This window comes from Ornithodoros turicata, chromosome 1 (genome assembly GCF_037126465.1).
Source record: "Ornithodoros turicata isolate Travis chromosome 1, ASM3712646v1, whole genome shotgun sequence".
NCBI lineage: Eukaryota > Metazoa > Arthropoda > Arachnida > Ixodida > Argasidae > Ornithodoros > Ornithodoros turicata.
This window is the reverse complement of record NC_088201.1, coordinates 83,814,602-83,886,690: the sequence shown is the minus strand read 5'-3', so window position 1 is coordinate 83,886,690 and position 72,089 is coordinate 83,814,602. Positions and strand designations below refer to the sequence as shown.

General features: G+C 46.7%; 1 protein-coding gene across 1 annotated transcript; it reads left to right on the top strand.

Annotated features, from left to right (window-relative positions):
• The first annotated feature begins 13,101 nt into the window (after nt 1-13,101).
• Nucleotides 13,102-65,750, top strand: LOC135401688 (venom metalloproteinase antarease TserMP_A-like). Its single transcript, XM_064634211.1, has 15 exons — nt 13,102-13,226; nt 13,359-13,531; nt 25,505-25,594; nt 25,685-25,814; nt 25,871-25,927; nt 31,819-31,908; nt 34,879-35,000; nt 35,094-35,168; nt 37,660-37,796; nt 40,362-40,414; nt 55,327-55,435; nt 55,488-55,649; nt 55,785-55,929; nt 56,405-56,551; nt 65,408-65,750. Exons 1-15 carry the CDS (start codon nt 13,163-13,165, stop codon nt 65,582-65,584), a joined length of 1,731 nt encoding a protein of 576 aa, XP_064490281.1. The 5' UTR covers nt 13,102-13,162; the 3' UTR covers nt 65,585-65,750.
• The last annotated feature ends 6,339 nt before the right edge of the window (nt 65,751-72,089 follow it).

The following is a 72,089-nucleotide window of genomic DNA, read 5'->3' as shown; positions in this document are numbered from 1 at the left end:
CTAGTAAATGCCAAAATTAACAAACTTCCAGAAAATAACATTGGCTGCCACCGTTGTAATGCAAGTAGATGCCAAATTTGTAAATCAATGCAAGCCGCTAACTCTGCAGGAAGTACCAATTCTAATTATCGGGTCAACATTAATGGCGACTTTAACTGTAATTCTTCTAATGTTGTCTATCTTCTTCAATGCAATGAATGCAACGCCCAATATATCGGACAGACAGCGACGTCATTTAGAACGCGATTCAATAACCACAAATCTGACGTCGCGAAGAAACCTAATCTGCCAGTGTCGCGCCATTTCAGTAAACCAGAATACTCAATCACCAATATATCTATTTTCATCCTGCAGTCAGGCTTTCCTTCCCAACGGCTCAGGGAACAGCGCGAATCTTATCTCATTCATAAATTCCAGTGTCAGATAAACGAAGATCCAGGAATCCTTTCTACTATTCGCAACCTGCATTCCTAATCCAGCACAATACATACGCTCTTTTGTCTCTTTTTCAGGCTCACTGGTATTTCCTCAAGGTCCTGCTGCACAGACCCGGCCATTCCCCTTTCACTTAGTCACCAACCTGTGTTAGTCATGACAAAAGCGCATGCGCTGCTCTCTTTCCCTTGTACATAACCCTCTCCCATATATAAAGCTTGTTCTTGTCACCAAACCCCAGTCCCGTCGAAGGCAGCGCTGACTGCCGAAACGTCGTCCCCTATCCCCATATGTGTTAATAAACTCCCCTTTGTGTTTTCCTGTAAGCTCTTTGTCGTCTTCTGATTTTTCCTGCTTATATATATATATATATATATATTATTTATATTTATATACATACACTGCATATATATATATATGCAGTGTGTTTCCGTTTATTTGCAACAAATTTTCATAAAAGGGGGTTACCATAGAGCGGTCTTCCTTGTGGCATTGGATTACTCGACGGGGCTGCTCCTAGAAAACCAATTTTGTGCTCAATTAGGGGACTAATTAACAGGGGTATTTTAATGAACTTTTTAATTATTGACTTGAGGGAGCACATTGCAATTACAATATTAAGCATGACCACATGATCCGCTCGAACCACTGATGAGGCACTAAAGTAATATGAGCGCGTGCGAGACCTGAGCATTTCAACTCGGCCGTCAGCTGGAAACAGAAAGCCAAAAGAGCGACGGTGACGTCATATCTCCGCCCTCACTTACCGTCACAGAAAAACGTAATCCTTCACGACCTTTGTTTTGTTTTGTTTTCCTTTATTGATTGCAAATAACTTTCGGCATCACCACTACGTATCAGCACCTTCCCAATCCCACCGTGACAATCCCAAAATATTATTGCGATGATCTTCTTTGTGGATTTTGTGACCTTCGCTTTTCTTGGGGGTGCTTCTCCTGGTTTGCGCCATTCCATCGACTCCTTTTTCGAAAAGGGATCACAGTAGAGCACCATAGTCTCATCCTCTGTGAGAATTGACTTCAATATTTCATATTTCTTCGTTCTCTTGACAGAGCTCTGAAAACTATTTGGTACAGACGACACGCTGTTGCTTTTGAACTGACGAAAGAAGTCGTGGCACCCATCTCGCACTGACCTTTTTCATGTGAAGGCCCTCGCCGATGATGCGAAAAATGGTTGTTTTGGAAAGCCCCAGCCTTTCTGAGACTTCCTCCTCGAATAGGGACAAATTTTCTTGTGTCACCCCTTCCATTGGACGATCATCGCGTGGATCATCTTCAATGGACTCTCGCCCCAGTCGAAACTGCTTAGCCCAGTCTTTTGCCGTTGTGTACGACGGAGAGGCTTCCCTGTACACGTTGTCCAGTCGCGCTTTAATTTCTTTAGGCGAAAGTCCCTCTTTGTAAAGAATTTTATCACAGCGCGGTACTCGATTTTTTCCATTTTAACTGAAGAGTGCACCCTGGCTGTTTGAAATGCCGCTCTCCAACCGACAAAAGCATGGAGAGGGTTTAGGGTGGTACTCCAGCCCTCCAACAGATGGCGCCACGCGTCCTTAATCGCATTTTCAAATTCGCGGCGCGTTTTCTACCTCGGGCCGGAAACTTATGGAACCACCTATAGGTTGAGGTAAAAAGATTATCAAACGGCCACGAAGTTTTACAGAAGTTGAAGACAAAGACGCGGAAACAGATCTTACGGAAGTTACAAACACTAGTTTATTATGTAGGGGGACGTTAAAAAGTAAAATGACACTGTCTTCGTCAGGATAAAAGGACAAAAATTATTTTCTCATGACGAAGACAGTGCCTTTTACTTTTTAACGTCTCCCTACATAATAAACTAGTTTGTAACTTCCGTAAAATCTGTTTCAGCGTCTTTTCCTATATATATATATATATATATATATATATATTTATAAGTCCCAAACGTCGCCACACCAGCATTGGACAGCTGTTTCGGCCTTATTGGGCCTTCATCAGCAGTGCGTAGGTGGGCGACGTTTGAGCGAGTGGCGTCGGAAGGTCACGTGGAACGTGATGTCCTCCAGTCAGGGTGAGTGACTCACCTCTGAAAGCCCAGTGCGAAGCCAGTAAAGTATTAAATGAAGAAAAATAGCATAAGCTCTTTGGCTGCACGTTGAACATATGTTTATAAGTCCCAAACGTCGCCACACCAGCATTGGACAGCTGTTTCGGCCTTATTGGGCCTTCATCAGCAGTGCGTAGGTGGGCGACGTTTGAGCGAGTGGCGTCGGAAGGTCACGTGGAACGTGATGTCCTCCAGTCAGGGTGAGTGACTCACCTCTGAAAGCCCAGTGCGAAGCCAGTAAAGTATTAAATGAAGAAAAATAGCATAAGCTCTTTGGCTGCACGTTGAACATATGTTTATAAGTCCCAAACGTCGCCACACCAGCATTGGACAGCTGTTTCGGCCTTATTGGGCCTTCATCAGCAGTGCGTAGGTGGGCGACGTTTGAGCGAGTGGCGTCGGAAGGTCACGTGGAACGTGATGTCCTCCAGTCAGGGTGAGTGACTCACCTCTGAAAGCCCAGTGCGAAGCCAGTAAAGTATTAAATGAAGAAAAATAGCATAAGCTCTTTGGCTGCACGTTGAACATATGTTTATAAGTCCCAAACGTCGCCACACCAGCATTGGACAGCTGTTTCGGCCTTATTGGGCCTTCATCAGCAGTGCGTAGGTGGGCGACGTTTGAGCGAGTGGCGTCGGAAGGTCACGTGGAACGTGATGTCCTCCAGTCAGGGTGAGTGACTCACCTCTGAAAGCCCAGTGCGAAGCCAGTAAAGTATTAAATGAAGAAAAATAGCATAAGCTCTTTGGCTGCACGTTGAACATATGTTTATAAGTCCCAAACGTCGCCACACCAGCATTGGACAGCTGTTTCGGCCTTATTGGGCCTTCATCAGCAGTGCGTAGGTGGGCGACGTTTGAGCGAGTGGCGTCGGAAGGTCACGTGGAACGTGATGTCCTCCAGTCAGGGTGAGTGACTCACCTCTGAAAGCCCAGTGCGAAGCCAGTAAAGTATTAAATGAAGAAAAATAGCATAAGCTCTTTGGCTGCACATTGAACATATGTTTATAAGTCCCAAACGTCGCCACACCAGCATTGGACAGCTGTTTCGGCCTTATTGGGCCTTCATCAGCAGTGCGTAGGTGGGCGACGTTTGAGCGAGTGGCGTCGGAAGGTCACGTGGAACGTGATGTCCTCCAGTCAGGGTGAGTGACTCACCTCTGAAAGCCCAGTGCGAAGCCAGTAAAGTATTAAATGAAGAAAAATAGCATAAGCTCTTTGGCTGCACGTTGAACATATGTTTATAAGTCCCAAACGTCGCCACACCAGCATTGGACAGCTGTTTCGGCCTTATTGGGCCTTCATCAGCAGTGCGTAGGTGGGCGACGTTTGAGCGAGTGGCGTCGGAAGGTCACGTGGAACGTGATGTCCTCCAGTCAGGGTGAGTGACTCACCTCTGAAAGCCCAGTGCGAAGCCAGTAAAGTATTAAATGAAGAAAAATAGCATAAGCTCTTTGGCTGCACGTTGAACATATGTTTATAAGTCCCAAACGTCGCCACACCAGCATTGGACAGCTGTTTCGGCCTTATTGGGCCTTCATCAGCAGTGCGTAGGTGGGCGACGTTTGAGCGAGTGGCGTCGGAAGGTCACGTGGAACGTGATGTCCTCCAGTCAGGGTGAGTGACTCACCTCTGAAAGCCCAGTGCGAAGCCAGTAAAGTATTAAATGAAGAAAAATAGCATAAGCTCTTTGGCTGCACGTTGAACATATGTTTATAAGTCCCAAACGTCGCCACACCAGCATTGGACAGCTGTTTCGGCCTTATTAGGCCTTCATCAGCAGTGCGTAGGTGGGCGACGTTTGAGCGAGTGGCGTCGGAAGGTCACGTGGAACGTGATGTCCTCCAGTCAGGGTGAGTGACTCACCTCTGAAAGCCCAGTGCGAAGCCAGTAAAGTATTAAATGAAGAAAAATAGCATAAGCTCTTTGGCTGCACGTTGAACATATGTTTATAAGTCCCAAACGTCGCCACACAGAGCAGCCCTTTTTCTTCATTTAATACTTTACTGGCTTCGCACTGGGCTTTCAGAGGTGAGTCACTCACCCTGACTGGAGGACATCACGTTCCACGTGACCTTCCGACGCCACTCGCTCAAACGTCGCCCACCTACGCACTGCTGATGAAGGCCCAATAAGGCCGAAACAGCTGTCCAATGCTGGTGTGGCGACGTTTGGGACTTATAAACATATGTTCAACGTGCAGCCAAAGAGCTTATGCTATTTTTCTTCATTTAATACTTTACTGGCTTCGCACTGGGCTTTCAGAGGTGAGTCACTCACCCTGACTGGAGGACATCACGTTCCACGTGACCTTCCGACGCCACTCGCTCAAACGTCGCCCACCTACGCACTGCTGATGAAGGCCCAATAAGGCCGAAACAGCTGTCCAATGCTGGTGTGGCGACGTTTGGGACTTATAAACATATGTTCAACGTGCAGCCAAAGAGCTTATGCTATTTTTCTTCATTTAATACTTTACTGGCTTCGCACTGGGCTTTCAGAGGTGAGTCACTCACCCTGACTGGAGGACATCACGTTCCACGTGACCTTCCGACGCCACTCGCTCAAACGTCGCCCACCTACGCACTGCTGATGAAGGCCCAATAAGGCCGAAACAGCTGTCCAATGCTGGTGTGGCGACGTTTGGGACTTATAAACATATGTTCAACGTGCAGCCAAAGAGCTTATGCTATTTTTCTTCATTTAATACTTTACTGGCTTCGCACTGGGCTTTCAGAGGTGAGTCACTCACCCTGACTGGAGGACATCACGTTCCACGTGACCTTCCGACGCCACTCGCTCAAACGTCGCCCACCTACGCACTGCTGATGAAGGCCCAATAAGGCCGAAACAGCTGTCCAATGCTGGTGTGGCGACGTTTGGGACTTATAAACATATGTTCAACGTGCAGCCAAAGAGCTTATGCTATTTTTCTTCATTTAATACTTTACTGGCTTCGCACTGGGCTTTCAGAGGTGAGTCACTCACCCTGACTGGAGGACATCACGTTCCACGTGACCTTCCGACGCCACTCGCTCAAACGTCGCCCACCTACGCACTGCTGATGAAGGCCCAATAAGGCCGAAACAGCTGTCCAATGCTGGTGTGGCGACGTTTGGGACTTATAAACATATGTTCAACGTGCAGCCAAAGAGCTTATGCTATTTTTCTTCATTTAATACTTTACTGGCTTCGCACTGGGCTTTCAGAGGTGAGTCACTCACCCTGACTGGAGGACATCACGTTCCACGTGACCTTCCGACGCCACTCGCTCAAACGTCGCCCACCTACGCACTGCTGATGAAGGCCCAATAAGGCCGAAACAGCTGTCCAATGCTGGTGTGGCGACGTTTGGGACTTATAAACATATGTTCAACGTGCAGCCAAAGAGCTTATGCTATTTTTCTTCATTTAATACTTTACTGGCTTCGCACTGGGCTTTCAGAGGTGAGTCACTCACCCTGACTGGAGGACATCACGTTCCACGTGACCTTCCGACGCCACTCGCTCAAACGTCGCCCACCTACGCACTGCTGATGAAGGCCCAATAAGGCCGAAACAGCTGTCCAATGCTGGTGTGGCGACGTTTGGGACTTATAAACATATGTTCAACGTGCAGCCAAAGAGCTTATGCTATTTTTCTTCATTTAATACTTTACTGGCTTCGCACTGGGCTTTCAGAGGTAAGTCACTCACCCTGACTGGAGGACATCACGTTCCACGTGACCTTCCGACGCCACTCGCTCAAACGTCGCCCACCTACGCACTGCTGATGAAGGCCCAATAAGGCCGAAACAGCTGTCCAATGCTGGTGTGGCGACGTTTGGGACTTATAAACATATGTTCAACGTGCAGCCAAAGAGCTTATGCTATTTTTCTTCATTTAATACTTTACTGGCTTCGCACTGGGCTTTCAGAGGTGAGTCACTCACCCTGACTGGAGGACATCACGTTCCACGTGACCTTCCGACGCCACTCGCTCAAACGTCGCCCACCTACGCACTGCTGATGAAGGCCCAATAAGGCCGAAACAGCTGTCCAATGCTGGTGTGGCGACGTTTGGGACTTATAAACATATGTTCAACGTGCAGCCAAAGAGCTTATGCTATTTTTCTTCATTTAATACTTTACTGGCTTCGCACTGGGCTTTCAGAGGTGAGTCACTCACCCTGACTGGAGGACATCACGTTCCACGTGACCTTCCGACGCCACTCGCTCAAACGTCGCCCACCTACGCACTGCTGATGAAGGCCCAATAAGGCCGAAACAGCTGTCCAATGCTGGTGTGGCGACGTTTGGGACTTATAAACATATGTTCAACGTGCAGCCAAAGAGCTTATGCTATTTTTCTTCATTTAATACTTTACTGGCTTCGCACTGGGCTTTCAGAGGTGAGTCACTCACCCTGACTGGAGGACATCACGTTCCACGTGACCTTCCGACGCCACTCGCTCAAACGTCGCCCACCTACGCACTGCTGATGAAGGCCCAATAAGGCCGAAACAGCTGTCCAATGCTGGTGTGGCGACGTTTGGGACTTATAAACATATGTTCAACGTGCAGCCAAAGAGCTTATGCTATTTTTCTTCATTTAATACTTTACTGGCTTCGCACTGGGCTTTCAGAGGTGAGTCACTCACCCTGACTGGAGGACATCACGTTCCACGTGACCTTCCGACGCCACTCGCTCAAACGTCGCCCACCTACGCACTGCTGATGAAGGCCCAATAAGGCCGAAACAGCTGTCCAATGCTGGTGTGGCGACGTTTGGGACTTATAAACATATGTTCAACGTGCAGCCAAAGAGCTTATGCTATTTTTCTTCATTTAATACTTTACTGGCTTCGCACTGGGCTTTCAGAGGTGAGTCACTCACCCTGACTGGAGGACATCACGTTCCACGTGACCTTCCGACGCCACTCGCTCAAACGTCGCCCACCTGCGCACTGCTGATGAAGGCCCAATAAGGCCGAAACAGCTGTCCAATGCTGGTGTGGCGACGTTTGGGACTTATAAACATATGTTCAACGTGCAGCCAAAGAGCTTATGCTATTTTTCTTTATTTATATATATATATATATATGGGTAGTTTCATTTTAAATCGAACAACGTATGAAAGTCGTATTTTTTAATTCGCCCAGGAAAAATATATGGTAGAGGACAGTTCAAACGACGCAAATCGCGCCACGTGCGATGCTCGTGCGTGTAGTAGTTTCCGCGTAGCAGAGGGGGAAAGCCGGAGGCTGCTTGGGCGCGCTTTCTTCTGGACCGACTTTGACGGGATCTAGCACCGCTGACTTTATGCCTAGGAACTGGAGAATTTTTGTGATTATAGGCTGCACCATAGACACTGTCGACAGCCACCCACAGAACTCTGAGAGCCACATATTTTCTGTTAAAAAATGCCAAACTTGGCGTAAACGTTCAAAAAGGCCAAACTTTGTTACCAATTTTCTCCATGATGGAACGTCTGAGAACATCGAGCTTAGTGCCATTCGATAGGACATTGAAAGAACTTTCGTGCTGTATAGAGCTCATTTTTCTCAGCCCAGTTGTTTCTGGGTTATTAGCTTGAGAATCAGATATGGTAGGCGAAAATTGCCAATGTTGCATCTCAGTTCTCTCAAAAATGCCATCTTCGATTTCCTTGATTATTTTTCAAAAGGTGGCGTCATGTCTCTACTTTAGACGCCAAGTGAGATAATCTTTTATTTTTGCCTGAGAGACGCGCAGCGATTTTTTTTGTCAGGCAAGGTGCACGAGGCTGCGGCCTTGCGCGCCCCACCCACGAGCACGAGACCTTCAACCTCTTCTTTGCTACAAGTGTCCCGCTGACGGAGAAATCAATGACCACACTGCGTGAGCTTGTTGTAGTGTCACCAGAGCATCACTTTACGTTTACCCAATGGTCTCTCAGTTCCGTCAGGCTCATTCAAACCGTGGGAGAGTACATGAGTTGCCTGTGCGCCCTTGACGAGAAGCCCCAGTTCGACGAACATACCGACAAAGCAGTGAGAAGAAACGAAGCGGCTCTTAGACGTCTTTATCCACTGGTAACATCTTAGCTTTTGTTTCAGGTTGCCACCAGTCCCCCAGGCAGGTGAAAGGCACATCCTTTTCATTGGTAAAAGAACGAAAACCGAAAGTTTCGAAAAACGTAAAATGTGCCCATTGCGAGACACCTGCAGGTGGTGGCTGCCACCATTGGATTAGCATCATCCGATGGCTTTAGACATGACCTTTCACATGATATAAAGTGACTGGGTTCAAGCGCATTCTTTGTCCGCCTAGTATCGCAAAACCACGAGTGGTACGCGAAAATTTTTTCATGTTCGATCTTAATTATTTCTAAAAAGCCGGAATATTTTTCACGATTTATTCCACAGGGGCAGAATTATGCCGGTACTTTGCGCTGCTGGTAAAGTACCTTTTCTCTTTTTGATTGAGACGTAGGTCTACCTTTCCGCGGAGCGATTTTTCCGCACAAAGGCGCTCTTCGTATGTTTACGAGCGCGTTTTGCTTCGTAGTCTTTGCTTTGTAATTTAATGCCCAGATGTTGCATTATGTACTTATTTTGCACTTATGGTACGTAAGTATATTTTTTCCTTTGGAGACGCAGGCCAATACTTTCGTGGGCGACTTGAACTTGCTATTACGCAATTTCATGGGAGCCGCACGCACGACGTGTGCGTATGCGCACGTGCGCATATTCACTATTCTCCCGCACATGTGCTTGAGGCAATACACATACGCACGCTATGAGGCTGTCGTGCGAGTTAATATTAAGAAGGCAGAACTACGGCCACAGGGGACAGAAAGTTACAACATCTGAGAATACAAACTTGTGGTCGCGTGGTTGCAGTCGCCTCTTAGCTTGGGCGCAATAAGTGATAGTTCCGAAGGTGTGCATGCTCTCTTCAATTAGTTTTATGCTCCGTAGCGTTATTTCGGAACCACGACGACTGGTACAAAACCCGTAAGACCGCTGTGATGACAGTTGCTGCTCTCAAGTATAACACGTTCGCCGTCACCGAGATGTGTCAGTGTCACCGTGGGAATCAAAATTTCCGACAGAAAACGCACAACTAAAATCCCTCGTTTCCGGTAGCCGTAGGTACCTTAAACCCTCGGTGTGGTCTTCAGTAGTCCTTCTGGCATCCATGCGCTTGAACCCATTCACTTTATGTCATGTGAAAGGACATGTGTAAAGCTATCGGATGATGCTAATCCAATGGTGGCAGCCACCACCTGCAGGAGTCTCGCAATGGGCACATTTTACGTTTTTCGAAACTTCCGTTTTTCGTTCTTTTACCAATGAAAAGGATGTGACTTTCACACTTCCTGGGGGACTGGCGGCAACCTGAAACAAAAGCTAAGATGTTACCAGTGGATAAAGACCTCTACGAAGCGCTTCGTTTCTTCTCACTGCTTTGTCGGCATGTTCGTCGAACTGGGGCTTCTCGTCAAGGGCGCACAGGCAACCCATGTACTCTCCCACGGCTTGAATGAGCCTGACGGAACTGGGAGGCCATTGGGTAAACGTAAAGTGATGCTCTGGGGACATACAACAAGCTCACGCAGTGTGGTCATTGATTTCTCCGTCAGCGGGACACTTGTAGCAAAGAAGAGGTTGAAGGTCTCGTGCTCGTGGGTGGGGCGCGCAAGGCCGCAGCCTCGTGCACCTTGCCTGACAAAAAAAATCGCTGCGCGTCTCTCAGGCAAAAATAAAAGATTGTCTCACTTGGCGTCCAAAGTAGAGACATGACGACACCTTTTGAAAAATAATCAAGGAAATCGAAGATGGCATTTTTGAGAAAACTGAGATGCAACATTGGCAATTTTCGCCTACCATGTGTGATTCTCAAGCTAATAACACAGAAACAACTGGGCTGAGAAAAATTAGCTCTATACAGCACGAAAGCTCTTTCAATGCCCTATCGAATGGCACTAAGCTCGATGTTCTCAGAGGTACCGTCATGAAGCAAATTGGTAACAAAGTTTGGCCTTTTTGAACGTTTACGCTAAGTTTGGCAATTTTTAACAGAAAATCTGTGGCTCTCAGAGTTCTGTGGGTGACTGTCGACAGTATCTATGGTGCAGCCTATAATCACAAAAAACCTCCAGTTCGTAGACATAAAATTAGCGGTGCTAGATCCCGTCAAAATCGGTCCAGAAGAAAGCGTGCTCAAACAGCATCAGACTTTCCCCCTCTCCTACGCGAATACTACTACACGCACGAGCGTCGCACGTGGCGCAATTTGCGTCGTTTGAGCTGTCCTCTAACGTATAATTTTTCTGGGCAAATAAAAAAATACGACTTTCACACGTTGTTCGATTTAAAATGAAACTACCCATATATAAGTTGAAATACACGAATGCGGTTGACCACGAAAAATAAAGGTATTCAATAAAGATCAGAAGTGGAGACGGTGCTTCTACAGGACAAGGAATAAAAGGGGAACTTTATTAAAAACTAAGAGGGAGTATTCGACGTTTCGACAGCAGCGCTGTCTTCAACAGGAACAATCCTGTTGAAGACAGCGCTGCTGTCGAAACGTCGAATACTCCCTCTTAGTTTTTAATAAAGTTCCCCTTTTATTCCTTGTCCTGTAGAAGCACCGTCTCCACTTCTGATCTTTATTGAATACATATATATATATATATATATATATATATATATATATATATATATATATAATGAGGAAAAAAAGCCATGCAAGAGACAAGTAAATGACACTAGACGTGTTTGAAATTCAAAATTACAGATTAAGATGGCTTCTATGGCTGCACGCAGAGAAACAGAATATATATATATATATATATATATATATATATATATATATGCAGTCATGTCTCGATTATCCGGACACCTCGGGAGTCGTCTCTTTTCGTCCGGATAAACAATTTCCGGATAACCGAACCAAGCAAGCTTCCAGGGAAGCTTCCGCTGTGTCACCCTGCTGTTCAGAGAAGGGTAATGTCTCAGAAAGGTTTTCTCGCGCACATGTTTTTGTCTTTTTGAAAATGCCTTTGGCATAGGCCAAAAGACAGTCGATGCTTTCGGACAGCCCAGACATTAACGTTCATATGCACCCGGTGGATACAGGGCACCTCTTCCGCTTATCCTCTACCATTTCTACTGTGTGCGTTCATGCACCAAAAGGGAGTGACCTTCGAAGAAAGGAGAGTCAAACAGAGAGCACAGAATGCCTCGGTGAGGTGTGACCCTTTTCCGGAATAATACGAATACAGCAAATGCCAGGGACAAAGGACTTTTCCGGATAAGCGAACCAGAATGACCTATGTTCTGGAAGATTGTTCCCTGTACTTGCTGTCCGAATACGGATAACGAATTCCGGATAACCGGGACAAAATCCAATGGTAGCAGGTTCGTTCCCGGTAATGTACTCCGGATAACGAGTTTTCCGGTTACCTGAACTTCAGATAAGCGAGACATGACTGTATACATATAGTGAACGTTGAGATAAATGGGAGACAGACGATGAAAGTAGGGGAAGTAACAAAAAAGGTTTATGAAAACTTAAAAGTTATAAAAGTTAGGGTCGATGTCTACGTTACGGCGGAGGCTCCGCCTTCTTCCGCCTTTAGCTATTTCGTCCCGAAGAAGGCGGAGCTTCCGCCGTAACGTAGACATCGCACCTAACTTTTATAACTTTTAAGTTTTAATAACCCCTTTTTTGTTACTTCCCCTACTTCCATCTTCTATCTCCCATTTATCTCAACGTTCACTATAATTACGTAGCCGTCCGACCCAACTCCAACCTTTCAAGATATATATATATATATATATATATAATAACGAATAAGTCAGCTGGAGACGGAAGTTACATGAAAGGACGTAAAACAGTTAGTAGTTTAATGCATTAGTTGACAGAAAAAAATTAACTCTTAGATCTAAAATGTTACAAAAATACAGATGATCGACATTTTGGAGGAAGCTCCTCCTCCTTCAGGGTAAAGGTAAATGACTTTGTGCTATGGCTTATGTAGGTTTCTTGAATGACGTCACAGTTGAGTATGAGTATCTACAGGGTGTTTGCTCTAACGTGTCCATAAATTATATTTAAAGCCAGCGATAAAAGAAAAGCAAGTGGTACTTTTCTGCTACTTGAGTAAAAAACAGATACTGCTTCTTCATGAGTAGCACCTGTTTTTTAGTCAAGCATCTGAAAAGTAGCGCTTGTTTCTCTTTTATCGCTCCCTTTCAATAAAATTTCTGGACATGTTAGAGCAAAAACCCTGCATATATTTCGTTCGAATTCAAATGTACGACTTCTGCACCTTGTTCGTCACCGTACCCCACAACGTCTACTGTCCTAGCTTACTCTGGAAATGTCAGAATACAGTCGACACTCAGCAAAAGTTAAAGTGCAACGAGGCATAATACGCACGTCGATGAGGTAATCAATCACGCGCATAATAGTTGCCATGTCTCCCGCCTTTTCACACTCCCCAGCATGGAGCCTGTGTATTTATTTATTTATTTATCTTTTTTTTTCGTTATCACGCGTACTTCCGTATCTGACAGCAGCATTCTGACTGAAAGCCACAGCTGAGAAACTACAGTGAGGAACATTGGCTTCCAAGTGTTGCCATGAGTAAGGACCTCGCATGCTTGGTGTTGGTGATTTCACTGACATCATGTGAAGCCTTGACATGTAAGTGCCGTCCTTTTGCTATTGTAGAACGCACATGGTCAAGACACACGGGGTAGACGCATTCTGCTAGGGCTACATGCTGATACAGCGGGTTAGATATATTTTTCTAGTCCTTTCAATAATGTTTTCCAGTGACTTCAAAACAAGTGGTGTATCCTCATCTAGTAGAAGGTCGAACGAATGACGGCCCAAAAGTGTTGATGATTAAAGATGATTTGACGCTAAACCTACTGCCGAGCAAAGTGTTCTCGGATGTAGTCACTGTGTCCTCGTTCAGAAAAGACGGCACGCCGCTGCGTTACCAGGTACGTTCTCTATGATATACACGGTTCGCCAAGATAAACTTCGGGGTTTGTAACGAAGATAAAACCAATAAGAACAGTGTCGGAAAGCTAAAGTAGATGTTAGAGGACGTATTACGCCCCAAAATGTTTTGTCGATAATGCCGCTTGGTCTGTTTCTCTGCGGATAAATCGTGAAAATTAAAAAACAGCCGCTGCCTCATCGGCTATACCTGTGTTTCAGCTCCTTTCCGTCAGATGGCGAAACGGTCGAGCGCGGCGCTGCAGAGGACATCGAAACCAAGTGAACATGTGGAACTGAACGCAGACTCGTACTCTGCAACGCCGCATTCGACCGTGTCGCTATCTGACCGAAAGAAGCTGAAACACAGGTATAGCCGATTAGGCAGCGGCGTTTTTTTAATTTTCACGATTTATCCGCTCGAGAAACAGACCAAGCGGCATTATCGACATAAAGTTTGGGGGCCTAGTACGTTCTCTAACATCTACTTTAGTTTTCCGACACTGTTCATATTTGTCTTATCTTCGATACAAACCCCGAAGTTTATCTTGGCGAACCCTGTACTTCAAAAATACTATAGAACCTATTCAGTCGGATAGACCCTCACCCTCATGGCGGCATCAGGTTCCGCATGATGCCTACCTACCTACTCCTGGTGCGGTGGCTGCTATCAGACCGAAAAAGCTGTCTAGTGCAGATGATGTGGCAGTATTTGACACGTACGGATATATATATATATATATACTCATTGAACGATGCGACAGCACCAGAGGACACGTGTTTCGCCGTGTTTGCGGCTCGTCGGCCCTGGGTAGCTGCGCATCGTTCCGAATTGGCAAACCAGGGGTCACTCAGCGAGCGATATACGCCAATTCGGAACGATGCGCAGCTACCCAGGGCCGACGAGCCGCAAACACGGCGAAACACGTGTCCTCTGGTGCTGTCGCATCGTTCAATGAGTATCTGTTTCTCTACGTGCAGCCATAGAAGCCATCTTAACTGTAAGTTTGAATTTCAAACACGTCTAGCATCATTTACATATTTTTTTAATGGCTTTTCCCCCTCTTTATAATTCACTGGCTTGCACTGTGGCATTGAGGAGTGCTCGGTCACCCTCCCAGGTGTATATCGCTCGCTGAGTGACCCCTGGTTTGCCAATTCGGAACGATGCGCAGCTACCCAGGGCCGACGAGCCGCAAACACGGCGAAACACGTGTCCTCTGGTGCTGTCGCATCGTTCAATGAGTATCTGTTTCTCTACGTGCAGCCATAGGAGCCACCTTAACTGTAAGTTTGAATTTCAAACACGTCTAGCATCATTTACATATTTTTTTAATGGCTTTTCCCCCTTCTTTATATATATATATATATATATATATACACATACTTAATAAATAACTTCCCCCTACTCCCTACTTCAGTCTCTGGTGTCTTTTCTCCCCTATCATATATACACATATATATATATATATATGTCCGTACGTGTCCGTACGTGGCAACGTGTCATTGAATTATAATAAAGGAAACTACGTAACCTAGAATCATGCGGTCAACGCCATTTGTGCTTACTGTGTTTTTGCCACCTTTGCCACCTCAAGATGTGAATATGATGTAACGTAAGTTTTATTATGTAATATTTTACGAACTGAACTCGGAAAACTGCCAAGTATAGGTCACGTTTTTACCCCACCAGTGCCGGAGCGTGCCGAATTTACTTAAATTCATGACACTTTACAGGGATATTGAGGAACTATCCCATCGGGGAATAATTGCAGGCCATCACGGAAGGTGTTGCGATTTTCAGCGGCAGCTGTTAGTGACTTTTGCTGACGCTGCCGTAGCGTTTGACATTGGCGTCGCAACACTTTCGGTGACGGTCTGCAAATTTGTTTGCAAAATGTTTGTGATACGTTTGCGGAAAGGTTATTAAAGGGACGATGAAAGGATATTTGACAAGCCTACTATCATTTGCAATTTGTTCTTCTGTACTAAAGCATTCACCCTGTGAAATGCGAACTTGAAAATCGTCCAAACAGCGAAAATACTCGATATTAATCTCTGCCGTGAACGGCGGCTGCTACGACCCGCCTGCGATGGGAACTGGCCGTGACATCATACACAGGGGATGTTGCCGATTCGCGGACGGCCCTTTGCGTCAAATTGCAAAATTTGCAAGCAAGCCTACAAACTGCGCCATGAAATATGTTTTAATTTGAACTCGAGCTAAGATCTTATATAATCGTTGACCCACAATCCTACCAGAAGTGTAATGTGTACAGTGATTTATCCAGACCCCGTACACCCCCTAACATCTCCCCCAAAATCTGGAGGAAACCCCCTAAACTTTGTGAGATTGCGCAATATTTCGTCAAAAGCCTGTAAATACACCCCCTTGCTGACCCCCACCCCCCACCCCAACAACGAAATTCTGGATAAACCACTGGATGTGTAGCCAGTGATTGTGTCAGTATGGTCACCGGAGCACCTTTTCCTGTCTGAGCTTCATCGTCAGAAAATGTCTTTTGGGAGCTGCTGCGTACGGAACGATTCCTAGACACCTGTGTGCGTCGCATAATCTCTTCCTCTATCGCTGACAATTCGCGTTTCGCCATATTTTTGCTGATTTCGACGGCAGATGTACGACGTCGTTGTTGTCCAAACCGAAACCATGCACCCACTTGGTCCCGCGTGGTGTGTGCTCCCGGTCGTCCATAATTGGTTGAGAGGACTGGACGTTGATGACGTAGGCTCGCTCGGAACGGATGTATCCGGCGGTCACGCCCCGCTATTCTCGCGTGGTAACTGCGCCCCAAGCGCACTGAATACGGTTAAAAGTCGATGTGAATAGTAGGGCGGGAAAGATCGGCAGAACCAGAGATACTGGTGACCATCGGTATCCCCCTCCGCTCCAGATAGAGAGATATTTGGAGCAAGATACTCAGCGCCAAGGAGGAGCGCGCGCTAAGACCGCCCACGCGTTTCGCGGCCGCGCGTCGCGTACAGAGCGCTTTCCTTCTCGCGTTTGAACATGCATCAACACGCAAAGTACATAACCACCAACCAAAATGCATATTATTCCCTTTCCACATCATTTATTACATCCCCGAACGAGGAGTGTTTTCCTACCCCACTTAACATAGCATACTTTCCTCCTTACGACTGCAATCAACAGACATACACATTTGTACAGGTGAAAAATATTTTATTATTGCCAATTAAAGCCAATGGTACTGGGGATTCCCAATTACGTTGCCAATTGTGTTGCCAATCTGCGTCAAGGAGAAAACCCCAGCGGAAAAACCTTCACACCTGAAACAGAATAAACATACAGGACAACAAAGATGCTACAGGATGGCAATTAAATCATGAGAACAGAACATACTCACACATTTTCTTCGTTGATTTGGCAGCTTCCATAACGGTATGAATCGATGGCACTGAGTTGATAACGTTTATCATCATAGGGCATGAGAGCAAGCTTCGTATTCACCAAGGTATACATGCACTGACGTTTGCTACATATTGATCTTTGCATATGAGATACCTTTTCACTATTGAACAACACATTTTTATACACATCATGAAGCAAATGCTTACGGAGTGTATCCTTCTTCACTCCTTTTGCTCTAGCTATTTGATCATCACCAACCAACTTTATCGAATACATTTTAGCCTTTAGAGCAACCACCTCCTCAATTATACGACCGCCAGTCTCACACTTGAATCTAAACAACTTACCCTTATTTTTGTCACTGTACAATGTATGATTTCCAGGATATGATGACAGGTCCAGATGTTCATCTACAATTTTCTTCAGTTCACCTTTATAATCGTCAGTCATCAACTCTAGAACAAAACTATCAGTGTACATGGGAATGACTGTACGGGAGAGCTTGCTCTGTGGAGTATACAATACAGGAACTCATACATGACATACTTTTAGTGCTCGACCACGCAGAATCCAATCTGCAATGGAAAGTTACATTTGATTGTTCTCTTTCTCATCTCATACAGCACACAATTCTGAGAGAGAATTTCGAAATGAATACAGTCATTCGAATCGCTATACCGCTCAGCCTCCTCTAGACTAAAGGCTACATTAATGTTCCTGAAACGAGAAGGATTAAGATGATTTCTTCCAGAATACTATTTACAGAGAGCTTCATCAAGGTCTTCTCAAACTCTGTTTGTGCTGCTCTACGACACTCGATGTTGATCATGATATATGGTTCAAATATCTTACTCTGCTTGAATTGTAGTATTTTATGAATCTTGCTCACTTTCATATCCAATCTATAGTACAACCCTAGCAAGCGATAGTGCACAACATACCCGGCTTTGTCCATACATCTGAGAAGCAACTTCTCTTGAGTGGATGTCCTGTAATTAAATTGCTCAGTTAGTTGATGTTGGTACGTCGACAGCCAACTTGAGTCCACCTTTTGCCAGTGGGAAATACCGTGTCTTCCCATGCAACTCTGGATGGTACACTAGATCACATACATATATATAACCGATGGCTGCATCCTCTGGATGATTAACAAAATCGATACTTGAGAACTTTTCTTCAGGCACCCATTCGACCCCTCCAACCGGAAGGCACTTTGCGAGACAACCACCATACAAAGAATTGGAGTCATAGTAGGCCAAATAGCTCGATGGTGTTTCTTCATCGTAGCCAGGGCAATGCTTATTGTTAGCTCCAGCGTAGCGTTTTGATTGCTGGCAAATACCTCCACGAATGGAGTCCTCAATTGTACGGTACATTTCTTCATCAGTGAAGAGCTCTATTTCCGTTGAATTGTGCTTCAGAGAAGCCTGCCAGCTGAAACCTAGAAAACTCACAGAGCAAAGCACTTTCAACCGATATGTCTTCAAGGATAGAAACCCAAAATGCTGCATTACATCAATCAACAACAATGTGTCACATAACAAATAAAGGTTGTTGTAATCGGCGAGACTCCTGCAAGAAAAGTGATTAAATATATCCTGTGCATATAAGGCATAGTCGTCGTCGCTCACAGGTGTCCTAGTTAGATCATTAAAAAAAAGCTTCCTTGGGTGGAGGACTTTCCTCCTTGTACACATCAAAGCTCTTACTGAAAGAATACAAAGAGACACCTTTCCGAGTGAGTCGGAGAAAATATTCGCCATATACCTGCTTCAGACACTTGAATGCCTGAACACCCTCAGAAACCATTAAACTGTCAACAAGACAGGACAGTGATTGATTCAAATACTGAGCAGTGTCACGGAAAATGAGATTACGATACTCAAAGTTCCGTATTTTCTCACTGCTTGTTGCAATAAGTTTGGGTGTTCGTTTCCATTTCATGGCATGGAAGCCACAAAGCAGAGAAGAAATGTCGTAGGCCAAATTGTGAACCAACACGGGTATCTTGCTCTTATTTGCACAACCGACATTGCATTCATTGCACAAAGAGGCTAAAAAGTTTGCGCCATCATACCTGTTTGTTTGCGCTTAGAGGGAGTCCCATGAAACGTGTAACTGAATTATAATAAAAGACTACGCCACCTCCAATCATGTGGTCAACGCAATTTGTTCTTATACTAGGTTTTTGCGACCTCCTGTTTTGAATGTCCTCTGACGTAAGTTTCATTATGCCATTTTTTAGGAACTGAACTAGAAAATTTGCCAAGTGAAGGTCGCTTTTTTAATCCACCAATGTGAAGCGCGTGCCGAATTTACTCAAGTTTCGTGATAATTCACACGGATATTCGGGAGTTTTAGGAAATCGTAAGCGCGCTCCGATTCCGACTCCGTATGGATGTCAGTCAATCGGATATCAGCCACGTAATGTCAGCCAGTCCAAAGGAGTCAGGCGATTGGCTTATCATATTTTCCGATACGTTATCGTGAAACTTGTACGTTTTCCTAAAACTCCCTATTGGGGAGCTATCCCATCGGAAAAGTTAGCCGAACATCATCCGTTTCGGAGCGCCCCGAGCCTACCGCTCGACAACCCGTCTTCTTTTCAGTCTAACTAAATGAGGTTGCTAAAGTCGACCCACAGGGGGATACTTGAAAGAGATAAGACATGCATGGCTTATCGCATCTGACTTCCATTGATATCATGCCCTCCCCTCTTAGTTTCAAAAACTCACTTTTTCTACTATCCCTCTGAAGGGTGGGCTAGCAATATCTGTTCGCCGGACTGACAACGACGGCGCTCGAAAATGTTTAGAAATCCCGAAATCCCCGGATTGTAAAAACGGCTCGGGATTCCGAACCCTAGATGCAGCTAACGCAGCAGCGGGAGCGGAGTTACCCACGGTTTTGGCAGTCGTTTTTCATTCTGTAAGTGCGGTTCTACATTCTTAGCCTGCATAAAAGTGGTACCATTGGAAAGATAACGTGCTACTCCATCAGTGAGATTTTTTAGTCAAAATCGGAGCAGGTGTTTTTGAAGAACAGGCTTACGAATACGGTGCATTTTTCCGAGGCATGGTCTATTCTAACGCATATTACACCTCTCCGGTAGAGCATGAGAGAACTGATGATCTGAGGCTGGAACAACATAGAAGGGACAATCACATACAAGGCCTCAAGTTGCCTAAGAAATTTGAAAGTCACTGAAAGGTTAGCCAGCTGTAGGACTCGAACCCACATCTTCTGGATTACCGGTCCAGGGCTCTACCAATTGAGCTAAGCTCACACGCCGTCTCAGCGACTTCCAGGGTGCGTCATCTGAAGGGTCAAACCAGTCACTCTCTCTCACTCATCCTCCTTTCAGGAGTGGTACCAGGTACCACTCCTCATCAAGCCCTCTTGCTGTAGAGTATTGACTGATAACCGCAGCATCGCGCAGACGAGACTACTCTCGCAGCTTCGGCGGTCTTCGAGACCATCCAGACCTTCTAAGGCAGTACCACGACACGATTTGCGAATATTTCATTGAAGGTCACGCAGAGAAAGCAACGGATGTACCTCATGAGAACCTCTACTATCTTCCTCACCATGCTGTAATGCGGAAGGAAGCAGTGACAACAAAGGTTCGCGAGGTATTCGACGCTTCCTCACACGTAAACCAAGTACTGCATAAGGGGCCCAACATCAACGCAGACTTACTGCTTCAGTTGGTGTCCTTCCGTTGTTATCCTATCATTCTCACTGCCGATATCCGGAAAGCATACCTGCAGCTCCTGTGTGTCGGCGGTCGACTAGCTGAGCTTCTTGATTCAGACAGCTTGAAACATCCTATCATCCTACCAAACACGCACTGTTCACGCATCACACAGTGATGCACACACATGTACGCTTGTGCCAAGCAGGGGTCCAGGCGACGTTGCTTGACCTGCGCAGTCGCTTTTGGATTCTGAAGGGGCGTCAGGCAGTGAAGGGTGTCATCGCTAGGCGCTTCGTATGCCGCCGCATGAAGCTTCGACCAGAGCACGCTTCATTCGCTCCACTTCCGCGTGACCGTATAACAGAGTCCGGCCCATTCCATGTCATCGGCGTGGATTTCTGTGGCCCCCTTTATGTCAAGCAGGGTCCCAGTGTCACGAAGAGCTACGTCGCTCCTTTTACGTGCGCCGTCACACGAGCCGTCCACCTGGAACTTGTTATGGACATGACCACTGCCTCGTTCCTGCTCGCCTTTCGGCGCTTCATCGCGTGACGCGGCGTCCCATCCGTAGTCTATTCGGATAACGCCCGGACATTCCAAAGATGCGCCGGTATCCTCGCTCTCCTGCCCGCCGAGGATGCGCAAAACTTTGCCGTTCAATGTTCAATGTTCCCTACGCACCTTGGTGGGGCGGGTGGTGGGAGCGGATGATTCGGACCATGAAAGGTGCACTGAAGGTCTCACTTGGACTAAAGCGTCAGACCTTTGAAGGGCTCACCACGTTGCTCCACGAAATTGAAGCAGTGATAAATAGTAGGCCGCTAACCGGAGTGAGTTCTGACCCCAACGAAGCGCCACCAATTATGCCTTCGTACTTCTTAACCGGCGGCAGATCAATCCAGCTCCCGGCAACCCCAGAACAGGAGCGGGTTGGGACAACGACTCTGCACAGGCTCAGGGAAGAGCAGTTGCAAGCTATCACGATGTTTTGGCGGCCATGGAAGAGAGAGTACCTCCTCCAGCTGCGCTCCGCCCACGAAAGTTCCCGCGGTGACCCAACGGCATTGATAGTGGGTGATGTAGTCATCGTGGAGGATGACTCAACACCACGGCTCCTCTGGAAAACGGCAATCATAACCGCCAGTCACCCAGGTCGAGACGGCGTCGCAAGAGCATTCACGCTAAGACTGCCGAACAAACGACATATCGTACGCCCTGCGCAGCGGCTCTACTTGCTCGAAGCCAGCGCAGATCCTGGCCCCGGGGAGGATGTTAAAGATTGAGAACGAAGAGGAGAATGGGGACGCGGGGGGCTCGCGCTTGGTCCATTTCTTTTTTTTTTTGGCTGAGCTACGGTTCAGTGGACGGTCAGTAAAGTCAGCTGCTGGTATCGGGTCTGGTCTCCCTTTTTCTACATTATTTGAGTAAGAGTGAAAGGAGGATGAGTGAGAGAGAGTGACTGGTTTGTCCCTTCAGATGACGCACTCTGGAAGTCGCTGAGAAGGCGTGTGAGCTTAGCTCAACTGGTAGAGCCCTGGACCGGTAACCCAGAAGATGTGGTTTCGAGTCCTACAGCTGGCTAAGCTTTCAGTGACTTTCATCTTTCATCGTTAATTTCTGAGGCAACTTGACGCCTTGTATGTGATTGTCCCTTCTATGTTATTCCAGCCTCAGAACATCAGTTCTCTCATGTTCAACATTTGCCGCTTGCGTCGATCCCTGTCGTATGAATATATGTATGAGTGTGCAAAAATGTAAGAGTGAAAGGAGGATGAGTGAGAGAGAGTGACTGGTTTGTCCCTTCAGATGACGCACCCTGGAAGTCGCTGACAAGGCGTGTGAGCTTAGCTCAATTGGTAGAGCCCTGGACCAGTAATCCAGAAGATGTGGGTTCGAGTCCTACAGCTGGCTAACCTTTCAGTGACTTTCAAATTCATCGTTAATTTCTTAGGTAACTTGGGGCCTTGTATGTGATTGTCCCTTCTATGTTGTTCCAGCCTCAGAACATCAGTTCTGTCATGTTCAACATTTGCCGCTTGCGTTGATCCCTGTCGTATGAATGTGTGTATGAGTGTGCAAAAATGTAAGAGTGAAAGGAGGATGAGTGAGAGAGAGTGACTGGTTTGTCCCTTCAGATGACGCACCCTGGAAGTCGCTGACAAGGCGTGTGAGCTTAGCTCAATTGGTAGAGCCCTGGACCAGTAATCCAGAAGATGTGGGTTCGAGTCTTACAGCTGTCTAACCTTTCAGTGACTTTCAAATTCATCGTTAATTTCTTAGGTAACTTGGGGCCTTGTATGTGATTGTCCCTTCTATGTTGTTCCAGCCTCAGAACATCAGTTCTGTCATGTTCAACATTTGCCGCTTGCGTTGATCCCTGTCGTATGAATGTGTGTATGAGTGTGCAAAAATGTAAGAGTGAAAGGAGGATGAGTGAGGGAGAGTGACTGGTTTGTCCCTTCAGATGACGCACCCTGGAATTCCCTGAGAAGGCGTGTGAGCTTAGCTCAATTGGACCGGTAATCCAGAAGATATGGGTTCGAGTCCTACAGCTGGCTAACCTTTCAGTGACTTTCAAATTTCATCACTCTCCGGTACAGTTAACAAGTAAACAAAATGCATCGCTAAAAAGAGCAAGAAATGAGCTTAATTTTTAATATAAAATTTGTTTGTTCGAGATGTATACTTCATTTGTAAACCGACTGCAAACATTGACAGAAATCGCACTACGTAGCATTTTTGCGATAATTTGTAAAACGAAGTACGCACAAGTTTTAATAATTTTTTGCATAGAGTAACAGCCTGTTGTGCATAGAATGTATGGGAAAAAATTGACTGTGTGGCTTCTCTACGGGGCGACTGAGGTGCTCCCAAAGTGCAGGGAGAGCGCAGTTTGGGCACGCGCTGTTCTTAACGCAGGTTGACATTTCATTTTTTTATTTCACAACCGCTGCACCTAGGACTCAAAGATTGGTGAACTTGTTCATCACACACGATGTGCTTTCACATAAAAAATAATGAATATCGAAGAACCCAAGAGGACAGCCTTGCCTGAATTGAGATGAAAAACCCATTTACAACGCAATGCGGGTAGGGTCACAGAGGGCTGTGAAGTTCGAATTTTTTCTGCACTACTTCCATTTTTTTTAATCTCTCATCCACTCGACGTGTTTCGTGCAGATTCTGATGATCATATGCGACTTCTAACGGCAAGCTGAGTGCATTATAGTCGAAGCTACCGCCGGCCGACGCCAGAAGTAGACGCGTGCTCTACTCGTTGGATGACGGCTGGCGCATTTCAGCGCCGCCGTCCGGCCACGTTTCCCCTCATACCGTCGAATTATAACCTGAACGACTGCCGCTGGCGTCACTGTCGAGCGCTGTTCCGCCCAGTTCTGTCGGGCTGTAGATCAGCCTTTACGATATCACTCTGCTGTCCGCAACACGATGTCTCCAGCTTGTGGCGGAGCCATCCCCTAATACGTGGCCTCCCCTTAGACACGATTTTGTTAAAGCTCCATCGTGTGCGACACTGCCAATAGGGGATCGCTTCTCGACGAACTGTATAACACAGACAATCGAGTCACGGACATCACTTTATGTGATATAAACTATGGAGCCCATATAGCTTACAAGTTTTGAAGGCGATGTCTGCAACATGGAAAGCTCTGCCTTTCGATGACAATACTCAACATATTTGTATTGTAAAGGAAGAGACGTGCTACCAAGCCCTCATAAACAATATCATTGAGGCAGCATTCATGTTGGCATCGGTTCAAGGCCCCTGATCCAATATCATGATACACTGTCGCGCGCAGCTTTTATGCCTGGAATTTCTAATCGACACTAGTCCCCTTTGCACTTGTGGCGGCCATAGCCACGGAGTGAAGAAGCAAGTTCATTCACCTGCAGGAATCTCGCATTAAAACAAATTCTCCTGCCGTTCGTGACTCCTGTGGTTGCGGGTTATTTAGCTTCACACACTCATTAACAGAAGTGGACTCAGTACTATGACATTGATGCCTTTGCACACTAACATTACTGACCATGAGGCTTCATGTCATACGATGACTTGGATGTACTATCATTATTCGCCCACTACCTCATCGTTTCGTATCTCATAATAACCGGTGCAGTAATGTAGCCAGAAAAATATTTCGGGAGGGGTTCTATGGAACCTTTACAAGGAGAAGATAATTTCGTCCCCGCTTTCCCTCTCCAACAACATCGATCAACACCAACATCAACATGTTTATTTCGTGATTATGATTTTGTGATTATGATTCCACTCCTGCTAACAGTGGAAGGTGGCGAAAGTGGAGATGTGCTTCGCTGGAACAGATGTGCAAAATCAGTTACTGCATGCTGGAGGCTAGAGGGTGGTGTTACCGTAAAAAGACCCATACGCCTTCTACACCCCTGAGAGGTGGTGTAGGATTGAAAAAATGCCTCAGTCATTTTGCAGAGGGAATGTGTTACAGACAGAAGAAGAAGCCTTGCTTGAAGAGGGAAGGATTGGAACGTATTTGCGTGGGACGTTTTTCTTTTCTTCTGTTCTTTCATTTTTCTTTCTTTTTCGTGTGGGGGCGGGGGTGGTTACGAAACTTCGAGCTCGTTGAGCTACCAATAAAATTGCTGGTTTTGCAAAACTCGAATGCATTATGAAAGGTACAATTTTCGGCGGTCGGGAGGGGGAAGGTCTGAATCCCCGGAAACCCGCGCTGACACCGCGAGTGAACCGGTTCACCCTGATGGAGTACGGCACGACTTAATTGACATATTTTATCAGTCATCGATCACTATAAGTACTTCTTGTTGTCAACGTGTATTCCACATCCATTTGGCAAGACACGTGCAGATAAAAGTAACGAGGAATACTTTCGACAGTTTAAGGGAGCCAAGTATGAAGAGGGACTTCACCATGACTCTGAGAAACTGGCCTCAGTTTTCATAAGCTACGGCGATGGATTGCAAGTGGTAAAGGATATCAGCAGTTTTTTTGTTTTTTTAAATGTCCAACGTTGGATGCGTGGCATTTTCGTCACTGTCACATTTCATTTTGAATAGGAGGGCATAGTTAGTCCTTCTTTTGCTATCAAGCCCATGAAGGCCAGAGAGCGTTCACCAGAGGGTCATGTGGCTCATCAGCTGTTTCACATCGACGACAGCAGCGGCGGTTACAAGGTCATGGACTACGGTAAGAAATCCTCATTGTATTTCGGCGTCCTACATCACGGCTGAGTTTGTTTCCAGTTGTTCCAAGAGATCCCAAAGAACAAGGTTACAGTGCACTTGAAGATTCGAATTCTGGTAAGTTATAGTTCCCATTTTCCTATATTTTTAACGTTCCTGTTCACGAATATACCCAGCACACTACGCAAGATATTGCTTGGTGCGACAGGTTTAAAATTGGGTGAAGTAAATGCAATGTTAAAAAATCATTTTGTCATGCCGTGCTTCATGGCGTCTCACGATACTGTCGGCACATGGCAACATGTTCTCTTATCCAGGAAGGGCAGTGCCCCGAATTGTGCACAATGAGTGTAAATGATGTTTAGAACGCGTCGATATGACCGAGCGGCAAGTTCTACAGGAAAATGGGCAAGAGACACACAGGGAATCGGAACTTCCCCAGCTCATCCGGCAGGGACATCAGCGCAGGCATCAGTGAAGAAGGCTCGAGAGCGGTCACATGCTTGCGAAAGTCTATAGGAACGGGCTAGGCACTCTGTTCTCTCACGTCTAGGTCTACGCTGAAACAGGAAGAAAACAGTTATTGCCCCTCGATATTTATGTGCAGAACAATGCGTACGTAATGAACTGCATCAAAGTGTCACAAGCCCCTTGAAAAAATTACTTAAGGAGTATCGCATCCTGAAAAGTGTGTAAGAGACCGGTACGGTAATGTTCGGCATGATTTCACGGTCTACTTGGCCAAGTTTGTTGTCCGGGAACAGCTTACTTATTATATAAACGAGTTTTCAGAATTCGCATTCCCTCTGCAGCTTAGTCAGAATGTGAAAGCCGGGCACACGAAAGGAAGCGCAGCTCAGGTGATTGTCTCCGAGGTCGTCTGCTTCACGTTCGCACCGCAATGCAAGTAATAAGTGAAAAGACCTAGGTAAATACGCCGACTTTCGCTTACCAGTGTGAGTGCTGGCGTGACCATGTTCCGTGGAATATGGCGTTACGCCCCAGTCTGTACAAACAGGTAGGACGCTAATCAAAAAGTAGATCCCACGAGGCGATCTCAGACTTTACCATGACATACAGACGCCATCACTGCCGCAGGGCAGTCGGAAGGCAAGAATGCTCTCAATAACCGCCGTCTGCTTTTGCCATGCCTTACATCAAACTGCGCAGAAACAACTCCTCAAATTCGCGTCGGATATTGGCGCTATTGCCTGTAATGAAAGAGGAGTAAAATGACACTATAGTTTCAGAATCGTCTGCGACGGATGCGACAGTTCCTTTAAAGAAAATCCGTTTTTCCCAACGAATTCAGATACGTTAATGTTAATTAACATACGTTAACAAATCAACCATGTCAATCCTGGTCCGGCTCATGGCAGGAGAAAGTGTGGCCCCCAGGTTCATGAGACCGCTGCAGGACCTACAGATCGGCTGCGAAGCTACATTAATAAAGCGCGCCGGTGGGGTGTGTGCTTTGACCTGATGAAGCGTTATCGTCAGGCGTTATCCAGATGTGACGCCGATGTGTCTCATAGAAACTTGTGCACAACCTTTGAAGGCTGAGAAGAGCAGATGAATCGTGGTGGCCAGGAGCTTCATTCTCTTCAACATTTCTCTGCGGGTCACCTGAGAGAGCCTGTAGTTGACGTTCCCGGTGCCGGCTGTTGTCTGTGGTTTTTCCTGTGTTTTCCTCAGATGCTGTCAAACATATGTCGGCACAGTTGAATTAAAGTCGGCCCAGGACGCACATTCCCCCGGGCCTTAGTCGTGAAGTTGCCCACCACTGTGAGGCCGACAGCGGCGAGTCGTTTCACCAGCACCACCACCACGTTCCAGCCATCAGATGGAAAACCAAGACGTAGCCCGGACCTCCGTGGAGGGAATACTCTTCTGCAGATGGAAACCCATACAGTCTCAGAAAAAAAAAAAGGTGTAATAAGGTGGTAACACCATGAGTTACCACCTTATCGGCAGATTAGTTCCTTGCTTAAGGCCACATGGGGTGTAACTGCCCTCGCTACCACCTTCATGGTAGGCTGATAATATCTTGCAAACCTTGTCAATGCGTGCATTTAACACAAATGATGCGCCCTCTCAGCCGCCTTCGGTGGCTCAGCAGTAGGTAGCGTGTCCGCCTGCTGATCCCAAGATCGCGGGTTCAAACCCGGCCGAGGACGCCAGCAACTTGGAGATTTCGGCGCACGTTAAAAGGACCCCCAGGTAGGCAAAATTAATCCACTGACCCGACCACTGTGGCGTCGTTCGTGATCACCGTTGTCTCGCGACGTGAAGCCCCGAATTATTATTATTATTATTACGCCCTTCGATAGGTGGCATAGTTGCCTGCTGCATGTGGAAATGTTACACCCTTCCATGGGGTGTAACTTTGAATTTTTGGGGGGCACAACATATGAAGCAAGCCAGTTACCTCCAAAAGGTATAACTACCCTACGCTTTTTCTGAGAGTGTAAAGCGTAGACGGAAAATGAGAGATGCCGGAGTGTAGTAGATACTCGTTAACTGAAGAAAGTGCACAGGGGAGGGGGGGGGGGCATTCAGACGTAGCCGGACACACAGAAATGGGGGCTCAACACATATAGGGACAAGAGCGCAATGATGTAGAGCATGTTGGTTGGTATACGCCATGAAAAGGAACGCGACGGAAAACACAGAAACGGACAGAACAGGGTTCAACTAGCAACTGAAGTTTATTTTCGCAATCCTCCTACACCGGAACATCGCGCAAGACAAGAGCGAGCTCTAGCGGACACAGGTAGACCGATTTTTGGCTAACGTTGTTCGGGGTCTTCTCAATTAGCGTGGTCTCTGCAATCTCATAGCCTAACCTTGAAGGGTGTCTGTGGATAACCTAACTACGGTGTCGTCGGCAAGGTGTTCTACCTTCACAATTTTTGTCAAGATTATCACTCATGTCGTAGCAAAAGTGAGCACAATAAATAAAAGCGTTCTGATTACGGATCCCTGTGGCACACATGATAATACACCCAATTTACTCGAGCTTGTATCCTCCAACGGGACAAATTGTTCTACGCGTGTGCGCGCTTGCGTTCACATCAACTCATCATGCGTACCTTGAAGCGACGGTCGAATCCAGAAACCCACCTATGAAGCAGATACCACTATGTTCGGTATCGACCGACAATATACATCGCCATTTTTTTTTTTCGTTCGAAAAGTGCCGAGATATTAAATAAACGAATCGGAAATATCAACGCTGCATCCGCAGCTGCAGAGGCTCCGACGACAACGAGATCAGCGTGACGTCACTCTGTCACTCGCCACCCACTGTATGAGAAGTGAGGGGGCCTCAGTGGGGAGAGGCACTTTCCAGAAGTCCACACCGCCGCGGCATTCATTTTCTCATAGCCGCGCTATGATTGGTGGTGTAGGGAACGAAGTTTTCGCCTTTTTAGGGAGAGGGAATTCCGGCATACTCTCAACATCCGGCGTCTGCTCTTGTCATGCATTCCATCGCGTAGCAGTCAAAATTCCTCACTATTTGGCGTGCGATTGTCGATACCGCGTGATCAGTGGTCAACGAGGAATAGTAACCAAAGACGACATCAAAAGGGCAACAAAGCGAACGGCAGATGTGGAGATGAAGAAGCTCCTGGACAGTCTACACTGGAGACACCCCAGGCTTGTCGGCCCCGATGGTCCACATAAGTACACAGCCTGTAGATACATGAGCCGCACTGATGTAGCACTCATTCATCGACTCCAACTTTGCACTGCTTTCACAAGAGCTTACAGGTATAAGCTAAACATGACCGACGGCCTTACATGTAGGCAATGGCACACAAGCGAAGACGACAGTCATCTGCTAATGCACTGCACGGAAGGTGAGGGCGACAGAAAGATTCTAGAAAAGCGTCTCTCCACACTGGACAGCCGGCAACTTATCATTGCAAAGATTCTGGGTGCATTGTCTACATATGTCAAATGTCCCAAGGCGGCAGGCTGCCTGCTACAATTCCTCAAGGACGCAAACATGCGGGACTTGTGACACGTGTGCTTCCGCGAATATTTATGTTCCTGTGTTTGTGTGTGTTTTTTTTTGTGTGTGATTTTTTCGTTTTTTTTTTTTTTTTTTTGGCCCGTGTGAAGTTTTTCTTTTTTTAAGAACCCGTACTTTTTTCTGTTCGACGCTCTGCTCTTAAGGAATGCAATTGGAACGCCATCAGGACCCGTTGCTTTTTTTTTGGTATCCAGTTTTAACAAATAATTTAGAATCCATTTTCGATCTATCCTAACATCGCACATATGTCGTAAGTATAATGAGGCATAACGTAGTTATTCCTCGTGTATGCGGATTGGAAGTATTCTTTGAATTTTGAGGTAACATCAACGTTGTTTGAACATCAACTTTATCAGTCGCTGTAGCATTGCTGACTTCCAATGTCATATCTGTTGTTTTCGGGGAGGCGATATATATCCAGGGCTTCCCCGGAACGGTTTTGATGAACGATTGAAGTGTAATCCCATACACCGTTTTCCAGCCAGCCTCACGGCCAGCGGCTTTGCAGTCAGCACAAGCCAGAGCGAAGGAAATCGATACCAGGGAGGAAGCACACGCCCCGTGTGCTTTCCTTCTCTCTGGCTTGTGCTGTAAGGGCCAGTTCTCACTTGGCGACGCCCGACGCGTCGTCGTGAGCGGGCGGTGGAAAGAGACGCGCATTTTCGGAGTCGGGAGAGGAGAGACGTCGAGCCAAAAAAAACTGTCATACCGACCTTCTTTCACGACGTCGGGAGAGCTGCCGAGAACGACAGCTGGCGACCAATTAGGTGACACAGAAAGGCCACGTCTCCTGATTTTTCGTCTGCTTTGGACGACGGAATGCCACTCTGGTGGGAACATGAAAATGGGGCGAGCTGACGGGGCGGCGGAAATGCGCTTCTACTCGCTGCGCCCGCTCACGACGCTGCGTAGGGCGTCGCCAAGTGAGAACTGGCCCTAAACAGTTTTCAACGTGCTGCCCTGGCCAGACGGCGCTGCGCATTCAACGTGGCAGTGTCGATCCACGAGAAAACAGTGTATGAGACCTTTTTTTGGTAGCTTCAATATCGGGCTCAGGCCTCGAGCATGCACTGAAGTATGGTACCGCAATTGTTGCGGTGAATCACCTCATCCCATCAATATTCATGTAGTTGTTGTTTAATCCTCGATGACATATCGGTAGCTCCTAGCTCAAGGCCATCGCTCCTTTTGTTTCTAAGGAAGCGATAACACGGGGCAATTTTTTCCAGCAACTCGGAGCAACTCGAACCATCGTCTTATGACGAACTTCGAGACCGTGTTCACGCGTAGCAACTCCGTATGCTGCTCACACAAGCAACCTTACGGCAACCGGAGGCCGTGAGTGCGAATCGAGCTGATGGTGGCTTTTTTTTTCAACTGCCAATATTCAGACCTAAGTCAGTTTATCTTCACAGTTTATTCAAACCTAAGTCAGAGATCGTCATTATCTTCAAAAAATACCTATAGTATACCTTTGTGTGGCAATAGTTAAAAAAAAAAACTTTTTTTTTTTCAGCTACGCCTGCAGAATTGAACCCATGCCAGGTAGTACGGCACGAACGAAATTACGTCACGCCAATGGGGGGTCACGTGGCAGCGCTTCTGTGGCTGTTTGGCCGGTGCACGAGCAACTTCGGAAGATTCTGCTCGGCGAGCGATCCCCAGCAGCTCGAATTGTTAGAGGTTGATGGTGTAGGCCGACTGCCACCAACTCGAAAATTCTTATAGTTGCTGGAAAAAGTTGCCCCGTGTGAACGCAGGTTAAGTGCTCTTTCCGTCGACGCGGTTTTCTCTTTAGGTGGATTGTGTCCCATGTGATCCATGAAATGCTGAGAAATGACTTGTTCCAACTTGTAACGAAGTTTATGACACCTGACGAGAGTATGTCGTTGGTTGAAAAAAAAAAAGAAGACACTTTCATATGTGGGATATGCCGTTGGTGAATACTGAATGACAAACCCTATTCCAGGAATGACGGGAGATGAGGAAACAGATGCCTCACAAGCACGAGTAGCTCCCTCGGAATCTGTGGAGATATTAGAACGCATCGGTAACTCAGGTAAGGCAATATAAGGGATTCGTCACTTCGTAGGGAACTATGCCAGCAACTACGTTTCACCAGCAAAGCGTCTCAAGAAGACACAAGGAAGATAGCACATATGTAACCGATATTCAAATGAGAGTGACTTCCCAATATAATTTCGCAAGGTGATTATCCTGACTGCCCAAAGACGCTGGCTTATGACCAAGTCAAAAACTCAATAGTGTTGAGGCTCTTCTGCTCTCCGAAATTCTGGTAGGTTTAGGCGAATGTTCCATGACATTTGATGTCCGTACAATGTAACGGTTCAAGCATGCAAAGAGAGCTCCTGTCATGTCATACTACCTAAATTCTGAACGTCTTCGTCTTTCAAGATTGTATCCAGCGTCAGTACTTGCAAAGGCTTCTTCGGAATCTGTAATTTGCAATCCTGTTTCCAGGGTTAGTTTTGTGACTTCAAGATGGAAATAATTATCTGGTTTGCTCAGAATTTTCCAATTATTGTCATGCATATTCTTCACTTTCAACTTTCCATTAACGAGATTAAAGCTTAAACTTCATAACTAGGGGTCGTAGGATACCGTCTGTCTCCGAAAAACACGGTAAAACGCGGATCCTGATTTTGTACACGGAGAAAGAGAGATTCTTGTATTTAGAATCAGAAAGTCACAAGCTTTCTTCCTTTCTGTACGTCAAGAAATACGACACTTTTCCCCTTTTTTGGAGACGAGTAACGCTACTCACAGTGCCATGAATCTGAGCATTTCTTCGCTATACTTTACGACGGACCGTGGCAACTAATCGTAAACGCCCCGTAAACGGCGGATTCTCTGGATATGCGCAACAACCGATATTTTTCTACGCTGAACAAATCTGCGTAGTCGCCCAATTCGCTACTCTCATGCTTCAAGTTCTAGTTCCGTCGGCAGAAGTATATTGCTGCACTCTCAACGGGAGCGCTAACAGAGGAAAACGCTGACGAATTGCTGCAAATACATCTTAAGATTGTTACACCATAGAGCAGGCACGTTCTAGTAGAAATTATGGTGGTTGGTTTCGTGGAAGCACGTTGTAGCTGTGTGATCCGCGTGCTGCAGAAACAAATTGTGAAAGCGTGAATGCGCGTGAATTTCTGTGTTTTGTGGTATACGTGTGCCACTTCTAGACGCTGAAGCACATAGCGAGTCATGTAAAACCTGATAATGTGTATCCCATCCAGCCATCAAGCCAGATTTGATGGCATGCTATGCAACGTATCAATTTTACTGTTCCTGTACCGAGTTACGAAAGGGTGAGACTACCATGCCGGGAGTGCTATCAATGTTAACAGTGCATGTGACTTTACTCACGTCAAAACGCGGCATTTTCATTCGGTCTTTTAGCGCAGAATTCAGGTAAATCTATAGCAACCCCCGGTTGCCATCTGGCCATTCTTCTCCCGGTAGCACAGTGAAGCAGGCGTGTTTACATTATGTCGTTATAGATAACAGAGAGTGTTAGCAGACCGTCGATCACGTTACCGTGTATCTCCCGTACCTACGAGGACCGAGGGCACCTTGCATGACTTCTAAGCGAGTTGTTAGCAGACTGCTACCGGTAGCTCCGCAGGCTACAACGTCCTCCGCACCCTTCCAACGGTCCCTTTCAACGTGCGTAGATCTTGTTCCCCTGATGCCGTTGCCGTTTTCACAATGTAAATCGGCCCAACCGTTGCTCCACAGTCCTTTGTCGGAAAACCAACGTGTGTTTGTGTTTGGTTTGTTTATTTTCGGGACCGCAGGCGCTCGCGGTTCCCTCACCTTAAGCGGTAACCGCATACGACGAATTCTTGACGGAAAACCGGCCACCGTCACCGCTTTTCCGTTGAGCCGACGCAAGCAATGTGAATGTCACCGATTTCTCGACGACAGCGGTGGACAGAAAAATCCCGAGAAGAGCCGAAGCGGCCGCTCGACGGCAGCCAATAGGACTGCTCCACGCGCTATCGTTCCACGAGCGGACGTAGCGGGCTTTTCGGATGCCAGTATGACCAACCTGGGAACTGGGAAGCATGCTGTCGCCCCTCGACTGCTGTCTGAGGGCGCTTTTGTAGCGCTTGTTTTGCGAATATGATTTGACCGCAAGAGCTTCTTCTGTGTGCCACTATGACGTTTCTATGTGTAGCAAAATATTTATCGTCAATATTTAACACGGACTAACAAAACGCCCGCTAGGGTGCCACCGTGCGCCGCAGTGGAAATCTGTGCATGCGGTTCGTCCCGCCGTTTCTCCGTCGAGTTGTCGTGCTGGTGAGAAATTTGGCCGTTTTTCCGTCGAGAAATCGTCGTATACGGTTACCGCTTTATGATGTAACACAGGCAGGGGCATTCTAGGGGCTGCAGTTCGAAAATTGCCAAGTGGCCACAAAGGGAACGAATAAAGAGCTAGGGGCGTTCTTTCGGCGACTTGAGACATTGGGGGAGTGTCCGCGTCTGAAGCTTGCTTGTTGGATGGCTTTTTTTGCGGCACGAATCAACCTGACCAACGATCCGCATTGGCAAAAAAGAAAGAAAGAAAAATAAAAGACGTGGCACAGTCTGATACAGTGCGATTGGTTATCGGTTCTCGATTCGTATTAGGCAGGCAGCTGTCACATCTGAATTTTGCAACTGCAGCGCCTAGAATGCCTCTTCCTCTGTCACATCAGAAGGTGAGGGAAACGGGCGCGTCTGCGGGGCCGAAAATAAACAAACCAAAGGAAAACACATGGTGTTTCGGCAAAGGACTGTGGAGCAGCGGCTGGGCCGATTTCAATTCTGAAAACGGCACTGGCATCAGGGGAACAAGATCTACCACTGTTACGTTCGAACCGAGCCTGTATCTCTAATAGTTGAAGCTAGCTAAGAATCGTAGCTACAAGCCTGATACGTACACACATTCACAGCATGTGCAGGGGTGAAGCATCGTTTCTCTTATCACTTAACCAACAAAACGCACTTGTCCTGCCAGGTGAACGAAACGACGTGGTCTACTACCCCGAAGTTCATTTCGTCTTCCACAGCCGATATGCGAAAGTGTATAAGTACAACAAGACCAGCATTATAAGATACCTTGCCATTGTTATCAACGCCGTAAGTATTCTCTGTGTAGCTGTGACATGTGGAGGACAAAACATTTCGCGTACCGCCCTGATGAGCGACTCATAAGGAAGGTCTCTATTATAGGTGAACCTCAAGTACGATACCCTGAAGTTGCAACGAGTCCAGATAAGAATCCTTGGGCTGACAATCGAGAGAGACGTAAATTGCACTTGCTTTTTTGCTGATAAGTTCACACGTTTAAGATTTCGTCCTTTCATCCATTAGTTCATCTGGTTGAATGAGCATGGAAGTAATCTGAAAAGACATGTCAGGAGAAGTAGTCATTATGATAACAAGGATAACAAATTAAGAAACAAACACACGACTGTAACTGCAGCAATCCTGCTGCGGAAGGAAGCTTTTAATCTGGCTTATTGGAAAATTTGCCTCACTCGACTACCATTCTGCGACGTCACGTTAGCCGTCCACTAAAGTGGAACACGACTTCTGTTTCTTTATTTATTTTTGCGTAGCGCCGCAAGTCAAATGTATAGGGCTGCACAGTCGAACGGCTCCTCTCGGCTTACTCCGAACGGCTTGCTCTCGCTTCGTAGTAAAACGATTCTCAAAGGCAATAGGTAACCGGTAATTTGGTGCGGAATTGACGTCAGTGTCCTCGCTTCCGTGTCAAGCGCCTCACAGGTTCCGATAGGCAAGGTGCTTTGTGATCGCTGCGTCTTTAAAATTGGTTTCCCAGTCGCTTCAGAAGCAGTGTGAGTGGCTGTTGTGAAGGGCTGACTATTCCCTTGAGGTCTACAATGCCAGATACTGCTTGTTGCTCATCATGTATACTCAATGTTACATTACGTGCGTGTTTACCGTCGGTAAACTAGTTTATGCACACAGGTTCTCACATTTGCGCTTTACCACTTTCTAAAGATGTTTCTAGAGCCAGACACATCCACCTCCAGCACCCATAGCATACGTCGTCTGGTAGTCTAGACACGGAAGTCGGCACTTTTCCCATGATTCTTAGAAAGTACGGTTGCCCTATGGAATCGCCCGGCGGATCTGACGTCACAACACGCTACCAGAAGATGAGAGAGGTCGCTACAGCTGCGCGCATTCTCGTATAATAATTTTTCAAGAAAATGCACGCGTCCCAATGGAAATTTTTCCGACAGTTGCTGAAGGCAGTGATGCGATAACAAAGAAAAAAGTCTATGACTGTTACGACTCCTGTAACGCGAATTCCAGCGTCAGCTGAGTGTGGTTGAGTGGGGGCGCATTAAAGTTTGTGCACGCAGTGTTTATTGCAGTGTCATAACTATTCCATTGTGGTCGTTGAGGTGGTGCGATGTTGTCAGACTGAAACGCCTCCGGGTTCTCCCCGGAATGCGTAGCTATTGATTTTGACGGACGTGCCATTCTTGCTTTGGTCGGCACTGGTGCTGTTCCCTCTGGTGGCTTCTCCTTTCACCGGCCCCCTAAAGGGTAGTGCCGCCAGCGAACCTATTATGCCTTACGCAGTATGCACCGCCCGACTTACAATTAAAGACATCTGTTACCCGGCTGTTCAACAATTTTACACAACATCTAGCGCTGCAAAACTCTGCGCAATCGCCAACGCGCCGCACATAGTCCACTTCTTTCCGGTTAGCCGTTTTGTGCGGAGCACGCGGACCACGGAAATAGCAGTAGGTCTGCAGATAACAGCGGCCGCTGTAGAAAGCGTATGCTCGACGTGTCTCTCATGCTCCACATATAACGTTGGAAAAATGCAGTGTTCCCCAGATCAAGGGGAACGTTTACTGGTGCAATGTAGCGGTACCATATCTTATGGAGATCATAAAAGGTGGTCACCCCACCGTGTAAGGTCAGAGTGTTAGTATACATGGTGTTTCAGTTAAATCCGCGGGCTAAATAATTCGCGAACGGGTGCACTAATTGAAGAACTTTCTTTGTTACAAGTATCTGCAAGATGCCACCTGCAAGCTGCGCACCGTGTGGATGAGTGGGAGGCGCTCATTATTTAAATACAAATTAAAATGAGTTTCGTGGAAAAACAACTTCTAAAGCAGGGCGCCGTCGGAATTAAAATTGGTACTAACCCTTTTTGGACCGTCAGTGGACACCTTTTAGAGGAAAGTCAGCCACCGAAGCGGGTGCTTTGTCGCAGTAATTAATTGGTTTCGGTTTACATATTTTTCTCGGCGGTGAAGCGCAAAAGGATGCTCTTCAACTGCCTTATCGACCAATGAATTACGTCCTTTTAATGCCGATGGCGCCCTGGTTTAGAAGCTATGTTTTTCACAAAATTTATTTCGATTTTTATTTAAACAATGAGCGCCTCCCACTCGTTCACACGGGGCGCAGCTTGTAGGTGGTATCGGACAGATACTTGTAAAAAAGAAAGTTCTGCGATTGGTGCACCCACTCGTGAATTATTTAGTCTGGGGACTTAACTGAAGCACCCTGTATAGGCGTCATCCATTATATTGAACAACGTATGTTTCGAGATGACCTGTGCCAATACTGCGTGGCACACCCCAACGGCTGTAGCCGAGAAAAGCCTGTAGAGAAACGGCCCACCGTTTCTCCTGATATCCCTGGGGATATTAGAGGTGCAATACTTTGTCTAGTTTAGAAAATAACATTAAGGGCGCAGTCGTTATGTGTGATTCCCAAATCATTGAATGTGGTTTTACAGGTAACCAGCGAAAGCTATATTACAAAATTCGGGAAAAGCAAGTACGTCGACGCTAAAACGACATTGTCGAAAATGGCTGAACACTTTCACGCAAACAAGGACTTTAAAAGAGCTGACCTGTTCTTCCTCGTAACAAGGTAAGGGTTCCCTGTAGGTACTTGAAATACAAACATAAACAATCTATATAGAGGGTAGACGGGCAGAAATCCAGCGAACCGGTAAGGAAGTACGAACGGAATTGCCCCAGGACGAGAGCCGCCGATATTTCGAACACAGCCGTTCGAAATATCGGCGGCTGTCCTCCTGAAGAATTCCCTTCATGCTATATAGAGGGTGTTTTTTAGCCTTTAAAGGATTTTTATAGAAAAGCCACGAGGGCAAGATGGATGTCGTTTTTGCAATTTTGCTCTACGGCTAGGCGGACATCCTCTGGAAGAGAGTAAGGGTGGTTCCATAAGTTTCCGGCCCGACCAACTTTTAATAGTCATAGAGACGAAACAAGTGTTGCACTTTTCGACATGGTCACCCTTAACTTCGATGCACTTTTGACACCTTTCAACCAGCATTCTTATACCATTGAAAAAATAGTTCGAAGTTTTGTCCGCAAAATGCTAGAAAACTGCCTCTTGCACCTGACTATCGTTTTGAAATCTCCGTCCTCTGAGATCCCTCTTCAAGTTTGAGAACAGGAAGTAGTCACTCGGTGCCTAGGGTGCCTGGACTGTAGGGTGGGTGGTGGATTTCTTCGAAGCCGCATTCCTTCAGTGCAGCCTTGGCAACAGAAGCCGTGTGGACAGGGGCATTGTCGTGGAGCAACCGGACAGCTCGACTCACCCTGCCGCGTCTCTTTTCCTTGATGGCGTCTCGCAGTCGGTGCAGGAGTGAAGCATAATAAGTCGCATTCATTGTGGTGTTCCTCTCTTTGAAGTCGATGAGGAGGATCCCGTGACAATCCCAAAATATTGTTGTCATGATCTTCTGTGTGGATTGTGTGACCTTGGCTTTTCTTGGGGGTGCTTCTCCTGGTTTGCGCCATTCCATCGACCCCTTTTTCGAGAGGGGATCATAGTAGAGCACCATAGTCTCATCCCTTGTGACAATTGACTTCAATATTTCTTCTTCGTTCTCTTGACAGAGCTCCAAAAACTATGTGGCACAGACGGCGCGCTGTTGCTTTTGAACTGACGAGAGAAGTCGTGGCACCCATCTCGCACTTACCTTTTTCATGTGAAGGCCCTCGCCGATGATGCGAAAAACGGTTGTTGTGGAAAGCCACAGCCTTTCTGAGATTTCCTTCACCTTCAGAAGTCTGTCGCTCAGCACTTCCTCCTCGACAAGAGACAAATTTTCTTGTGTCACCACTTCCACTGGACGACCATCGCGTGGATCATTTTCAATGAACTCTCGCCGCAGTCGAAACTGCTTACCCCAGTCTTTTACCGTTGTATACGATGGAGAGGCTTCCCTGTACACGTTGTCCAGTCGCCCTTTAATATCTTTAGGCGAAAGTCCCTCTTTTGTCAAGAATTTTATCACAGCGCGGTACTCGATTTTTTTCCATTTTAACTGAAGAGTGCACCCTGGCTGTTTGAAATGCCGCTCTCCAACCGACAAAAGCATGGAGAGGGTTGAGGGTGGTGCTCCGGCCCTCCAACAGATGGCGCCACGCGTCCTTAATCGCATTTTCAAATTTGCGCGCAATTTCAACCTCGGGCCGGACACTTATGGAACCACCTATGTAACTACAGGACGACTAATTACCTGTAATTTATTAATTCACTCTTTAATTAGGAAATTTCGGAAAAAGCGAGATAACAAAACGGGAGACAACCCTCGTTGAAATTCATTATATCTTTTAAAAATCAAGAAAATAGCGCAAAGAGCGCAAAAAAGCGCGTGCCGTGAAATATCCATCGCTGAATTTCAGTATGCAAAATGAGCCGAAAGCGAAAAAGCGCGCCCGAGGAGCGCATCACCCTCTCCGACGGAGGCTTATCTGAGTTGGAAAGCGGTTTATCTGGCCAGCTGAATGGCACCTACTCCGATCATCTCCATCGCTCCAAGCCACGCGGCCCTCTGACCTGAAATCAGCGCTGTACTCTTTGCCTTCCCGGTCACCGTGATTTCGGTTTTGGCTCATTTGCATATCAAAATTCGGGGGGAATATTTTAATGCACGTGCATGTTTCAGGATTTTTTAGAGGTGAAATGTCTTGCAACTAGTATAGTCTCTCAATCTGCTATTTGCTTCTGCCCGCAATTCCCTAATGGAAAAGTTAATGAATTAATTTTAGGTAATTAGTGATTTTGTAGTTGCGCACTTTCTTCGAGGGGATGTTGGCCTGGCTGTAGAACTCAACTGCAAAAAAAAAAAAAAACCGAAAAAAATGACATCTATGCTGCTCTCATAGCTTCTTTCTGAAAATTCTGCAAAGGCTAAGAAGAAAACTACAACACCCTGCATAGCTCTGCAGCAAGCTCGCTGGTGCTAGCGTGTAGGCAGTGAAGCAACCAAAGCATAAAATGAGAGTTAAGCAGTGACACGTTTTGGGGGTAAATATAGGTTTTAATGATTTTACTTGGGTATATTGATGCATCAACCTCGTAGAATGAACAAAAAAAAAAAGAATGCACATGCACTGTTCCGGCAATGTTCGATGTTTCAACATTCTTGTCAAAATATGACGACTCTCTCCTTTGAAGCTTTGACCTTGCGAGTGCACGTGATAACAATAATCTGGACAACAAGACTGATGGTAAGTATACTTCATTCTTCATTTGCTGTTGAAAGGGCACTACACTGAAAACAAAAATCTTCTTGCGGAATGAAAGGTGTAGTTCCCTTGACACCAATAGAAAAGGAACAGGATTCACCGGTTGCGTCGTTCGTGATTTCCAAGCCTGTAGAGGAGCCAGCTTGTTCCAGGAAACAGGTCTGAACTTGCTGAAAGCTGATTCGAAACTGTCTAGTCGTACAACGCGCGGAGCGCGCGAAAGCTCGCCGTCAGGCAACGCGTTATCGTCGTTGCGACGGCGGCTGCATGGCGCTCCGCCAGAAGAGTCTTCCCGTGTCACAGTGTTGCGGCATGGGCGATCGGTAACTTGAGGGCCGTTGTCAGGAGCAGACGGCTGATCAGGAGAGATGGAGGCTGTGGGAGACGCGAGGAGGTTGATGAGATGAGCCGGGCGAACGTGGTCATTGGACACCACTTCGTTGCGTCCGTTCACCCGGAAGGTGGTGGTCTTGGATGATCGTTGGATAGCCAAGTGCTGTCGCATGTAAGGTGGCTGTTACGATTTCCGGACAGTGTCCGTCCGGATGAACACATGCAATGATGAGCAGAGGTCGCGGGTGAAGTAAGGACGCCGTCACTGCGCGCATCCAAGTGGCGAAGGCCGTAAGAATGCAAAGACCTTTTGAAGGCTTGCGAGTTAGGTGAGTGGTGCTTATTCTGTTGACAGCGGAGGCGAACAGTAGAATTCTGCGGGAGGGCTTTGAGGTGTCCCACAGACGAGTTCCGACATGACCGCTGTGCGGATGCTAAGTAGCGCGTCGGGCAGAGAAGAGACCCAAGTGGATGAGCTACTGCGACACATCAGGGTTGCCTTGATGGTGTGGTGAAAGCATTGAACAAGGCCGCTGGTTGCAGAGTGGCAAGCAGTTGTACGTACCCGAGTGAAATCAAGGATTTTGGTAGTGGAGTGGAACACGTGCGATTCTAATTGTCGTCTTCTGTCGGTAATATCATCAGAGGGCGCAGCAAAACGGCTGATCCAGGTGGAAACATAGGCTCAGGTAACGGGTTCAGCGGGCGGCGTCAGACAGAGCGATAGAGCGAGCTAGTCAGCCTGTGAAGTGATCCATACGTGTAACCCTTACGAAAATAAACGTCTCCTTTCAATTGACCGTAAATTGACTAAAGTCAACGTATACCAGTGAAATGTCAATTTACGTTTAATCCATGGGTGATTTATTCTTATCGTTTTCTTATTGATAATTGGCCGGTGTCTTTATATTGACTGGTGATTGACTATTTTCGATTGAGATTAGGCACTGTATTCACTGGCTCTTATGTGCCTTTTTATGGACTGGTGATTGACTATTTTCAATTAAGAATGGGCACTGTGTTTATTGACTCTGTGTTCCGCGGTGCCTGCGAAAGCTGCAGGTGCCCCGTGCCCCCTGAAACAACTCTGCGACGTCCCTGCGAACGCCAGGAGCCACAGTGTACAGGACGTATTGAAGGGTTACTTGTAACCACTAATACGCGAGATACATCGTACCACCCGAGTTGTCTTACAGAAAATACAGAAAAATGACCTCCAGGCTTCGCAAAAAAGAAAATGAAACGAAGAAAATGCTCCAAGGACATCGAACATGAAACACAAAAATGTATGGGCTTCCACGTACCCTTAAATTGCATTTAGTACATCGTCGTTTGCCGAAAAGGAAAGCATACACTACTCACTAATCCCAACACACACATGTTGTATCCCCAGCTAATCCCAACACACGTTGCACGGACACACAACCCATCCGATGCACCAGGCAGTCCTCCAAACGTCGAACACACAATCCTCGAAACTTCGAACAGGCTGGCACTGCAAAGCTCAATCAAGATCACTCTTACTGACGAACTCGACAGTTCCTCAAACGAAATGGTCGACGAACAATTGTCCAAGCAAGTGGCACCCAGACACGCTTCGATGTGAGAAGCAGTTGCAATTTTGCACACGTATGCGTGACCAGGAAACAACCTGTAAAGAAACCGAAGTGAATATCACGCTGGTATTGTTCCAACGTGAATGCTCGAATATTACACCATTTTCTAACTCACGTCCTTGCAATCGACAGTCCCACGGTCACCTATAACGAAAGAATACAATTAATTTCGCTTGTAACGTACATCGTCGCTTCACCGATGTAGCCGATCCTCTCCTACCGCCATTTGCAATGCGTCCACTCTCTGCAACAGAATGTACTTCGATGGTTAAACACGAGTAAAACGCAGGTGTCGTACGATGCATCACAGCTAGGTTGACTTACCTTCAGCGAACATTAAACCTGTACTTAAAAAGCAAGGCTGTCATCCTTCTCAAAGCCGAGGTTGCAGGTTGCAGCGCAGACAACGGGCAACAACGAGGGAAGCGGGAAGGGAAGGAATGCACTGCGGAAGAATACGCTGTGCCATGACCAGCCATGACACTCCTCACCGGCGGAGCGCGGAGCAACGTTATACGCTCCAACCGAAGGCACACATATTCAGCCGGTACACACATTATTCAACAAGCACACGAGTACACGGTTCAGGAGGCACACACATTATTCAGCGGGCACAAAGCCGTTCCATAGAAGTGACGGCTTCGTACCTGCTGAAATTTGGCGACGGGGATCGCTGTGCTTGCTACTTGATAACCGTTATGGCTGTGTACCGGCTGCACTTTCTGTGGTAAAAAAGTAACGCAAAATTCAATTTGCTGCCAGTTGACTCATGGCAATTGAAATGCAGTAAATCTGTGTCAACTATTTGCCAATTGGCTTTTGATTGACTAAAGTCAATAAAAGAAAGAAAGTAGGAAGTCAATACGGTCAATAAAAAGGAAGTCGATTGTCAATTGAAAGTAAATTTTCATTTTTGTAAGGGAAGGATGTAGCCCTTCCCATCCGTATTTGGTGATGGGCCCACGATGTCGATGTGGGCCTTGTCGAAACGGGAGTCGGGGCGTGGAGGAAACGGGAATGCAGGGTGACTGTGTGGCGATGTATCTAGCATTGCTGATCTGCTAAGCAAGCTCGCACCCAGAAGGGAACGCCGGCATTCATCCTAACCCAAATGTAGGGCGCTGCGATCAGGTTCAACGTTCGTCGTATGCCAGGATTGAGCGAGGCTGTGCAGCTTGTCGAAAAGAGAACGGAGAGGGCTCGGGGAAATAAAGAGTCCGGGGGGGGGGGGGGGGGCGTGGACATGTCGCAGTTTACAGGTAGGGTGGTTCCAGACAGGAGGGTATCTTTGAATTTTGAATTTGAAAGGAGATGAAGTGGGGAATTCGTCGTCGGTGGGCTGGAATCGAGTGAGAGTGTCAAGAGACAACTCAAGCGATGATGAGAGGCTCTCGACGTGGCTGAGCGTGTCTGCTGGTGCGTTGTCAGAGCCATTGATGTGGCGAATGATGGTACAGAACTCCGAGAGGAAAACGAGATAACGAATTTCGCTTGGAGTATGGAGGTGGAGGTGGAGCGCTGTTAGTGATCCGTCAGAAGGGTGAATTGTCGGCCTTCCAAGACAGGGCGAACGTGCTTTACGAACGAGTATGCCGCCACGAGCTCACACTCGAAAGCTCGTAATGTGACTGAGCACTGGTACGCTTGTTGGAAAGAAATCCGATGGGGTGCCAATGACCGCCAAACTTTTGCTAGGAGAACAGACCCGAAGCATCGTTTGAGGCGTCTGCCATTAGTGACGCCGGGGTGCCATGGGCAGGGTGGGCGAGAATAGAGCACTGCAAGGACCTAATTTTCAGGACCCAGGCCCGGCTGCTACGGCCCGCACCCGGCCCGTCCCCGTGTTTCCATGCTCAGGCCCAGTCCCAGCCCGCCTCTGCTCTATTTGTTCTCGAGGCCCGGAGGCGTATTTAGATTTACTAAAGACCACAGCGCAACGAGGAAAAGGACACATCTAATTGGTGGAGAGTGAGGAGGTACACTCGAACGGAGCAGCTGTGTTTTTCTGCCGGCAAGCCGCTCTATGCTTGGTGCTTGCTCGCTTGGGAAAGGAGCGCGCAGCGTCGTGTGGGCGATATATATGTACCTTGCGGTTCAAGAGAGACTCATCTCCGCTCTATTGCGCGTGCACCGGGGTTATTTCCACTTTTTCGAACTCTCACGCGAACGAAATGTGTCAGAACACCTAACTGACCCTCGTGCCGGACTCTCACGGGAACGAAATACCTCCCAACACCTAACTTAACTGACCATCGTGCTGGACTCTCAGAGCGCCCGCCACACCAATCGTCCCTAAATGTGTGTGAGTGCACGTGTGAAATCCTGACCCATTATACGAAATAAGCATGATAAAAAAAAGCGATAGTGAGAATACCATGATATCCGATACCCAATGAAAAAAAAAAGTGACATGAAAATTCAGCTGTCCCGTCTCGTGAAATATGTTCGCGTACATGCCCGACCATGGCCGGCGTTGTCGAACCCGTCCCGGGCCCGGTGGTTGAAACCCGAGCCCGGCCCAGGCCCTCATAAAAAACGCAAAGCCCGGCGCGGCCCGGCCCGCGGTCCGGTCCGGGCTCGTGCTTTCGGGTGAGCCCGGGCCCATGCAGTGCTCTAAGCGACAAGACCAGCATTCGCGAGACTGGACTTCGCAGTGTCAAGGGCTGTCTGGCGCTCAGCCCACATGAGCGGTCCTTCGGTTCCCTTCAGCAGTTCCTCTAAAGGGTGGAGTATGCTAGAGCAGCGAGGAACAAACCGGTGATAGAAAATGATAAGGCTAACAAACTGTCTCAGTTGGCATAAAGCGTCGTAACGTAACGTAATAATAATAATTGGGGGTTTATGTCGCGAGAAAACTGAGATCATGAGCGACGCCACAGCGTTCGGTCTCTGGATTGTTTTTGCCCACCTAAGGGTTCTTTAACGTGCGATGAAAGTTCACCACACGGCACCCCGTATTTAACGTCCCTCGCGGAGGGACGGCGTGTTGGAAGACGGCCACCAAGTTGCTGGCGTCCTCGGCTGGGTTCGGACCCGCGATCTCGGGATCAGAAGGCGAACACGCTACCGACTGAGCCACCGAGGCCGGTAAAGTGTCGTAACGAGGAAAGTCCATTATTGCTTTGACTTTGCTGGGCAGGGGTTTGATGCCGCTGGCGTTGAGGTGGTGACCGAAAAAATTCAAGTGAGGAACTGTCGAATTCGCATTTCTCCGCGTTGACGATAATACCCTGCTGACCCAACTGCCTGAAGAGGAGCCGGAAATGGCGGAAGTAATCGTCCTCGGAGGAGCTGGCCTCGGGAATGTCGTCAGCGTAGGCGAAGATAAAAGGCAAACCTGGAGGCACAGCGTCGATGAATCGCTGAAATGTTTGTGCGGCTTTGCGAAGCCCGAAAGGCATCCGGAGAAATTCAAACAGTCCAAAAGGAGTAGTGATGGCGGTTTGGAGCAATGGGAATTTGGTAGTAGGCCTTTCGAAAGTGGATCTTTGAAAACCATGTTGGCGCCATGCAAGCTTAACGTAAAACCTTGGATGAAAGGGATGGGATATCGGTCGGGAACAGTGATGATGTTCAAAGCCCTGTAATCCCCGCGAGGTCCCCAGGCTCCTGACTTCTTGGAAACCATGTGGAGTGGTGACGACCAATTGCTGCTGGAAGGCCGAGCAAAGCCGATGTCCAACATGTGCTCAAATTCACTGCGTGTGATGACGAGTTTCACAGGCGCAACCTGTGGTGCTTGGCGAATATAGGTTGACCGCTGGTTTTGATGTAATGCACGACGTCGTGCAGTGACGAGTCCAAAGTTCACTTCACCGAGTGCATCCAATCTTGGTCGTTCCAATCGGAGGGGAATGTCAAGGCCAGGGACTCCTCTAGTAAGACGGCCCATTGTGGAGGAACCGTGTGCGGTTTGATGCCATGGAGGAATTCGATCCTAGACAGCACACTATCTCCTGCGGACGTCCGAAATAGATCCCAACGTCCATATCCTGAAATGGACGTCAGGTGGACATATCTGGGAGCTACATGAACGCTCCTAGCCGTACATCCGTAGCGTTGGTACCGTAACGGTACCGTAACGGCTGTTTGAAGAATTGTCTGAATAGGGTCCCTGACGAGATGTTACATCTCGCAGGTGAGAGAGAAACATGGCAAGGTGTGTCGTGACTTCGCCTTTCCATGAATCAACTAAACGGCTCAAACCAAAAGCAGCAAGGAAGACAGACGTTGCCGTCAGAGTGAGTTATTACATCAAGCAATTCTTCAGTCCAGGGGTATTGGTATACGCAATCGCGTTAAACTTAAACACCGCACCGTTTAGTTTGACTCGCAGGCAAACAGGGCTCTCGAATTTGTGGAAGCTCGCGAGACAAGCAATGTATAGTATCTGTTTTCTCTTTGGAAAGGTATGCCACTACCTTTCTAAGTGATCTTCATGGTTCTAAGAGCTTATATATGTACGTCTTTATTCTTGCTTTTTAAAACTACGTGATCGTTTTCCATAACGGAAATACGAGAAAGAAACAAAGAGCAGCAGCAGAGAAAGCAGTGGCCAAAGCTGAAACAAAATGACAGAAAAAAACGCCTACAAGAATCGCCTAGTAAGAATCTGTCCACTTCCGCAGCAGCTCAATAAAACAGTATCAAAAAGAATGAGAAAACACAGGACTCTGAACACGCAAGCAAGTAAGTCCGTGCAGCGTCCGGGCATCTCCGTGTAACTTCCTGTGAGGACAAACAACTGATATTTGTGGGAAGTCCAAACCTAGGCCACTTGGAGATGTATGGGACGTCCATCGGAAAAATGTCTGTCTTCCAGTGAGATCCGAATTTCGGGGAAAGGATATCTACAGGCACACAACGGGAAGTTTTCTTCCGTTTGGGATGAGAGGGCAGTGCTCGGGTAGTATGCCATTCAGGTAGAGCTTGGTCCTCCAGTCAAGGAAACGGCACTAAGATGGGTCAACGATCATGCGGTTGTGATGCAGGAAGTGGGCTCAAAGCATGACGTGAGTAACGGAGGTGACGAAGAACACGCAGTGGAACTCTGGGCGCAAACCCAAGCAGAGGATGAGGGAGCGCTCGGAGAAGACTTAAATGGTAGAGCCGTTTAACAGCGGATAGATGGTACACTACATGGTTTGTGTTCCTTTGCAGTGGCAGGCAAGACGCTGACCTGAGCTCTAGTGCTAAGAAACGGAGTTCGCTGCGCTTGACTCAGACAAGGCAGCGGCGACATCGGCTGGAGATTGAGGACCGGTCGTCGCAGTTGCCATCCTCGCTGGCGTTTCACGGCAAGCCACAGGGGTCGCAACAGTGCCTCGCGGAAGCGCCGAGTTTAGAATTATGCCCACAAGGTTGCAAACTTGCAGAGACTTCGGGGAAGCGTTGCCGAAACGATCGGGAAGTTGATCGACGCAGGAATCGTCCAGGGGGGGCAGCTGCCTGATTGTCTGTCCCGATGACTGTATGATGACGGTTCCAAGAAGGCCGGCTCCGGGGGTGCGGATGAGGAAACGCAGCCGCAACGACATCGGACAGGCGCTGAGCTTCTGCACCCAGAGTGGAACAGCAGGTGGGGGTACCGCGGCAATGGAAGCAGGGGCTGGGTGGCGAAACTGAACTGCCACAAGCTCTTGCTGAAGCTGGGTAGTCAAGGAGACTGATATGGTGGAACTAGCAACTTTTATCACCTTGTCGGCTAGCGCGGCAAGCGCTGCAACGTCGAGGTCAGAAGCGGTAACCAGAACTATCTCAACGTGGTTGGGCAAACGTTGGAAGGCAAGCTCCTTTAATGGTCCGCGCTCGAGAGTAGGGCTACGAGAGCCGAGGAGGTTCTTCGTGTGCATCAGGATCTGGGATGGCCTGCGGTCGCCGAGTTCTTCGACGGCAGTAGAATTTGGAGGCGCTTGAGGTCTGAAGCTATGGTGCGACTGATGACAACTTCGTTCGAGCTGAGAAAGGGTGCGTTGTAGAAGGTTGGAGCAGCGAGTCCGATACATCAAGGGTCACCTGCGGAGGCAGAACAGAAATGACGTAGTGGAACTTCCGGACTTCCGTGGTGACACATGTGAAACTGAACTGTGTCTCTACTTGCACGAACCAGAGGTGGAGTCGCAGTTGAAGAAGGACGGGAGGCAGATGGCGAAGTGGCGAGTGTTACTACCGGAGTCGTAGGCTTCGGCAGGCTGGTTGCCGTCCTGGGCAGGTTCAGAGTGCTCCGTCCGTGCCACCAGTGCAGAGAAACCAGCTCGTTTCAGGGAAAAGGTTCGAACTTGTTGAAACCTGGTTCGAAACTGTTCATCGTTCAACGTGGAGAGCGCGCCAAACCTCACCGCTAGGCCGCACTCCATCGTCGTTTCAACGGCTGCTACAAGTAAAAGGAACTCCAATGTACGCTTTCCCTCTCCTTCTCAAGAAGCGCGACAGGGCGAAGAGTACACGGATTGACCTGCTCGAAGGGGCTTCTGCGATGATTGGACAACTTGTTCGAGGATACCAATGAGAGCCCGTTCCACATTGTTGGCCTTCTCGAGAAGGAGGGGGAAAGGGTAAATAGCGGCAACATTCGGTCGTAAATCACGAATGACGCACCACATGAAATCCCGTTCCTTTTGTGATGGAGTATCAATTTAACGGCGTCTTTCGCTCCGCGATGATATATTTTTGTACTGTAGTACCCCTTTATTAACACCGGGTATTGGCGGATGTATAATATTAACGGGAATAACAAACTATGTTTACAATGCTCTAGTTTCGTTTTTCTTCAAAACACTTGCCCACATTTAGAATATCATTGATTGTACACTCTTAGAAATGAACTTCACCACATAGCACGCTCCTAGCCAACCATCATCCCGAATGACAACGTTCTCGCCCCTGATTTGTTGAAAACGGGAGGTGGAGCCTATTCTGTGCCGTGCATAATGGCACAAAATAGGCTCCGCCTCCCGTTTTCAACAAATCTAGGGCGAGAACGTTGTCATTCGGGATGATGGTCGGCTAGGAGCGTGCTATGTGGTGAAGTTCATTTTTAGGAGTGTAGTTTCAGCTTTCATATGTTAGTGGTTGTAACGGTGTCATGCTCCTGACACACGGGCAGCCTAATGGTCTTTCAAGAAAAGTGCAGTTATCCTAACGACGTTTGTGGCTGGTGTGTGTGTTTGCGCACGTACCACTCCTTCTCGGAAGAGGAGATCTCGTTTGCGACTCGAATTGACTTAGGCCCGGTTTCACCAATGCTGGTTGACTTTAAACCGTGATCAAGGGTTGCTAAACCATGAAATCAACACTCAAATATTTTTTGTTACAAAAATTGGTTGGTGACATGACGAATGCTTCAGTGACAATAACTCCCTTTAGTCAAGCAGAGTTAAGTGTTAAATTCACGCTAAGGGGCCGGTGATCTCGGTTCAAATGTTAATCGGCGTTGGTGAAACCGGGCCTTAGTGAGCCAGCCGATGATCTGCATCAAAGTAAATCCAAATTTGGTGTGAACTTGGCGGTGATACCAGCGTGAAAGGCATAGACAGGAAGAAACGTAGGAGACACACGGCTGGCACTAAGCTAGGGAGCTTAGTGAAAAAACATAACATGATTTGTATCCCACTTCTGTAGTTATTTTTTAGTGAATTGTTAAAAGAGTTCCGTTAATATATTAGAACTTTAATACGATCGATTGCACTAGACTTTACAACCATGGTTAAGCTGTTGTACACATTGCTGGCAATGTTTTGGCGCATTATGACCTTTGTTGTCGACGTGCCAAAAAAAAAAAATATCTCGGATCATCATCATCAATAACAAATTGCTGGCTCCCTATGCGTGTGACACTATCCCTCTCCAATCACATAGGTATTACTGATCTGCTCTTCCGAAAAGGAGCTGCACTAAAGCAGATCCTGTGTTTTCGTGTGTCAGTATACACAAACGTCCGTAGGATAGGTATCCTTATTTTTAGGTCCTTTAGAGTGGCCGTGTGTCAGGGGCATAGCAGCGTACGTTGCTTCCACCAACAATTGAAAGATGGTACTTGGCAGGGATGGGCAGTATTTAAATACATTGTAATTAAAATGCTATTTAAAATATACATACATGTATTTATATTGTGTATTTAAATACAGACTTGAAAAATATATTTATAATTATATTTGAATACAAATTTTTGGGTAGTTATTCTTGTAAATACTTTATAAATACTCCTAAATACCGTATATACTGACTCATATCTTAAAGTTGCCCTGCATTTGACCTATCGGGAAGAAGGGAGAGCTTGGGGCGCAGTTATATGCCATGCTTGCGCTAGCATGCACATGCGACCAACCATTTTAGATGGCAAGTTTTTCAGTGTTCTTGCGGACTACGGTTGCGGCTACCCAATTACCTTGTTCTACGAAGCATCTTCGTCAAATTTAATACAACCCTTTGTTCATCGCCACCTGGAGAGATGCTGTTCTCCTTTGCGAATCTGATTGTACGGCCGAACAAAAGATGCCTAAACGATGCAGTCTTTGAGAAGCTTCTAATATTAAAATCGCCACGATAGTCTAACAGATAAATGCTATTGTTCGTTGCTGATTTGTTGTTACCTTCATTGTTATTTCTCTAATTGCAGATGACATGTTCCTCACAGTATTTATGGTAGTAGTTACGGTACTTAAATACTGTACTTATAGATTGTATTTAAATACTTATCTTGAAAAGTATTTATGAAGAGTATTTAAATGCCCCTTTCAAAAAAGTATTTTGTATTTATATTTAAATAGTCAAAAAATGTGTTATAGCCCATCCCTGGTACTTGGGTCAACAACAACAATAGTTTCAATTTCAATTTTATTTTATTTCCGACCTATCACATCAATTTTACAGGGTCGCCTAAGAACAGAGCGTTTTTGGGACAGACCGGGCAGAAAATGACAAACCAGATAACGAATTGGATATACTCAAGTGTACAGACAAACTCGTTGACACTCGATGAAAGGGATAGGGCGCAGACTAACTGGTGCATGATGATGAAGGAACGAATAACCGAGAGACACGGGAGAACTCTTGTGCTTGTCTTCGTGTCCCGTGTCTCTCGGTTATTCGTTCCTTCATCGTTGACACTCATTACCGCGGAACGTTGACGCGTAGACATGAAAACCTAACGCCCAGTAATGCTGTTCCTGCCATCAAGGACAAGCTAAACTGAGGCAATTAAGGAAAAGAAAGACCACTGAATCATAACAATGGGAAGGAGGCCGGTAAAATATTGCTTTGACACTACGTGTGGCTGTGAGATTTAAGGATTCCGGTGGCATATTAATCGTAACAATAATAAGAATGGCAGCTTTTCTTAACCACAGACAGCAATGAAAATCATAACTGACCCGCCTGCGCCCAGTGGCTTGTGACACAGGGGCTTGGGTTAGACTTTGCCGTAAAAAAATAACCATGCGATAGGAGAACTATCAACATAAATATTGCCGCACTGTTTGAATTGCCCTCTGGCGCAAACACCTTCAAACTTGTAAAGGACTTCGTATATGTGAGTGGTATTAGTCCTCTCGAGCATGTGCCAGTCACCTCTCATGTCAAAAGAAAAACTGCGGTGTCGACAGAGGAGGCACAGTAAGCGGGTTTCGCCGCCGCGACAATAGTGTCGCCGCTGGCATTTCCCGCAAAATTCCGGCTGTTTACTTTCCATTGGCTCCGGTCCTCCACGTGACCTTTCTCGATCATGATTGGCTGAGGCTCATTTAACCGGTGGATTCGCCCGCGTTCGTTTCTCCGAGGCGCCGACCCGTCTGACCGTTGTGTAGCTGGCGTCTACGTATGTGAGCAGACGGTGATTTCGTTTCGTGGATTTCGAGGCATGGACGAACGCCTGAATGGAAGGTAAGCAGACAAACGTATGATGCATGTCAGTGATCAAACTTTTAATACTGTCGCCTAACTGTGTGCATGGAGGTACGCCTTGTCCCGTATTACATCACTTTCTGCCGGTTATCAGTGATGATCTGGTTGATGATTCTGCGTGGCGTTACTTGTTGCGTTTTGTTCCGCTATTTGAATGTGTCTGATGTTTAATACACTGGTGTGCATGAAAAGGAAAACATCGTGCATCGCGTACGCAGGGCTCCTCGAATTTTGTCACTAGTCGACATTAGGCGCGTAACGATAGCATGTCTTACAGAGCGTATTCAGCCAATTAACGTTGCCTGTGCTCGGGTTTACCATATCGTTAACAGGTTCCTTTTGTTTGTTTGTTTTTTCATTCAGACACCGACAGCTGTTCGTGGCCCTGCGATCCGCGAGCATTGGCCCCTGTCACCAGAAAATTCGACAGTTGTGCTGGATGAAGCGGATGGCTTCTGCGACTCATCACGTGCTATATATGTGTATGATAACATATACTTTCTTCAAACCGAATAGGTTCCCTTAAGGATTGTATAATATGATAGTCACGCTTTCTGTTGCTCGGCACTATTTATTCTTTATTTATTCTGCAGTATTTGGTAATAATCGTGTAGATTTACTTGCATTCAAATGTTGCTTCTTGCTTATATGTTTACCGTGTCAATAAATTTGTATATGTGAATTCCTTTGTCTTCTGGATTTTCATTTTCTGCTTCCCGATGATATTAGCAGATGGCCTGGCGAAGCGCTCGGAACGGGGGGGGGGGAGATAATTCGAGTGAGAGGGTGTGGAGAGGGCACGCAGTGCACATGCGCAGTTCATTCAGCCAGCGCGCGCTTTTTGGCGCCGTTTTCCGGCTACTTTGTCGTGATTCGTTACTGATGATCACGTGGTCAAGGGGGGCGGTGGTTTTCGTGGCGAAACTGTGGAAGCTACAGCCAGAGGAGGCACAGTAAGCCGGTTTCGCCGCCGCGAAAATAGTGTCGCCGCTGGCATTTCCCGCCAAATTCCGGCTATTTACTTTCCATTGGCTCCGGTCCCCCACGTGACCTTTCTCGATCTCTGATTGGCTGAAGCTTATTTAACCGGTGGATACGCCCGCGTTCGTTTCTTCGAGGCGCCGACCCGTCTGACCGTTGTGTAGCTCGCGTCTACATATGTGAGCAGGCGGTGATTTCGTTTCGTGGATTTCGAGGATCTTCGAGCCATGGACGGACGCCTGAATGAAAGGTAAGCACACAAACGTATGATGGATGTCAGTGATCAGACGTTTAATACTGTCGCCTAACTGTGTGCATGGAGGTACGCCTTGCCCCGTATTACATCACTTTCTGCCGGTGATCAGTCATGATCTGGTTGATGATTCTGCGTGGCGTTACTTGTTGCGTTTTGTTCCGCTATTTGAATGTGTCTGATGTTTAATACACTGGTGTGCATGAAAAGGAAAACAGCGTGCATCGCGCACGCAGGGCTCCTCCAATTTTGGCATTAGTCGACATTAGGCGCGTAACGCTGGCATGTCTTACAGAGCGTATTCAGCCAATTAACGTTGCCTGTGCTCGGGTTTACCATATTATTAACAGGTTCTCTTGTCTTTTTTTTTTCTTTTGCATTCAGACACCGACAGCTGTTCGTGGCCCTGCGATCCGCGAGCATGTGGCCCCTGTCACCAGAAATATTCGACAGTTGTGCTGGGATGAAGCGGATGGCTTCTGCGACTCCTCACGTGCTATATAAATGTATAATAATATCTACTTTCTCCAAACCGAATAGGTTCCCTTAAGGATTGTATAATATGATAGTCACGCTTTCTGCTGCTCGGCACTATTTATTTTCTATTTATTTTGCAGTATTCTGTAATAATCGTGTAGATTTACTTGCATTCAAAGGTTGCTTCTTGTGTATATGTTTACCGTGTCAATAAATTTGTATATGTGAATTCCTTCGTCTTCTGGATTTTCATTTTCTGCTTCCCGATAATATTAGCAGATGGCCTGGCGAAGCGCTCGGAACAGGGGGAGGGGGGTAGAGAAGATGAGTGAGAGGGTGTGGAGAGGGCACGCAGTGCACATGCGCAGTGCGATCAGCCAGCGCGCGCTTTTTGGCGCCGTTTTCCGGCTATTTTGTCGTGATTCGTTACGGATGATCACGTGGTCAAGGGGGGTTTTCGTGGTTTTCGTGGCGAAACTGTGGAAGCTACAGCTGCACTCCACTGGTGTCGACCTGCGGACAGACGTGCAGACGGTAGCGCGCGCCGAGCGGAGGAGGATGTTGTGGCGTGCCAGATGCGCGGGCCAATCTGATCGTGCGGGGGGGGGGGGGGGACGAGTTTGAAGTATACAATGGAGAGCCAATCAAGTAGTAGTGCCGGGTCAAGTAGGCGACAAACGAAAATAGAATGCGATCGACGGCGACGTGCTGCCGAGACTGAAGAGCAACGAAAGCAGAAGAAATAACCAAAATAAAGAAGTAAAAGATGTCAAGTGTTATAAATAGGGAGTTTTAGGTAGATCGGAAGGTGTTCACCATAAGAGTTCCGAAAACATAAAACGGATCGGCCCGTTTCCTTGAATCGGGTGACATCGCATTGCTAAGCTTCGATTTGAGAACTTCAATTTTCGTATCGTTTTCGTACCGTTTTCGTACACTCTTAAAAATGAACTTCACCGCATAGCACGCTCCTAGCCAATCATCATCCAGAATGATATGGTTATCTGCCCTGATTTGTTGAAAACGGGAGGCGTACGCCATTTTTGTGACATTTATGCTGTTCATAATTGTCACAAAAAAGGCGTACGCCTCCCGTTTTCAACAAATCAGGGCAGATAACCATATCATTCTGGATGATGATTGGCTAGGAGCGTGCTATGCGGTGAAGTTCATTTTTAAGAGTGTAGAGCTCCTCCGATGTATTTAAACTCGCTAATGACAGATTTGGAAATAAAACGTCTGGGTTGAAGTTCAGTGCATCTGTTGTGTCCTCTTGTCCCTGTTCACAGCAGTGCGGTTTTATCGATGTCAAAGGATTACGGTGTGCTTTGCAGGCATGGCGATGGCTGCAGCAGTGTGCACAAAAAACAAAGTGGCCATATGCGAGGATGATTACCAATCTTACAAGCTCGTCCGTTGTTTCGCTCATGAAGTGGCACATTCGTAAGTACCGCTTTCAGAGCAGGCGTTATTCCACTTTTAATCCGTTCTACAGCCTAGGTTGTGTGCACGACGGCGAAGCCCCACTTTACAAAGGTCACCCGGGGGCGAAGGCCTGTGGATGGGATTTAGGCTATTTAATGAGCTACGTGACAGGAACCGAGCGTGAGCATCAATTCTCTCCCTGCTGTGACCAGCAAATGAAAAATTTACTAAGGTAAGACAGTGAGCGAGAATGCAGTCTTGGATGGAGATACCTTTGCGTTGCATCAATATCCAAGGATATAACATCTAGAAGAGGTTTAAGCAAGCTAACTTACGTACTTTTGCGTTCAAACTTTGACCTTTACAGCCTGGAGAACTTCCGTTGTGTCCGTACGACATATACCGTGAAGAAGAATTACACATCTGACCTCTTACCCGGATACGTTATCACGGCTGATACCCTGTGCTTTCGTAGCTATAAGGATACAGGACACACATATTTTAAGGACAAGGTAATCAAATGAACAGACTGCTGGTTCCTCTGTGTCTTCGAAACAACAGCAATTCAATGTCAATGCAAACTGCTGACACATGTGGCAATTTCATGTACAGAAAAGCGATCATTTCAAACATATGGCAGCCCGTACCTATAAACTGCTATTGGTATACATTGCTAAGTTGGTGGCGAGTTAGAGAATAGCGCTCGAATGCGAAACCAAGCTAAAATGCGAAGGGAAAGCTGCCCTTTCGAACGGAATACCTATTCATCTGAAGTCGGTGTTAGTTCAGTCACATCCTCTAGCGCACGTACCTCTTTCATGCAACAAGACAGATCCGCAGATGTGGCGTTGCGGATAAAGGAACAGTGGTTGAACCGAAACAGAGCAAGATATTCCGTCATTTCCGGTTTTCTCTTTTTTGTCGACTATGTTACATCAACCTAGTAGTGTAATATATCAGATTGTGTTTTTTTCTTTTTCTTTTCAGAGCAAGCCTATGAAAAATTGTAGAATCGCCTGTAGAACGGAGTACACTAACACAACGGTCTTGATTGACGGGAAACTATACATGCAGTCCACTTATGAAACGGGAGAAGTGGCTGCCGTGGACGGTATTGCTTGCGGCACTAATGAGGTATGCGCACTTTCCTTCTTATTTCAGAATGTGAGAAGCTGCTTCTGCAATGAATAGTTGGTTGTACTGATAGTGGCGAGCAATTTTCTCAGATGACAGGAAATAGATTGCGGCAAGTTTTATCTGACCTGCGAGCATGGAGGAAGGGAACACAGGAGCGGCGGTTTCCCACAGATGTTATTGGGGACCGTCACCACGGTCGCTCAAGTCAAAACTGCCATTACGTCCTCTCCACCACGTGACGTTCTTTCCAGTTTGCGCTCGCATCGCTTTGTTATGCGCATCGGTGTCCGCGTAATTAATTATATGCCACTTTTTATACGCGTATTCCTTTATATTGACCACTGGACAGCACCAGATTTGCACGGATCCCTTTCCCTCCATTAGGCCGCCATGCTATTTGGGTCACATGTGTGGTCACATGGTAGACAGGACTATTCCACAGCCCTTCGCGGCGGCTGCGAGCAGTGGCTACGCCGGCTACATAGAAAACCATGTCAGGGGCCGCTCCTGTGTTTCCTTCCTCCATGCCTATGAGGGTGGGGTCGGGACAATGTCCGCAACTCCGCCCTGCTATGACGCAAACGGGAAGACCGTCTGCGAGAGAGGTGCTTCCGCGCAAGCGCCCCGTCCGAAGTGCGATGAGGATTGAAGCAGGTTGTTGCAGGTATAACTATGTCATACCTGGGTAAATTACTTCTAAAATGTAATTAAATGACACTACTCATTACTCCTGTTAGAATTGAATTAAATTACATTACTCATTTCTCCAATGAAATGTAATGAAATAACATTACAATTACTACGAAAAAGTAATGACATTACAAAGTCATTACTTTACCATCATTGGCATACATGTTCCCGAGTTTTGTGGAAGGCACAATCGACAAAAACAGTGATGTTGACGAAACTTGCCTTCCCCGAAACCCGGGGAAATGGATGCTGACAATGTAACAGCAGTTGGCTTGCACTCTTCTGTTTGTCTCTTCTACATGTCAGGTTAGTGTGCCACGTATGACGTATCGTTCCGCATTGTAGAGACGAAGATGACACAATGTATCACGGCAACAGGAAGATTGTCTGGAGGATGGGGCCCGCAAGCAATTATTCTCCAAGGTCACAAACCGTTGACGTGAAGAACGTTTCTTTTTTCGTGCCCTAACTACGGCAACTGGCTCGTGGAAGGGAACTGACCATCCACGTGCTGATTCAGTGCGTCACTGTTCATAGTGGGCGTTGGAATTATTTTAACTCGCCAGTTGCCAACTCTCTTTCTGCCAAGTGCCAACACAGAACACACATTCGATTGTTTTGTAAAAAGTAATGAGTAATGTCATTAAAATTACAGCCCAAATGTAATTAAATTACATTATAAATTACCAGAAAAAGTAATTCATTACTACCCAGGTATGAACTGTGTGTATCGGGCGCGGCTGCGGAATAGGAGATATGCAAAATGTTGGGCGCCATCTCGCGGGCAGTAACAGACAGTAACAGTAACAGACAGTAACTCCGTCTGCTATCTTGGTTACGCCAAGAGAAACAGCGTATGACGCATGAACAAGCTTTCGGCACGAGCGATATCGCTGCTTCTGATGGAAAACGTCCTCGCATTGTGGCGTTCCGTTGTCGAAACAGCGTGGAGTGATAGACAGCGATGGCAACGACGTGTGTACCGCAATGTTATGAACACCGTTCGAATAATTGTGGTCCCGTGAACAGTCCTGCTTGATGACGGTTAGGAGCTGCTCCGCAATGAAGTGCGTATTCTGCTTAGCTGCTTCACGAGAACTTTTTTTTTTTAATTTCGTGTTAGCGGGGCGAAGCAACTGTGGCTATGAGCGGCGTACATATCTAGACAGGTGGAGAGGTGTGGGGCACAAAAGGGGTTAGTATGCGTCCTGGGCCAACCCCTGGGAGAACTGTGCCAAGATTCATCCCGAAAGTCTTCGGAAAACCCAGTGAAAACCTCAGACAGCACAGCCGGTGCCGGGATTCGCCCGTGTCGCCTCCTAGTCTCGGCGTGCAAAGCCATCATCCTAACCACTAGGCCACGGGAGCTAGTCGAGAAAGTTACGAGCTGTTTCTGAAAGATATGCAGACACGTTCAAAGTAACTCTGCGGCGGAGTAATTCAAGAACACGAGACTGTGACTCAAAACGGTGTTGGTAGTTCTTGAGCTGTGTTTTGTACGTAGCGTCACATTTTTATCCCATTAGCGAAATATTAAAGTAATTTTGTGCACACTATGAATACTCTGTGTTTCCTCAACGTATCGAGTCGTATCATCATTGACTGAGCTCTTCCTTGCTCAAAGTTGGCATAGTGAGATTTCCATGAAGGCTGTAAACCAGATGCTAAAAAAAAGTGTCCTTCGTTATTCTGCATAACCGTTGCTGAGATACCACTTGAGATGAAGTCATGACCACTATTGTTACAGGTGTCTTTTCCAAAACGATCCAACACTAAAACAATCGTGACGTAGAAAAACTGAGAGGCACAGACACAAAGAGGAATGACACACACAAAGATGCTCAGACACAGCAAATAGATTTATTATGGCCAACTAACGCATATTACTTATACTGAAGATATGTGCGTGTGTTGTCCCCTTTTTGTCTGTGCCTCTTGGTTTTGTTGTACATGATGATGAAGTACCAGCTTGCTTGCACCCTATCTCTACTCTCAACACTACAAGAAATTGATTATTGCCATTAAGCGAGGTGAAGTATGTAAGGGCATTGATAAAGGCAAAGCGGCATAATTCAGAAAAGTGTGCTGAAAACATTTTCGCGCATATGACTTGATGCTTGGTTTGGCAAGTGGCCATAACCTCCTCAGATACATCGCTTTTTTATCCGTGTTCGCATTCTACAAGAAGCGCAGCACTCGCAAGCCACCAAACTAGCGTGCACCACCACCATGTACCGTCACGTCACAAGATCAGACACCTCTCGTAGAGGAATCAACTGAGTCTACAGAGTGCCTCGACATTACCAACAACCACGATGAAAGTTCCTCCAACAGCAGTGATAAGTGCAAGACAAGTGGAAGACCCTGGTTGCGACATCGCCAGTGTTGAGGAGGTGGAACGTCTTGTGGATGACATCAAAGAGAAAGACAATGAGATTTCGAAACTGCGTGACGAGAGCGATCTTTTGAAAGAACAGCTGTCTTCAGAGTGTGCAGAATGAATCTCTTTTGTACCAGCTTGCAGAAGAAAGAAAAAAGACCTCCAACTCTTTCATTGAAAGATTCGAGGAGTGTGAGGAGGGTGAACATTTCAGGGTCTTGATGGAATTCATTTACCCCGGAGAAGACGGCTGTATTGTCTTACGTGCTGATGATGACAACGCGGCGAACCCTGGAAAGGAACGCAAGAGAACGCTCAGCACGAAGAACGAACCTTTCTTGGCCTTGGTGAGACTGAGGCTTGTTAGGTTGGAGGTTGACCTTGCCCACAGGTTCTGCGTCACGCTATAAGCAGTATCAAGAGTATGTGCATCATGGATCAATTTTATGTATGCTAAATTGAGCACCTTGCCTCTCACTCACTTGCCTTTAACTCCAGTCCAGTACATATTCACCGTGCAGGCCATCAAACACGCTCAAGGGCCTCATACGAGTCTAGCCAACCGGGTTAGTGACAGTTGTGTCCGAACTGCTTGCGTCTCTACCCCAGACAGGGCATGCGTGTGAAGAAGTGGCTTTCTGGGGCTTGATTTTGAAGATTCCGATGTTGTAATGACCGACAACGGGTTTATGATTGGTGACCTGCTGCAGAAGAAAGGCGCAAGGCTAAACCTGCCCGCATATCTGAAAAATAGCACATTTTCAAATGATGAGTTGCTGCAGACAAGAGAGATTGCGCCGATACGAATACGTGTCGAATGGAGGATACAGAGGATCAAAGGATATCACACTTTTGGCTCCCGCTTACTTTGGCTCCAGTTATCAACGAGATTTGGACAGTATAGTAGCAGTTATCCTACTATGACTGCAAACAAGCAATCAACATGTATAGCAACTTTAAAAAAGTAAGTGAAACACTCAAAGTACACACCTTGCATCATTCTGACAAATATTTCAGCCAAGGTGAAAGTAACTTTTACTCATGCTTTGTTTCAGGTACAGCTCAGTAGTTCTTCGCTGTAAGCCAAAAGCTAACGCTATAGAACATTGCGTCGAGAACTGGTATCAGGTGCTTCGTATTTCAATGTGCTTCGGTTCTACAAACGGACCAAGAACATGCGTATTTCTAGCCGCATGTGCACTGAGAGTGGAAAATGCATACGCAGGCTAGAACGGCTCAATCCACTTTAGATGCTGACTGCCTGATATTTCTTGTTGTGAACACGATTCTCGCAAACACAACTGGTAGTACAGTTGACGTACCTTGAATCATATGTGTTCGTAAGCACCAATAATGGCAATCTATACGCCTCCACAGCGAGACTGTACGACTTGCTCTGCTGGAGTGAGATGACGGCGCCGCCGACGCACACAAGCCTTCAAACGTGTCATGCGACAGCTGCGGCAACAGGCTCAAATCATTCTTTGACACATTCTGGTTATGTGTTGGAAACTACTGCCCTTCTGTCATCTTCGTCGCCAGCTAATACATAAAAACACACATAGCTTGACATAACGAAGATGGCCGACGAGGTTTCGGTTTCCAGTGTTGTCTGACGTTATAGCAGTTTTGCATATCCCCTATTGGGAGTAACTACGCTTCATTCCCTAGGAATGAAGCGTAGCGCGGTACTCGTCATCTGGGCGTATTTGCACGGATTGACGCGTTGAACGGAAAGGCACAGCAATAAGTGTTGTAGATTTTATGACAACGCTAACGCTTTCCCTTCCATCCTTTTTGTGGAATATTACAAATGGTATTTTATTCGATCCAAAGATGCATAATTCTTTAGACTGTCGACTGTAATGTGCGTTCAGTACACAAGGTCGAGCTTGAGTTTTGTAATGTACCGACGTCTTGATATTTTCTTAATAATCAACGTCTGAATAAAATGTTTGAATGGTTTGACTGATCTGTCTCTTAGGCGTCTTCAAGTGTGCTGTGGTACCTAAGTGGGGATTGATGACACAAGAAAAAGTGTAATTTCTTGAAATAAAAAAAAAACACTTGCAGGAAACGTATTTAATGGAAAGTGATGGAGTGGCGTAACATCCACTCAAATGTTTCCGTGCGAATCACGCCTGAGTTGAGTTAGCGGTAAATACGGCACCACGCGTAGTATAATTGATTTTGAGTGCACCCTGTATGCCCCCGTGTCTTCGGTACCGTATTAATGTATCTTTACCATCTGTATTAGAAGTTAAATTAAGCCAAATTTAAGTTAGTTAGGTTAGTTGAGTTAAGTTAAATTAAGTTAAGTTAAATAATTGGTCAGAACAATGATTCTTGGAAAAGCTGCGCCCTGTGCTTTTTGCAAGAGCAAACCATCTTTTTTTTTTACAGTAAATGGGTCATGGGCCTTTACAGAGTTGAGTATCTAGAATAACTGCCCTGTATGATTCTCTCACAGAGCCGTTCACACAGATGTAGTCAAAGTAGCCTGATAAATAAAGAACAGGACAAAGTTTAGAGACGCACGGACGCAAATGCAGCAAAGAAAGATTAAAAAAGAACGGCGTTGTGCAGCACTACAAATGTCAACACGCGAAAAACAAAAAACAACATGAAGTAACGATGAACGAAAAACTTTGCCACTTATATTGTGGCTCTGATCGGTACGTGATATGAAGTGATGAAACACGAAAAAGCTGTCCAAGAGGGTGATTACAGAAGAAATAAACGGAATGAAATGAAAAGGTGTAGTGTGTTCGCATGCGTGATAATCGAAGTTGTGAGGGAGCAGCTGTAAACACTAATGCATGCAGAAATAGAATGCTATTTGGAGAAGATTGTGACAGAAGTGAGGTGATATGCTTCCGATCAAAGTAGTGTACTAGTGTAGGTTCAGTGTACACTGTTAGAAGAAAAGGTATATAAAAGGTATAAAAAAGGTATAAATAAGGTCGGGAGTACGACATTTATACCTCATCACCACTGTCTATACCCTGTTTAAACCATGTGTAAGGTATAGATCACTGATTCTATACCTTCCACGGCAGCTGAGGGTATAAAAAAGTACTTCTATATTACGTTTATACCTTCAGCGTTTTGTATACCTCTTCTCCCGCAACATCTGGGATCACATTAATTTGTGACGGCGACTATATCATCTCAGTTAAACAATAAGTTAATTTAAAAACATAGTCAGTAATACAGTAGCATTCTAATTACATTGGGTAGAGACATCTGGAAGCCAATTATTTGATCCCAAAATAAATAAATTTACACGCCCTCACTTCTTAAGTTGCTTCCCGGGCGAAGGATGGTCTCTACCATGTGTAGCCGCGGTGTGTTGTATATGTACCTGTTCTCCAGCAAATGCCAACAGCTCCTGGAAATATTTTTCCTAATATTTGTTGGTGTTACTTCTTGGTTTCCAATTTAATGCTAATTGTTACTTAATTTCTTTCCTCTCCGATTCACATCCATGCTTTGTGAGTTTGTGCGCGAGTGTCTCCAGGTATTTTCTTTTTTATTATCTTTCCTTTGGTCCTTTTTTTTTTCAATATTTGTGGAAAGCTGCGCTGGGAAGCCGCCACTCGGATATGACGCTGAAACAAATCGAATATTACCGTTTTCTTCAATTATACCACAAGGTATTCAAAATATACCCTCTAGGAGATATATGTTTATACCCTGAGGTGCAAATAATATACCTTCAGGGAGGTATAACGATAGTATACCTTGAGGAAGGTATAGCGTTTATACCTCAAAAGGTATACGCCCTGGGACAAGCCGTTTATACCCCAAAAGGTATAAATTTTTCTAACAGTGTAGAAACGAACAAAGAGTGAACACAACGGGGACCAATGAAATACGACGCATGTTGCACTCAAGCGACCTGTGTAACATATGCACTCAAGCCAGTGCAAGATCTTCTGCACTACAACGACCAGTGGAATTTGCGATTAGGCTGGTAAACAAAGGTGCACGACGCCTCTACCTAACCTTCAAACAAGAAGCTTTACTTCGAGATGGTGAATGGGAACAACAACTTTATTGTGGGATAATGAATGGGGAGTTCCATCGGGGGCATGAGGAGTTTCAGTCATTCTTATCCAACAACAAGAACACCTTTATTTTGAGATGATAATATTAATAATAATTGGGGTTTACGTCGCAAGACAACTGAGGTTTTTGAGATGATGAATGGGGAGCTTTTTCGCCAGGGGCAATCCTTTACCTCATTGCTGGTGGGGATGGTGAATTGTTGCGGACCTCGTCTCCGCAGGCCTAGCAAAGAAAAACTACTCGTTTTTCGCCACTTGCGTCAAAGTTAATTTGTGTGCCGTCATTATTGTCGCATAAAATAGGCACCAAGAATCTAAAAGTAGTTGTACATTCCTGCTGCGTTCTCTTGTCTTTGTGTGCTCGGCTGCTGCCTTCACTAAATCATCTGAGTAATTAACCGGGTGTGAACTGCCCATTTTTACACTCAGACAACAAGACTCAGCACAGTTGCATGAAGGAAACGGTCTTTGCCTTGCACGTTCTGGCTCAGACGGTGTCCACGGATCGTTTTAGCGTATGAGCACCGACGACCGACCCTTAGGACCACGAGCTAAATTCATCAGGAACATGCTTAAGTCTTGCACGTGATCCGCGCGAAAGATTTACCCATGTTCCTGCTGTCAAATTTCCAATTTTAATTGTAAGACTTGTGTTAGTTTCACAATCCACATCTGGTGTCCGTACAATATTGCACTCGTTGAAGTTTTCAAAGTTTGTAAAAACTTGTATGAACAAAGTAGTTACAAAAGGTATACTGCCAGTTCCTGCGGTTTTCAGGCGTGCTTAATTAAATAACACAGCTCTGAAAATGCGAAACCGCAAGAAGGACGCGATAGTATCACTTTGAGATGTTTCCCTATATTTACACGCATGCACTGTATGCCACTTATGGTTCCTCAGGTTGCTACAGAAATCTACGTTTAGCCTGGTCCTCACTGATATAGGTTTTCAGGCATGGAGACGTGTTGCCCCAGTACGTGTCCTTCACCTACCCTTAGCAGTGGGCTGAGGGAGAGCTCGCACGCACGCATGCAATAAAGGTTGCAAACGTTCAACTTTTCTGCATGGCAAAGCAGTTGGCAGAACACAAGGGCCATTAGCACCACTGCAGCAGGCATATACACGGTTGTCTTTTCTATACGCGTGCGTCAAAGCAACGTGGAGGTGTTTGCTGCTGTCATTCCTCGACAATTGCATATGTACATGTATGCGTGGCAATGAGGGCATGTCGAACACCTGCTCTACGTAAGCTACGTCGTGGACCAGATTGCCATGCCGCGCACACCAGTCCGTCAGTGATAACGAGGCTTTAGTACTGGGTTTGCGGAAGCCAGTTTGCGCAAGTGTTTTGGAACATTCCACATCTGCTCATGCTCGGTGCAGAAATGCACATCGTCGAGTAACATTTACATTTCGGTAAACATAAATGTGAGGCGCCCTGAAACACCATCTGTCCTGGATTGATTGAACCGCTACTTACATATTCCGGCTTCGTGAATGAAGGAAGTATATAGTATCCACAAATAATTAACGAAAAGCCAACGATTGCTAGCCCCAGGGGTTGCCAGGAGTGCTATAGTGCCAGGGCGCTTTATGTGTTGTGTTTGACCCTAGACGGAGCTCGCATCAGCTCATTCGGTAGCAGTGTATTTCTGCATTTTGCACTCATCTACGGTACAGTGCTTAATGTGAAATAACCGAACGTTTTACAGGTTTGTTACAACGGTGTTTGCGGGGTCCAGAGCAAGTATCCTCGCAAGAAGAAGACTAAGACTAAGAAGAACAATAAGATTAAGACTAAGAAGAACAATAAGACTAAGACTAAGAAGAACAATAAGTCTAAGAAGACTAAAAATAAGTCGACGAGTAAGAAGGCCAAGAAAACCTAGAGGTCATTCTTTGCACGGTTGAGTCGCGGGTTAACATTGGCATATCTTGCAGGCTGCACGTGCACTGACGTCCTATTTTGTAACCAGACTTTATAGGAAACTATATCACTTTCTTGTAAGATGCACCTCAAGCGACGCTCACAGTAATAAAGCACCTTGATCTGAATGTGAGTTGCTACTATGCCTATTGAAAACTGCGGTGGGAAACACCCATGTACAGCTGGTGAACATTGTTCAGCACTGCATTTTTAGCCAACGCACCCCTATTGAAAATGAACATCGGAAAATTCTGATGTTTCTTGATGATTCTTGATGTCACATCAAGATTTTTTGATGTGACATCAAGAAGCATGAGAACTTTCTCGTGTGACATCAAGATTCCCAGATTTAACATCAAGACACATCAGAACCTTCTCGTGTCACATCAAGATTTCTTCATGCTTTTAGTGCTAGCATCAGGTGTCTCAGATATGCTTTGATGCCAGCATCAGGCGAACACCGTCTCGCTTGATGTCACATCAGAAAGATGTGATGCCCTCACACCATCAGCTGGTTTTAAGTAGTTTCATGACACATTAGGAACCTGCGATGTACACGATCGCACACAGTCAAGAAAAAGTGTAGCATTTAACCCTGCTCTCTTTGATCATAACAAAAAAAGAAAAACGATAGAGAAACGGTCTGCAACACAGTGAGTGCACTTTTTTTTATTCCATCGATCTCTCGCTTTCCGATTGCACTGACGCTCTGTTGACAGTCATAACTAACTAATACCTTAGCCTTGGGCAATCTCAACTTGCAATTTTGCTTCAAACACAACATTCAGTGGTTCTTATGAAAACAGAAGCATTTCCAGAAACATCCTGGAACGACCACAATCACAAGAGCTAGGACGATTCTACCACCGTCGTCTGGATTGAGTGGAGATGGTGGTGATGTTGGCTCCATGCCCATTTCAACGCAGGCTGGCCCGCGCTCGCGCGACCTTGCTTGTTCTCCATGCCACCAACCAGTGTCGCGCATGCGCCGTTTTTGGTGTGTTCGCTTTGGCTGGTCTAACGGACGTTCCTCGCCGCCGCGTGTAGTTCGTGTAATTTCGAGCGTTCCAGCAAGACTAAAGCGTTTTAGAGCCTTTGTATTGTTGCTCTCACTTGATGCTGTCGTTCTTGCAACCCGTCTGACATTGCAACTGTCCGTAAGTGGAAGCGCGAGCAGACCAGTCAGTCTCGTTTGAAATGTCAGAGTGAAGACGCTTCCCTGGATGTGAAGCCAAATCGCTCTTCGCCTTCAGGATTCTTGCCGTTTCAGGTGTGTAATTAATACAACTGTGAAGTAATATGTTCGACTGCGCCATGCATTCTCATTGTCCGGTGTACTCTATTTGCAGGCGATCTGCACAACGACAGGGAGATAGAACGTTAGGTGAAATCGGCTGTATGCAGACGATATGTCATATGTCTCTACACTACTCTACATAGGTATCCTGCCATCCTGTTTTCTGGAACGATATTTCTTGCAGGTTCAGCGTGTATGACGCAGCGGCCTCCAGCAAGAGAAACGCAAGCACCGTAATCAATGTGGTGGGGACTCTTTGCTCGACATGACAACGCCTCGGAGTGCTTTTTCGTAAGACGGACAAGTTGGACCGGAAATGAGGACCAACGTGTGCTCTTTTTCGTTGTTGTTCACCGTTCGATCATTACCAGTTTTGTGCCCCCGTGAGCATAGCTGGGCATTTTCCTGCGGCCTCACTCATCCTCACCTCACGAAGCACGGACTTTATCAGCCTCACTCACCCTCACCAAATTTTCCTCACCAGTAACTTAACCTCAGTCGCCCTCACCCTCACATTCCATTTCAAATTTTTCCGTCACGAACCTCACTTCAGGGCATCGGGATCCCGAAAGGCCTCACCATCCTCATCCTCACATGCCTTCACCTCATGAGGCTATTCATGACCCTCATGGCCTCACGTATCTTCACCTCATGAGGGTCCTCATCCTCACTTGTCCTCACCTCATGAGGGCTCTCATGGCCTCAGGAGTCCTCATCCTCACACTGCCCTCACCTCATGAGGGCCCTCATGTCCTCACGGCGCCTCACGTACATTCGCCTAATGAGGACCCACATGGCCTCACGTGTCCTCATCCTCACGTGCCCTTACCTCATGAGGACCCACATGGCCTCATGTGTCTTCAAGTCACTAGGAGACATGTACGTGAGCCTCAAAAGAACTTTCCGTCATGTTCACATGAGACGTCGGCGTTTATCTACGGTGTCGGTAGTTGGTACTAATGATGCTGCGCGGCATTAAACTGTTTACAAGGTTTCGTGCTGTGCTTGGATAAATGTGCTGACAGTTGTTACTGTCACAGTGAGGTTTAACGTTAGTGTTTGGCATCAGTATAGTGGAGCCCGAAATACTACAGTGCAGATGTACCGTTACGGAAATGGTCAGGTGGTGGCGGGGAATTGTGCTTGAAGAGATCCTGTACTCAATTCTCAGAACCGTATGACGCTGCTGCCAGAATCGGAGGATACGCTCACAGCTGACGTGTTTGGGCACAACGATGGTACTTCTTCTTGGTACTTAATCGCACCTGCAATCAGGTCGTGCCTTTTTGTTGTTTTTTCTTCTCCTTCTTTTACATTTCAAAGGCGCGCTACAGTCACGGGGATGCCAGTTTTCCTGGCTTTGTTTTGAGGAGACAAAGAAACATTTTGAAAATTCTTACAACTCCATGATGAAAAACCCGAGACTGGGGAAAAGACGAAAAACAGACGACGCACACAAACTCTCAATTTCAACGTCTGTTTTTCGTCTCTTCCCCAGTCTCGGGTTTTTCATCATAGATCTTTTTTATTGTTATGTGTTTGTTCTGCTTTGTTAGTTCCTTTCGTAGTACTTCCTTCATTATTGCTGTCGCACAGACTTTGGGGAGCCCGGTAAAGGCTGCTTTATATTGAGCTTTATACTGTTGAGAACAAGAGATGTCAAAATAAAAAGAAAGCCTCGTTACATTGCGAGCAGCGGTAACATTTGTTTAAAAAGAAAATACAAAAACACCGCACAATGCACCTTTGGCACGACACAGCACGCGTGTGTCCAGTTGCAATCATTCGAAATTACCGGAGGAAAGCAGCTGCACGCGCTTTCGAAAACGCGGTACAGGGCCTCTCCAAACGAGGCTGCTATTCCAGTAAACAGGCAGAAAAACGAATCCACAAGAGGTAGTGTGACGCTTAAAACACGACTTCAAAAACGTGTTTCCTATTCTCGGGGTTTTACCTTATGCAACAACATAACGTGAGCGCCTAAGAGAGTCATGACTTATTTGTAAGGTCACTAATGAAAAAGTCGCATGCCCCTTTGAAGTGAGATTCTTCATGGTAGCCTTCATACAGGGTGGTCCACCAACCCTGATAGAAATTCGTAGTAAAAAACGTAGGCCCTGGAGAGACATGCGGTGAAGGGATTTTTTTCTCCCAGTAACTTTTGTCACATATTTGTAATATTTTTATTTCATTTCAATTGACGGAAAGTTAATTTCTTGAATTGAACTCCGAAATTTCCCAAGGCAATCTAACGTATTCTTTGCGGAAATGGGTTCCCCGTCGTCATTTTACTCAGTATAGCGCATAACCCCACTCGTAATGCAATGGCAATTGCCGAAATAAATTCGCCGAAAATCGTGGAAATGAGAGCCCTTGGCACCGCCTCTTTTTTGACGGCTCTAAGTTTGAGCGCAAAGCCGCGAAGAAAGGAGTTTACATTGACACGCCATACGAGGGGGAAAGGGTTACGAACCCAACCCACAGAAGAGTTCCGCTGCCAGGTATCAGCTTTGCCCACGTCAGTTTCAGGGTCGCGCTCTTTTTCCTTTATTCGTGTTTTGCTCAGTGTGTTTGTTTGCTTTTGGGTGCGTACGCGGCTGTTTTCACTGTGACCGCTGATAGCGGTCTCGTAGTTTTTCTGCACCACCTTATTGTCATGAACCTGTGTATGTGTGTGTGAGAGAGAGAGTTGTATGCTCGAACACCTGTCAGCTCTCTTCTTTTTTCAATTCGTTTGTTTCAACATGCTACGGATTTCTTCACATTCAACACACTTCCTGTGTACTTTGATTAGGTTATCATTAGCGTAAAAGCGTTCGTCATCTGCTGCAATGCACAGGTGGGCTCTCCGAAATGTATCTTCGCTTTTGTATACTTCGTCTTTGATGCGACCCCAGAGGTAAAAGTCCATCGGCGTTAAGTCAGGAGACCTGGCGGGCCATCACACTGGACCAAATCGGCCAGCCCACTTCTCCCGGAACATGTGACGGAGCAGCCTTACTGCACGCCGCGCGCTGTGAGGTGGAGCCCCATCGTGCTGAAACCACACGCGGGTCTGTTCAGCAAGAGGCAGGTCATGAATAAAGCTGAACACGGCATCTAAAATTTCGCTACAGTAGCGGTTGGCATTTAGGGGTCCCGTGAAAAAGATTGGCCCAATAATGGTTCCGTTATAAATCCCGGCCCATACATTCAATCCCCACTCGTACTGATGCTTGCAGTCCCGTAGCCAGTGTGGGTTTGTTTGGCTCCAATAATGCGCGTTGTGTCGATTCACTTGAGCGCTATGGCAGAAGTGGGCCTCATCAGCCCAAATGACCCTGTTCACAAAGTTTCTGCTTTCCTGGGTCCGACATCAGATGCAGTTACAGAAATCCAGCCGTTTCTGGTTGTCGCCCGGCTGGAAATGTTGATGAAGGCTCACGTGGTATGGGTAGAGTTTGTGCTTGTGTAGTATCCTCAGCACACTTGACTCTGATGTCTGTACTGACTTTGATGTCTGTACTCACTTTGCCAGGGTGCGCAGACTTTACGTGGAGATCATCTCCTACTTCTTTCAGGGCCTGGTCTGTTTGTGTCGACTCACTGGCAGAGATTGGGTGTGACCGGCTCTGGGTACCGGAATGGAAACTTCCTGTTGTGGACAGTCTCACAAATGCACACCTTATGGTACAAGAGCTCACCACCCCAGTTCCTGGAAGCATTTCACTGTATTTGAGGACTGCTCTGTCATAGTCCATACCTGCAGCCCCCAGAGCAATGATCATCCTTGTTTTTTCTTGGTTGGAATACACGGTGCTTGCCATCACTGCCGTTTACTTGTTCAGTGCATTCACTGAGACCGGAGTGCAAAACGGACCAAAAATGTATTTCCTTCCCTACCTGTCAACACGTCGGGTGACCTCATTTTTGATAAGATAGCTCTGATTCCCGCACTCACCGCGGGTGTTTGTTCCGTGGGTAAGGCTTGTAACCCTTTCCCCCCTCGTGTGGCGTGTCAGTGTAACCTCCTTTCTTCGCAGCTTTGCGCTCAAACTTAGAGCCATCAAAAAAGAGGCGGAGCCAAGGGCTCATCTCCACGAATTTTCGACGAATTTATTTCGGCAATTGCCATTGCATTACGAGTGGGATTATGTGCTATACTGAGAAAAATGACCACGGGGAACCCATTTCCGCAAAGAAAAAGTCAGGTTGCCTTGGAAAATTTTGGAGTTCAATTCAAGAAATTAACTTTCCGTCAATTAAAATGCAATAAAAATGTTACTAATATGTGGCAAAAGTTATTGGCAGAAAAAAAATCCCTTGGCCGCATGTCTCTCCGGGGACAACGTCTTTTACTATGAATTTCTATCATGGTTGGTGGACCACCCTGTTTATGGAGGAGTGAAGCCTAAGAACGGAACATGGCGATCCTCGAAGATCTTTGAATTTCCATTGGCCCTTCGCGCAGAGTGATGTCATCTGACGCACACCTTCTCCACGCGAGGGGATACAGTGGCTTCCTCTTCATCTGTGAGGCTCTTCACAAATGGACCCATGACCTCATGCGTTAGGTTCCTCACGAAAGGCCTCACGGCCTCATCCGTGAGGTTCCTCACAAAGGGACTCACGGCCTCAACCATGAGGTTCCTCACAAAGGGCCTCACAGCCTCATCGGTGAGGCTCCTCACAAAGGACCTCACGGCCTCATCTGTGAGGCTCCTCCCGGAATACGTTGTACCCTCACGTATTGATGGCCTCACGACGACTGGCCTCATGAGGGCCCTCACGGTGGGCCTCATGAGGGACAATGCCTCACGGCTGTCCTCATGAGGAACTTTCAGCGTGGTCTGGCCTCACTCACCCTCACCTCATCGTCGTGAGGTGAGGGTGAGGCGCCCTCATGAGGGTCCTCATGAGTGAGGCCGCCCAGCTATGCCCGTGAGTTCAACGCTCAGGTATGTTGATGATAAATGGATATGCGTTGAAAGGTACGTAGTCCGGAGTGGTGAATAAAATGCTTTGTTGCTGCTATCTTCTGTTTCGTGAGGGTCCTTGTCGGTACTTATCTACCGCAGGCATGAGGCGCTCTCTTTGCAGAACATTTCACAAAACAAAGACTGCAGCATTTTCAAGATCGCCATAACCAGCATCAATGCAGCTCTCATGTCAACATCAGCATCAAGACAAC

Excerpts from the sequence above, each read along its gene's own strand:
- LOC135401688 (XM_064634211.1), top strand. The coding sequence starts at position 13,163 with ATGAGTAAGGACCTCGCATGCTTGGTGTTGGTGATTTCACTGACATCA. Across the intron at positions 35,001-35,093 it reads TTGCCATTGTTATCAACGCC|GTGAACCTCAAGTACGATAC; the intron begins GTAAGTATTCTC and ends TCTCTATTATAG. Across the intron at positions 35,169-37,659 it reads GGCTGACAATCGAGAGAGAC|GTAACCAGCGAAAGCTATAT; the intron begins GTAAATTGCACT and ends GTGGTTTTACAG.